This window comes from Caretta caretta, chromosome 10, assembly GCF_965140235.1.
Source record: "Caretta caretta isolate rCarCar2 chromosome 10, rCarCar1.hap1, whole genome shotgun sequence".
Taxonomy (NCBI): domain Eukaryota; kingdom Metazoa; phylum Chordata; order Testudines; family Cheloniidae; genus Caretta; species Caretta caretta.
The window spans coordinates 58,835,534-58,898,332 of NC_134215.1; the positions used below are offsets into that span (position 1 = coordinate 58,835,534).

Consider the following 62,799-nt stretch of genomic DNA (forward strand, 5'->3'; position numbering starts at 1 on the left):
AAATAAAACAAAAATTCCAAAATAAAACCACTCCACTGCACACACTTCTCCCTCTGGGGAGAGGATCAGAAAACAAACACAACACAGATGTTCAGTTACCTTGCTTAACACACTAGTGGAAGGTGCTCAGATACTATAGTGATGAGGATGGTGTAAGAAACTGTACAGAACAGTTTGCAAGATGTCTTTTTACAACAACAAAACCAAGGTAACTGCTGCTGCTGTTGTGAGAATGTGTAGCACACTCCAAAGCAGAACCACAAACGTGCAAAGTTGAAGAGGAGCTTTTTGCAATATTGTGGACTGGGCTGTATCTGAATTATGCCTCTACTATACACAAAATACAGCATATCTGTTTGTCTGGTAAATGATGTAGCTATTTCACGGTGTGGTTTGACATACAGACATTTTATCACTTTGTTCTTTTTCCACGTCATTCCACAGCTTCTGCTGGAATTAAGAACAATAAGACAGAACCACCAGTAGATAACACTCATATTTCCAGAGATCTATTCCACAACAAATGAGTCTATTGACATTTAGGAAAGCAGACAATATTGGTAAAAACTCTTTCAAAAAAATTCAAAAAACTCTTGCGGGGGCGGGGGAAGACATGGGGGAAAAAAACCCTTCAATTTTTCTGAGCTGGGCAGAACAAATGTTTGACTGAAAAGCTTCAAGTCCAGCTGGGAGAAGGCCAAGACTAATTTAACCTTTGGTCAAATGGTTGGGAGTTAGCTAGTTTCCTTTTTCCTCTGACATCACTCCCAGAGATTTAGACAAAAATAATATGGCCCTGATTACATGACATTACAGGCTCTCAAAATGCACCAGGGAGGATAGTGCTGAAACCCCTTGGAGACAAATTAATCCCAGCAAAGCAACAGCTGTAAGATTGATATAAACAGGGAAAACAACTACAATATCTACAGCAGGTACTTATAGGATTTTAGTACAAATTATAAAAGGTGCTAAGCAAAAAGGGCTTTTTTGTAACAGTTCCAACAGTCTTGAAACATAATTTAAAAAAAATCTGTTATCACAGAGCCAATGTTATGTGTAATTGCAGTTAAGCACTATAATAACTCAGTACAGGCTTTTAAAAAGTTAAAGTACACTCAAGTGTAAATTGATTGATCTCAATTTAAGAAAACCTCGGTAATCAGCGAATACATAATCTGCAGTTTTTTAAGTGCCGTGGAACTGATCACCATGTCTGTCATTGTCTGCCTTGTACACCCAGTATGACAGATCAGGTGTCATGCACCTGTTTATGCTGTGTAATATAACTGACTTTGAATATCCTATTGGAGAGAACCAGTGTTACCGTGTTTCAAGAAACTGCAGTCAGGAGCCCTCAAGGGGCCTATTGTAGAACTTTTATGCATCATTTACAGTTGAAAACAATCAAAATGTTTCCTATTCAGGGAAAATAGAATTCTCCCTTCCCTTGTTTTTCATTCACTTTATAAACATGAATCTCTGTCCTAACGCTCTCGTTATACTAATATGGGTTCGAACTCATGCAGTTCTCTTTCACTATAACATTATATTTGTTACACCCAAACGTCTTATTTCAGGAAGATATGAATTGATATGAGTCACTCCACTTACACACTACACTCTATAACTATTCATTTACCCCATAATGCCTCATCTTTGTGTTTCTTGGGTTCTCATTTCAGTGATATGCCATAGTGTGGGCTCTCAGGATCACCTTCCTAAAAGGTGGCCAAAAAACTAATGGCAAAATTGAGCCAGTTACTCTGACTGACGGAGATGGCTGAATCATCCCTGAGCGATAACATACTTGTTGCCTTTTCCACTTCTAATATAGTTAAATGTTTCCCATTTCAAGGCACAGCCACACCACTTTGGTGTCAGCTCACTCTTAGGGTGGGAAGTCACTGACACTGGAAATAAAGAATCATTGCACTGAGGTTGCAGTTATTTCCACTGAAGGGGTGAATCCCACAACATTCCTCCATGACTTTTTTTTCATGCCCCTCATTTTAGGTCTTCGTCATACACCGTGTCCCACATTTGGGCATTGGTAGGTGAGAGGTATGTTGGTAGATGTGTATGGTTGCTGTAACCAGGGAGTTAAGACAAAGGTGAAAATCCTGTCTCTATTCAAGTCAGTGACAAAACTCACATTGACTTGAGTAGGATTTGGATTTCACCCAAGATCCCTGCCCGAAAGAGCTAACAATCTAAATTGTACACAGCATGAAGGGACCCTGGGAACCCAAAAACAGAGGTACAGAGGAAAGGAAGGAGGACTACCCAGAATGAGCTGACGGGATTATTTAGGTGGCACAGTAATGCAGCATATTAATTCTTTTGAAAATGCAGGTTCTACTTTATTTTGCTTTAGAAAGAGCAGTAGAGAACAGCTGTAGAAAAAGATCGGTTTTTGTGGTAGGATTTGAAGGAAATATACATAAAGATGTAAAACAGATATCCAACAGCTATACAGACCAATACAACAGAAAGACGAAAAGGCCTGGATCAGTCCATGAGCAGCAATGTGATACAGTTCTAGCACATTTTCCCAGTGCAGGCAGGGTTTTTAATCTAAAAACTGTTTTCAGCCGTGTTATAAAACTACCCTAACCTCTACAGACACGCTGTACCACAGTTTGGCCAGCATGGTTCTCAGGGAAAAAAAAACAACTATCCAAATTGATTATGGAAACCAGGCTATTAACACATTAGCAACAACGACAAGTTGTGAGCTTCATTACATTTAATTACTTCTGGATTTAACTCAAGGGCTGCTTTAAAGCAAGGATGGCTCTTACTAAATAAAATTACTTTTCCCCTGAAGCTTGTGTGGAAAAGTACAGTGCCCAGTGAGGATGGCTACTAAACCAGGATGGATGGCATTCATTAAAAGCTCTATGGTAAAGGTGCTGCTGCTAACTAGCGGTGATTACTAACTGAGAGCAGGTTGTAAATTAAGCTATATGGTATCTGGCATTCATATGTTCTGATGGAAAGATCCTCATGAACTGCTCAAGTCCCTTCGCCTTTCTTTCATTTCAATATTTTCTGGTTGGGTGGAATGTTATGAAAGGGCCCTCCCCTTTGCAGAAGTTGCACTCAGACAGACATTTATTTTTTCCTGTGGGTTTTCCCCCATGGCAGGCTGGCGTAGGGAAGTGAACGTGTGGTATTCAGCAAAAAGAGCCTTTTTCAGAACAGAGTGTGCCCTGAGACATAGGCAGGGTTTGCGTGACTATATTTGAACATAAATGATGGAAGAAACCCTCTCCTGCAAAGGTCATAGTATATATATCCTGAATATACCCAGACTACAGACATGATTGCTCTGATTAAGCAGAAAAACCACCACAGAAATTACCCTCCATAAAACACAGCATTGTATCAAAACTAGTAAATCATCTGATTTTGGGCAAACCAACTTCCCAGTAGAAGAGCTGAGGTATCAGAATCGGAGATGGGTGACTTAGAGCAGATAACATAAGAACTGACCAAAAATTTGCCCAAACCTTCCTATAGGTTTTTCTAATCTTTGTTGTGTTTCTGGCTCTCAGTCATATTCAGCATCTGCTCTCTATGTTTGACCACTATCCAAATATTTGTTCTGTGCACTTAATTTCATTTACTTTTATTTCACATTTTTCATTTTTTCATTCTTTGATGCCTCCTCACTAGGTTTTTATCTCTCTATTTTTTTTTTTTGTCTCCTGCTTATTTCTCTCTCTCTCCTTATTGTCTCGCCCTATATTTCCCTTCCCCATTTCCCACTTGCCTTCCTGTCATCATTTGTTCGCTATCACCCTGCTTTTCTGCTGGCTGACACTGGAAATATTTCAGGAATTTTTAATTGAGAATACCATGAGAACTGTTATCTTAGCATTTTCACTAGTGAGAGTGCGCTCCTTGGTTTGATGACGATGACAGACCGAGCTTGGAACTTGCAGGGTTAGAACTCTTCCCTGAGCCCACTGGCCAACTGTGAATCCAGAGCGGTAAGCTGCAGTGTGGAATGTGAGAAAGGAAGTGGGGCCCATGGGGAACATGGGGCGGGGGGGGGATGTGTACTGAGAAACCTAAAATTCCGCTAAATAAAAATGAGTAAAGGAGAAACTGAAATTTGAGAGAAAGCCAGGATGAAGACCCAGCTGGAAGATGAGAGAGGGGGTGAGGAAAAGGAAAATAAACCCATACACCCAGCAAACCATCCCACCGACTCCATGAATGCTCATTTTTCTCTGTAAAAAGCCCTGCGCAGGTGCAGAATAACAAAAAATATCAGCCCCTCTTATTATTCACTTGTTCTGAGTAGTAATAAAAAAAACCCCTTAGTCACCTTATATAGACATTAGAAGCTCATTTGTCCTCTGTGTTGTTGCCCCCAAACTAACCGTTATTTTATTTGTTGGGGTAATGGGTCATCTTTAAATCAACCCCCGCTAACCTATGGTTACCATGTGATGGGGAAAAGACTGAGAAAGGCAGTTACAGAAGGGAACAAAGTGATGTCACTATATACCAAAGGCACAAGAGAGACAGATCAAAATAAATAAATGACCACATGCCTTTTTTCAGGGGCTCGAGATGGCTCTGTCAAAGAGCATCTAAGCCAGGGATCAAACTCAAATCACCACGAGGGCCACGTGAGGACTAGTACATTAGCCCAAGGGCCGTATCACTGAAACCATTTCATACAAAGATACAAAAGTATAGTCAAAAATGAAAAATATGAAGAGTAACATAGTATGCTATTAAAAGTCAATGTATTAACTTTTTAAAAACTGTAATGCAAAGAGGGGTTTTAATAAAATATAAACACTCAGTAATGCACCTCACTCAAATGACAAAACATGCATTTACTTTTAGAATTACTTCAGTTAAAGACCCCCATACTCCCACCCCCACTCCACCCCTCCATGAGGCCCCACCCCTGCCCCGCCTCTTCCCACCCCTTCCCCATCCCCATTCCAACCCCTTCCCCAAAGTCCCTGCCCCAACTCTGCCCCCTCCCTGCCCCTATTCCAACCCCTTCCCCAAATCCCGCTCCAGCCCCACATCATCTCCGTCTCCTCCCCTGAGCACGCCATGTCCCTGCTGCTCTCCCCTCCCTCCTGGAAAGTCCTAAGCACCGCCAAACAGCTGTTTGGTGGCGGGAAGAGGTGGGAGGTAGGCAGAGGAGCGGGGAAGTGGTGCACTCGGCGGGTGGAGGAGGTGAGCTTGGCTGCCGGTGAAGTCGGCGCCTATGGTGGGCTGCAGGAAATAACTCCGCGGGCCACATGTTTGAGACTCCTAATCTAAGCCAATTGGGGCCGTTACAGGCACTGTACAAACACACAGTAAGAGACAACCCCTGGCAAGAAGAGCTTGCAATCTAACTAGATAAGATGGACAAAGGGTTGGAGGAGAAACAGGTAAAGAGAAGTGGAGTGACTTGCCCTGAGTCACACAGCAGGTCAGTGGCAGAGCTGAGACTAGAAGCCAGAACTCTGATTCTCTACTTTACAGCTGCAGTGATCTGAATGAAAGGGAAGGATCTGGCACAATGGCAGCCCTTACCCCAATGGTGGGAGCCTTCGCTAGGACAGTGAGGTGTCCCACAGTGATTGGTCTCTTCTGTGCTCCTGCAGATGGCCTTCACCCATATACTGTGCTGTCTCATTACAGTTCATAAATGACATGCCCCATTCTCTACGTGCCTCATGATATATAGATAATGAGCAAGATCAGGCTCTTTTCCTGGACTCTGCTCAGCTGATCTAGAATACAGAATATTTCTGATTGCCCTAGTTCTTTTTTCCCCTTTTACTTGCAATTTCTCCACTGGCTTTAATTAAGTTTGTGTGGTCTGAAGAGCCAGAATTGTCAGGCTGTTATAGCAGAAGGTGACCTTGATTACCAAGTAAGCTCCCAGAGCTCTCTCAGCCCTGAGCATATCACAACAATTTCTGCGTCACATTCCCCACAAATTACTGCAACCTGTTTGCTAAAATACCCCATTCAAGTACATACAACCTTGTTATCTCATTATTAAGCTACTAGCCATAATTGTTCGGGGGGAAATGATTTATGCCTAGAGATGCAACTTTATTAACCACTTCCCAGTGCAGAAGTATAAACAGTGACTGTGCACCTGGAACTCATACGGAAAGCAGGGTAACTGTGCTTGACACTGCTATGAGCTTGCATAACACAACAGCACACACAGTGCTGAACAGCAATAGAATAAAATCATTCTAAAAATGAATAATGGTTAAAATCGTATTTAAACCCTATTACCTGCTGACTTAAGATATGACGGTGGTATCTCTGAGTGCAGGATATCATCAGAGCGCAAATACACATCAGGATGAGGCTCAAGGAGGAAGCCTTGAATATAGCCACCACCTACATTGCTAAAGGACGTTAAAAATCAGTATTATGAACTTAAAGTCATTCAGGCAGTTTATAGGTAACCATTCCAAAGAATGCAGAGTGGGTGTAAAATGATCACAGCTCACAACCGCAAAGGCTAGTGGTGATGTTGCAAGGATTTCACAAGATAAGTAAAGGTGCAGTCTGTTCAACTGGGAAACACACACTGATACAATGTCTGACAGATGGTCTTGCATAGAAAGAGCAAGGTCAAAAGCAGTGACAAACTTCTCAGAATGACTCACTACAACCAAACCCCCACATTAAAGAAGACATGAAGGAAGCATTAGGATCTTCATCATGAAAAACTTTACTTGATAGAAAGGCTACTGTTTCCCAGGATTGAGGATGAAGTAGTGCTGAGATGTTCAGCGAGCAACATCAAGCTTTCCTCCAGTAGCATGCAGGTTCTACTGGGTAAGAGTTACACAAGTGTGTATTATCAGAGTACTCATAAGACTTCAAGGTAAAGAAGTGATTTCAGCTGGTGGCCTCATAGATTAATTGAACAACATTGGATCTTTGAGGGGCATTGAAGTTCAGATCCTTTCGTGATACATATAATATTCCTTCACCACTGATTGACTCCTGTCTTCAAGGTATGAAGTTCAATAGCATCAAAATCTACAAAGAGGTCCACCATGACGCAGATGGCTAACAGGCTCTTATCTAACACTAAAATGATATGTTTTTAAACACTGTGAAGAATGGTCACAATTTCTGGGAACCATGTCAAACACAACCAAGGGGAGGCACTCCATCACGAGCCTGCATCTCTTTCAGTCACACATTTTAGAGAGTCTATGCCAAAGCTATTCATCCTTACGCACAAAGAATGCAACAAAACTCGTGGCAGCAATCTACTGAAGATACAACTAGAATCCAACAGCCTAAGTTAACTGGACTGTGTCAAGAGTTCAGATGGCTGATTCTTTACAGTGTCTACAACCCCTGGGTTTCAATCAGACCTCTTCAAACATGCCAAAATAAAGTCCTCATATGGAAGATGATCAAATTCAAGGCAGCTTAAATATCCTTCTCCTCTCCATTCCTCCTCTCAATTGCTTTAACTTCCACTGATGACCATTAAATCTTGGTGACCTCAGGGCACAAGAAACAGATGGGAATGGTGAAAGATACTAAAGAATCTCTTTGAACAGCTGATAATACCCACACTGGGAAAGGAGTTAGATGTGACTCAAAATCAATAGTGAGACCACAAAACCATTTCATTATTAGCGTGTGAGTCTTTGAAGTAATGGATGAGCTCTGGTGTAGACATAAAAGTTGAACAGCTCCTGCAGATACCTTAGAAAATACTTGGCAAACACAATTTAGAATAAGGCGAATGTGGACAGGTCAGCCAAATGGAAACAGATTTGCTAAGAATAGTTTCCATTGTAACTGTTCAACCACAGTCATTACTGGCAATAAACCTTTTAGGACACATCTCACACAGAGAAACAAACTTTCTCTATTTCAATGCATTATTTGAAAATATTTTTCAAATTAAATTGGCTAAAGGACAGAGTATGCCCCTGTCCATACTGAGAGCAGAACAGTACTAAAGTTATGTGTCTCCTCTCCCCAACCCCTGCCTCCTCTCCATAGAGAATATGGGTCTGTCACAGGTCTCAGCTCAAGTCTGGCTCTATAGCTCAAGCTGCAGAGACTCATCTTTCTAACTCAGTAGGGTCCCTAGCTCAGTCAGTGTCAGCCAGCATGGTGGCCATCACATTAGTGGGGGCTCAGCCTGATTCATACTGCTGTTGGCCTCAGATGCTTAGAAAGAGCTTCCTCTGTTTAAAGGAAGCATGTAACCAATTGCATAAAGGAGGCAAGTCTGTTACAGCTTCAAGCTGCGGAGCCTGGCCTTTCAGCTCAAGCTGAAGAAACATGCTTTGCACTCCGGAGGTTCCTGGTGTGCTAACCAAGATGGCAGCTGTCTCACTAGCTACAAGTAACCCAGTGGTTCCTGGCAGCACTCTCTAGCACAGTTTCTCAGAAATAGGCTCACCAAACCATCCTAAAACCTCACCAACCCATGGTTCCATAGTGTGGTTCTCAGACAGACAATATCTGCATACACTGAACAGGGAAGCCTTGCTAGAACCCTGCTAAGCAACAATCATATTTAAACATACATGTTGCCAGCAGTTTTGCTTCCGCCATGGGCACAATCTCTCTTCTACTAATCTGGAGTCAAAAGAGTACAGAGGAAATTTACCAGGGCTTGAGGAATAATTCTGAGTTTGAAAAACAGAAAACCAATTCCATAGCCACGACCAGACTATACTTAGAAATGTCCTCTACTCATTAATCTTATTCAGAGAGCTCAAGCAGAAGTCCCTGGACAATTGATACAGATTTGAAGCAACAAGGCTAGCTCAGCGCTGTCTCAGGTAAGCCATCTTTTCATTTTGCCTAGTGCCTTTGTCTCTTAACTCTATCTGTATGTGGGACTGGGAAGGGTTAGGCTCTTCCCTCTAGGATTATGTGCAGAGACAAGTAAAGGAGGTTGACAGGATTTTTCAGCTAAACATTCTCGATTATCTCCTAGTGTTAGGTTCCAAACATTATCTTTCTTGTACAACACGTCGATATGTTTGACATCTGTAACAAAAATATGGTCAGACCTATGTAGATTACATTTCAAAAAGTCATTTTTTAAAACATCTGTTTAGAAGTGTTAAAGCCCTGCTGAAAAACCTCACACAGAAATGGGCAGCATGCCATATTCCAAACAATGGAATCTACAAACATCCTCTCAGGACATCCTTAAGTAAAATTCCCAAAGAGGAATGAATCAACTGCACTTACCTAAACGCATGTTGGTAGCAGCAGGTATGATAAGAAATTCAGTGTTTGGCCACATGTTTGTGGTGAGCAGCGGCAAGTTCATCTTGTGGCAAGAGTCATCTTCCAATAAATTGCAGTTATTAGCAATTCCACCCTTGCCCTCTGATACGTAATTCTATTCACACCATGTTGTAAGATGTTCTATGAAATGCCTCACTACCAGTCCCATCGTGTCAGGTGAAGGGGGGGAAAGAAGAAATCATGGGTGACAGAGCAGTATATTTTTTTCTTCTATTCCCTTTCTCTGCTGAATGCTTTCCAGATTCCCTCACTCTATCCATGTTTTTCTCTAGTTCTCCTTTTTACCCCCGCTTCTTTTCAGCATCTCTGCTCATTATTTATTCCTATTAACTACCTGGAATTGTAAATACCAATGACATGTTCCTCACATCTCTAGCAAACATGTGGTCCTCAGTGGCCATCTTTAATAACTTATGGAAGTGAAATGTTGTTTCTCTCTCATGGTGCTGCCTTCCACATGACCTGAAGGGTTTTTCCCACTTTAATGGCATAATAATTTGCCACTAGTTGGTATTATATAATTGACAGTAACTAAATTCAAATTAAAAAAAGAGAGAGAGAGACCACATTTAAAAGATCACACACAAAACCCCCAACCAAGTGTAATGTGGCTCTGTTCTTATATGCTATCAAATTATAAGCCCCCTATTTAGGATTTCTGGGTTCTTGCTATGGAATGGGTCTATCGTGACCCTCAGTACGCACACTGACATCCCCCTGCTAATTCGTAGGGATGAATTTAAAAAGACATGTCTTAGGAAATGACTAGCATACACGTCTTGGATGGGATTTTCAAAAGCACTTATCATTGTCATAATTCTGCTCCTATTGAAATCAACTGGCGTTATACCTCTGATTTCAATGGGAGCACAGTTAAGCCATCACAGAGCACTTTTTAAAAGGCTCCTCAGGTTAACATGAGCTGTGAAGTTGGCTTTTCTGTCTAGTAAGGAGGACAGCAGGATTTCCTAAGCATATTTTAAGAATTCCCAATAAAATTGTTAGGTAAAGGCTGTTCCAGCTTTCAGACCTGTATTTGAGGTAAATGTGATTCCCATGGGATGGAAGACAGATGTTGCTCTCCCATACATCCCAAAACATACAAGTTTATTTTGTGTTGCCTCTTTCCACAGCTCTGTTTTAAAGAATTAAACATTACAGTGAAATAAACATTACCGTGAAAAAGCTGAAATAAGAACTGAAAGCTAAGCGAGAGTGAGAAATTATGAAACAAAGGAGAGACAATGGGGCAAATTCTTAGCTGTTGTAAATGAGCGTAGCTATATTGACATCAATGTTGAGAATCTTAGCCCACCATTTGAAAATAGATGGAAAATCTATGAGGCAGAGAAATACAGGAGGATCTTTGAGATGGCAGGAGTTGTGGAGAACAAGTGTCCAAGATTGGGAGAGTAGAGAGGGGAACCAAGGGAGGCAAGGAGATGAGGAGCAGTCTATGCAGCAGGCCGGAACAAGGGATGCCATTTTGAACTGGTTCATGAGTTGAATGGGGAGCCATTTAAGGACATGGGAGACATGCTGGTACTTGTATGTTTAGGTGAGACTCTGGCCGACACCATTCTGCACATGCTGGAGTCTGGACAACTGCAAACTGGGGAAACCAAGTAGAAAGGACTTGCATTAGCAAAGGTGGGAAGACATGAAAGCAACCACAGATGAGGCTTTTGGCAGAAGTGAGTCAAGACACTGGCATACATAAACAATGTGGTGGGGGGAGTGACAGACATAAGAGATGCAGGAGGTGGACTACATTTCAAGTTCAAAGAGGAGGCCAAATTTATAGGGAGTGGCAGCAACTGGGAAATTTGAGCAGAGAAGGGAGATCGAGGAGACAGGGTTATAGTGAGGGTGTTCCTCTGGCCTGAGAAATATTTAGATGGTGTTAACTGAAAGATATTTATTAAAAATTTGGAATGAGATTTACAGTTGAACTGATCAGTGTACAAGTGGCCCTTAAGAATAAGGATGGGGATTAGATGACGAAGAGGAAGAAGGTAGTTAAACAAGGCAGAGATGAATCTGGTGGGATTGCATAAAGGAATGCATCTTAGCACAGAGGATTGCCATCAGATACAGAGACAGAGCCATTTGACAGAGATGTATGAAACCTTAACAAGGGGTAACCAGAGATGAAAGTGGTCCAGGAGGAGGGACTGACCCACGTCAAAGAATTCCATTTGAAAAGCATGGTAAGTGCTCCCATTATGTTTCACAGGTCAAGACTCTTCACTAAAAAATGGCCAAACTGGTATAAAAATGTATAAGTACCTGAGATACAAAGGTTTTGGAGGCCCATGATTTGATGTGAGGGGTTATAACCAACTGTCCTGGCAGATCAAGATCTTTGAACCTTTGGACAATTTCATTCTGAAAAGAGTCATTTCTGAAAGTAATGCCCCCGCTTCACAGCAATCACAGGTGGGTTATTGCTGATTGGAAATGCTGTGATGTCACTCCTGAAAATGATACTTTCTAGGCATGGCACTTCAAGGAGCAATAGAAAATCAAGCTTCTCCCAGCATATAATTTGCTCTTCCTACTAATCCTTCAATCAGCAAGGACACCCATGCATAATCAGGGTACTATATTGAACAAGCTGCCTGTGTCTTAGGCATACTGTTATTACAAAATAAATAAATGCAGGGAAAACAGTTGAGCTACAAGTGGGAAACAAGGAAATCATAATGTCAGGAGGAAACTAGCACACCTGCTTAGCCATGCCTGACTGATAAAATGGTGTGAACACATTTGTAAATGAGCTAAAACGCCTCCAGGATTTCACATTTTGGTTACATATCTGCTTCCTTGTTCACTTTGGCAAAGTAACAGTCTCTCACATTTCAAAAATACCATCATAAAGAGACAGGAAGCACATGCAGTGAGTGAGGCTTCATTCCTCTTTCCATTCAGAATTTAGTAAATCGTTTTTGCCGTTCCCTTTTCTATTTCCAGTCCCCTTCCATATGTTTATATTGTAAATGCTGGAAGGACTCTATGGGCTTGTCTCAAGCCGGCTTCTGTTTCTGTATGCCCATTTGTTTGTGCATAACGAAGCGTGAGCAAAAAAGTGGGCATGCACCTGCTTGTATGGGCAAACACTCATTACCATGTGCAAACTAGAAGGTGTGGACTTCTTACTTCCAATTTTCATTTGGAAAGAAAAAATGAAAGACAGAATTATTTTGAAGGATTGCAAACAGGACTCAATTCTCCTTTGTCTGGTGGAAGTCAATCGAGGTTTTACAACAGACGTCAGTGGGAACAGCATTGGGCTATATTACTGCTCTATTCCACACGCAAAAGAACCAGTCACTTTGCTTAATGTGCCAGACAAGCCTCTTGTGTCTCCCTTCTCAGTCGCCAAACAAAATTCCATAGGCTATTTGCTACTTGAAAAAAGACCAAGAAATCCACATCTTTACTTCTCTGTCCCAGATGACAAGAGTTGCACTGACAAGCTTTACTCTTCAGCAAGGTTTATTAATGCTGCCTCAATTATAGTTGATGATGATGATGATGTAATTAACAAAGATCTATTATGTTTTATTGATGTTAAGCATATGTCGATTATAAATGGGACAGGATGTATTTACTTGAGCTTCACTCTTCTAGGAGGGTTGTGAAATCGGAGTCCAATCCTGGAGTGAGGATAAACACTGCACCTTTTATAATTGTAATAGTATCCAGATGTTTCTCTGTAACATGAATGCAGGTGATGAAAGCAGTTAACTGGTACTGAGCGCACATGCTCTTAGCACAGGTGGGACTCACTCCCAGTTCCCAGTGCTACAGCCAATTGTGCATTAGCGGATTTAACAAAAGAAGGGTCCAGATGATGTAAAAGCTAAAAATGTGTAGATTTGGGCGATATTTCCTGACGGTCACATTTTCAAGTAAGTCAAGCAAACAGAACAAATGCAGAATATTATTTAAAAAATTAAAACAAGTATAGATCCACAGGGTCAGATCCTACCTATGCACATCTGAGCATGTTCAACTCCAGCAGCAGCAGAGGGTGCTTAATACCTTACCAGGAATGCATATCAGTTGTAGAGAGTGATAATTTTGTCCTGTACTACCACATAAATAATCCCTAACATCTTCTTGTTTTGACCACATATCTAATTACTGAAACGAATGCCCAAGATTTATGCTTTCCTTACAATCCCTGTTGTGGTAGATTAGGAAAGAATGATTTGACAGGGTCAGTAAGTTGTGCCAAGCAACCCGATTTCTATTAACTTTTCAAAAGTATCTAAATAAATCCAGTTGATCTGAGTTGTCATATCATACAGCCTGTCTCTGAAATAATGCATGAAGTGTGGATGGTAGATTATGACATTCTGCACTTGCTCCCAATGGCCCCTCAACAGGTAAAATTCAATTTGCATTCCTCTCGTAAATCTAGACTTTTCAAGTTTAGTTAATTATTGTTATTTGCATTACAGTTGGTGCCTATAAACACCAGTCAAGGGTTAGGTGGTGGATAGTCATATAATAAAGAAGATGGTCCCTGCCCAGAGAATTCACAGGCTATAGGATAAATATTTTTGCTATTTCGAATCATATCAAGCGGAACTTTGCTATTCACATTTGGAGTCCTGCTGAGAAAAGAGGTTGTTTTTGAGGACTACCCAAAGACTACAGCCCCTCAGCTAGTTATGCAATCAAATTATAAACTACATTAGTGTGGTCAGTAACTAAGCATTCTCTAGCTCATCTAAATAGATCATGACAGTAACATTTACTGTTTCTTTTGTCCACTCTACTCCGTTTATATCAGTAGGCAAATATTTGTCCTCTTTTTAATCATATGTGGATTTGAGGTTATTCTAATAATCAAACTGTGAAGGACATGGAGCTTCTATGTAATAATCTAAGAATATTGATATGTAATAATTTTATGAATGCTGAATGTGACCTGGTCAGTGAGGTAAAGTTACTGTATAGTTACACTGGTGATCACCCAGACTTTACCAGAACTCTAGATCTGCAAAACCGGGTTGTAAATTACACTACCATAAGTTATGGTACATCCAGCTCCTGATGGTGCTGCAAAAGTCATAGGAGGCAGCCTTTCTGGTGCTATTTTGACACTTCTAAATCCAGTGCCAGCCAGAACCAGAAAGTGCAGATGCATATGTAATTAAATAATACCAGTGGGTAAAAGCTCTTCACAGTTTACTGAAGACACAAAAGTGTTTCTGCTCAGGTTTGGTTTGCCTTTGAGCAACAGTCTGATTTACCATCCAAAGCATAAAATACTTTTTCAAGAAAATTACTGGGTCAGATCCTCAGCTGGTGTAAACTGGCATGGATCCACTGAAGTCAAAGAGTTGGGCCACAGTCTGTAATTACAAGAACCTTAGCTGAAAAGCAGTTTTATGATGCAGGCCCATTGGGTTGTTCTGATAAAAGTTGTTTATTTGGGGAGGTGGGAGTTAAAATGAATATGAATGTAAATATTGCTGTTCTGAGATTAAACCCACGATCCAGTTAAGATCACTAGACATGTTACTGATCATAGCAAGCATTATTGCTGGCATCAGGATTATATATTGAGGCTGCCCCTGTTGCAAGACAGATTTTTAAATTTTTAAACATTGTAGACACATTACAAACAGCTACCAAATAAAATTTTTAAAGTGAACCTTTGTGTTTATTAAAAGGAGCCCCGAACCAATACATTTCTATTCCCCCCCACACACACACACACTTGTTTAAAGGCATCAGGATAATAGAAATAAGAACCATTCTCCTCTTATGCCAATAACTTTCAAAGGTCAAGGGTAAATTTGTACATTTGAGATATTACTGATATTGATAGAAACAAACACAAATGCAGTTTCAACCGTCTTGATGCAAAAGGAAAGTTATAGGCATTTCATATCCCTTGTTATGACACCACACTTAACTATTTGTTCTCTGAAATAAGTCCAGCAAGATGAACAGTGTATCATGGGTCTGATCCTTCCATGTGCATCAGGGAAAATTCATCTGAAACAAATGAATGTTGCAGTAATTTTAGCAGCTCTGCTGTTGCCTCATTTCAGAGCTGCGTTCCAGAATGAGCTGGGTTATGTTTATACTTCATAGCCAAAGTCTGAGGCAGTGTCTGTTGTCCTCTCTGGAAGATGAAGTTTTTGTGCTGTTGCACCTGTTGAAAGGGACGGGGGGCTTTTCACACTTAGTTGGCTCCAAGCCAACACTACTCAATGAAGTCTTAGAGAACTGGAAGAAGGATGCTTAGACAAAGACTAGGGTGAAAGCTGAGAATACATAGTGGGATGCTGCTAGGATAGAGGCATTTCCTCCAATTGTTCCAACTCCGGCTCTTTAGTGTTGCCACCTATCCCTCTTCTCGTCATTTCTCTCTCATAAGGGCTTTTTCCAGTTACAGCTGGTGTTCCTTCCTATCAAAGGTGCATCAATAAAGCTGAAATGCCAAACCCCTGTGCTCTCCTGACTGACATTCATTTAGCAGAACTTAAACAGCTGGAGTTTCAAACTTTAGGGCCCGGATTATATGGGGATGGGGCGGAACCAACCATATGACCTCAGTTTACTCTTTAACTGCTTACATAATGGAATCTAGGGAGATGACTAAAATGGTCTTAATCTTGGTCTGTAACACATGATGCACATTGTGCTATATCCAGCGATTACTGAGAAAAGATCATACTCACAGATTCAAGTAATCATACAACATCAAATCATCGGTATTATCAAAATGGCCTATATAAGGGGCAAACTTCATTCCTGGTGTAAATCAGTGCAACGTTATTTAAACAGTTTACACCAGGGATACATTCAGTCAAAAGTGTATTACCATCTATGGTCATCACTTACAAGGAAACCAAGGGATCTTTAGAACATCTTTTGAAATAAGGATCCTCAGTATTTTATCCCATCCTGAAATGGGATCAAGATATGAGTTTCTATCACTAGAGCACAAATTCCAAAATATTCAAACTGTTAGGCCTTAGATTTTTCTTTACTACAATATGTATTGGCCTTCTTCTTTCTTTCTGATGCTAGTTAAAGGAAGAAGGGAGACTTTCAGACATGGTTTCTGTACTGACAATCTGCTGTCTTGGGGAAATTTTTTATGGATAGGTGTCTCAGGCACCAGAACAGAATGGCACAAATTACAGACTGAAACGCACGTGTTTCTGTGTTTATTTGTGTTTCCATTGTCTGCAGTTTCAAACAATATAACTGAGCTTGTGCAGGAGAGGGGCGGGGGTGGAGACATAATAATTCTGCACAGAGAGAAACCCTCTCGCCAGCCCCCGATGTAATAAAATGGGTTCTTTTATTTCGGGTTTTCACACTGTTTTTGTTGTTGTTTTAATATGTAAATATTATATTATTTATTATATAAATAAATATTTATAAATATTATTTATATTATATAAATATTAATAAATATTATTTATATTATATAATATGTAAATACATATTAATATGTAAATGTTTTAATATGTAAATGTACAGTATTCAAAGGGGCTGGGTTTTTGGTGCTCAAAAGGTTTTGTGTGTGTTTCTGTTTAAAGCCCTGATGAGTTTATGACTTTTCTATGGCTGGGGTGAGCTTAGGATGTATAATTGTAAGAATTGTATTTTACTAAATGTTAACATGCTGAGAGGCCAGATCATTCACTCCTGTGACCAAACCCATGGATAGGGTGTACGGTTCCCTCTAAGCTGTGCGTGCATGCGCGCACACACAGATCTTAAACCCCGTGCACACGGCGAAACACCACACGCACAAAAATTTGCATAGAAGCACAATTTGCACAGAAGAAATTTTTTGCACACACGACCTGTCAAAAATTAGAGGGAACATTGATAGGGTGGGATGGGAAGAAAAGATCTGGGAGGTTTCCCTTGTGGAGTTTTTTGCAGGCAGATATCTGTTCAGGGGCCTTGTCTTCTTCCCTGTAGGATAAGCAAAGAGGTTCAACCCATGGAATCCTGGGATCTCAAGGATCTGCCAGAGGCCAAGGCCTTCACTCACAAATCTCTCTGCCTCCATGATCGCTCCTGGACCCTTCACTTCCTGTCCAAAAAAAATTAAAGGGCTGTGTATTTATCCATGGATCCCTGGGCAGTCACTCTTTGTTACAGTGTCCTGCATAAGGATGCCACCATGTTGCTGTCCAATCCCAAGTGTGCTGTAATCCCTTTAATTTACAAATCCACAGCAATGCTTTTCAAAGTTCGTTCCAATTCCTTCTCTCAGACTTCTGTGCTTTCCTGTCTCTTAGCTTCAATATTTCATTTAAACCATTCCTTTTCAATAACAAAATTTTTATTCAGGCCCAACCAATTCCTCTGCCCTTGGATTCCTCCCTTAAACCATCTTCTGACATCTCATAGATTCATCAATTCTAAGGCCAGAAGGGACCATTGTGATCATCTAGTCTGACCTCCTGAAGAGCACAGGCCATAGAATTTCCCCAAAATAATTCCTAAAGCATATAAAAAGATGTTTCCTGCTTCTTCACTTTGTCCCTCTTCTTCTCCCCAGGTGATTTGTGACCATCACCTTCCTTTATCTTCTCTAAACCCAGAGCCTCAAACTAGCACTCTCACCCTCCGCACTTGTTTCACAGTCCATTCACCTAGGCTGGGACCTCCAGCTCCACCTCTCTCTGACTCTCAAAGCCAAAAGCAGCTTTGCCCAGCAGATATGTAAGGGGCAGGTCCCTGATTGTTATCTTGCCTTCAGCAAAGCAGGATGGTGGTGGGGCAGCAATCTCCTCTATTTTCTTGAAGCCTCTTGGGTCTTTGTTGGGGCATTGGCTGGTCACTAATCCTATCATCCATGTCAGGGGACGATGGGTGGTTTTATCCAGGAGAGTTGATCCAACAGGTCTTCTGGCAACACCAAGCAGCAGCACACACAGGAGAGGAGGGGGGGGAAGGATAGTAGGAGAGAAAAATCATGCTATTTGTGTATGAATGGCACGCCCTAAATTTCTTTAATTTCTTTTAAAAGCATGACCTTGCAACATCATTAAATATGAAAAATATCTGGGGAGTCAGAACAGGAAGAATTGGATTTTTTTTTAATGACCATAAATTACATTGTTCTTTTTCTTAAATTGTAAACCATCAATATCTATGGAAAGTCAATCAGCCGTTACTGTTGCTTATTATTTCCTTGCTCCAAAAGCATACTTAATGTTTCTTATAATAATCTGTCACTTGCAAATCAGTCAGAAAAAATATTTTCATTAAATATACCTGAGCAGAAATAGTTGTAGAAGTTCAGCAATTACAGAATGTCATAAGGCTATAATGACAGGTTTCAGAGTAACAGCCATGTTAGTCTGTATTCGCAAAAAGAAAAGGAGTACTTGTGGCACCTTAGAGACTAACCAATTTATTTGAGCATAAGTGAGCTGTAGCTCACGAAAGCTTATGCTCAAATAAATTGGTTAGTCTCTAAGGTGCCACAAGTACTCCTTTTCTTTTTGCATAAGGCTATAAGAAAGTGTATTTCCTTTTAGGATCAAAGATTTGAATTAGATAAAAAAAAACCTGTCCTCTTTCTCTGGAAATTTTCAAGACATTGTGTCACGAAAAATATTAGGATTGTATCTCATAGGTGAACTAGGTATTATAGGAAGAAAACAGTAGCAAAGCCCAAGCCAAGAACACCATAACTTTCAAAGTTAGCTGCTGACCAAGCCTATCTCAAACCTAGTGGATTAGAAAAATACATATGCCAGAGCACTCCTTCTGCGCAAGTCTCATGGGTTTTTTTCCCTTCCTAGAATATTTGTGAAACATAGGGGTGAATTTTTTGTTTTTCAGTGGGATGGGATGGTACTGTGGATCTGTTTTTTTCTTTTCCGGCAACCCCTCTGTAAATTGGCTTTTTGCCTCTAACATTTGAATATTTAAACATATCATCCACACATAACATTTCTTATAAGAGCAAATGGATACGGGTATATTTTTTTAAAACAAGTATACTCACAGCTTTTTAAAGCAGATAAACATAGTTTATTCACCTTTGGCCTGAGACAGAACATTGAAAATTGCAACTCAGGCATAGGCCCCAATTCAGGAAAGCACTTAAGCAGATGCTTACGTCCTATTGATTTTTAGTGAGGCTTAAGCACATGCTTAAGAGCTTTTCCTGGTAGGGGGGTCACAATTTGTTATGTTCTACCGATAAAGGGAAATTGAAACTGAACTTCAACTAGAGGGCATGCCACTCACCTCCACTATAATATTGTGTTAATTGTTCAGAGGCCTAATAAATTATTTATTATTATTATTATATATAAAATTAATTCGCAACACTTTTTATTAAAAGACTCAAAGCATTTTCATAATTTCTGTAGCCTCAGAAATGCGACTTTTTGGGAAAATGCATCGTAGATGTTTCTGTGAAGGTTTGCAGCAGCATAAGTGATAAAGACATTACCAGCAGCCAAGTTTCCTTCCAACCTTTCATTTCTGAGTAATTTCTGCAATGAAGAGTGAAGTGTAATAGACATGAAGGAATGTGGCAATCCATTTGTTTTATTTCTATTAAATTATTGCTGATTGCAGGTTTGGGGGATGTGTAGGTGAAGTTGGCTGATTTATTTCAGTTTGGTCAGGAATGCTTTTTGAAAACACCTTTAACCTTTTTCTTCCAAACAGTTAATTTGGGTCACTACTTTTGCACTGAAGTTTTGATTGTTAGAGGAAATACTTCTGCATACTTTTGCTCTGTTGTAACAAAGGCAATATGTTGTGGGCCACATGCCAACAGATTTTAACCACAGACTAAGAGAAGAGAGACAGATTAGTCTGTGGTGGTCCTATAATCATAGTTTCTCAGTATTATTTTTCTAATTGCTCAGCGCAAGTATTCACCATTAAAGCGGTTTACAGCATATACAGGGTGTACCCATACTAGTAATGGAATACACCAAACCCTTTCAGCTGCATTCCTATGTTCTCTGGCAAGTGATCTGTAACAAATGTTATCATAAACTAAAAACCACTGTAAAATGTCCAGCCAAATAATGTAGTTTTAGTTCTTCAGCAAGTTCTGTACTTTACTATTCAGCTGCTTTCAAATAAATCTGGTCAAGATAGAAATGAATTGAACAGCGAGAGATGGACGTAGCTGGGGATGGGAAAAACAAACTCACTCCAAAGCACATTAAGGACGTAGCTTCTATTGCTTGTCCACCAGCTTTTGGATGAGAGAAAGAAGGTCTTCTTCCTGCTAGAGTAGGATTGTTCCCATCCATTTTCTAGTGGTTTGTGCAGTCTGGTTTTAAAAAGCCTCAGACAAAGGAGCCCCCTCCAATTCCCTAGGGAAACTATTCCATATCCTAATAAATCTCACTGCTAGGAAGGTTTTCCTGATATTCTGGATAATTTTTTCCTTTCTTAATGGCATTCCATGCAACAGAGAAAGGGACACAGACACTGAGCGTATTTGTGCTGTAGGGGTATTTGCCTAGTAGCTGTCCCTTACTCCTCAATAGCTGCCATTACAGGAAAAGGATCAGCCAACACGGGAGCGTCACTCGCCCCTCCTGCTCTGCCCGCCTTAGCAGCCTGAGTGGCATGAGAAATTAAAGTCCCTCCCCACTGGGTGCTCTCGTCATTCATTGTTGTTGCCAGTCTCTTGCTCCTGTCAAAGCTCCACCACGAATGACAAACTTTGAACATTTCCATTCGCCGACTGGAGCTAGCTGTGTTGGGTGTGGAACTCACGCCTCCCCACAATCCATTTCATTTTATCCTGCACTTTTCAAAGCGCCTGAAAGGTTTGTTTCCCCCCTACACACTTTCAGCATGCCCTCTATTTGTTACGTTCCTTTCCAGTCCCTTCCTCTCCCCTTTATAAACAGTTATGTTTGTACTTTGGTGATATTTCATTGTTCTGCATTTTATTTGGTTCTGCAGCGTAGCATTCTCTACACTGTTCTTATTCCAGTCACCTGTTGCCTGCTCAGAGTCCCTACAGGTGGAGGAAGGTGGAATTTGATAGTGAGGAGTTGGATGCAAAGAGATTCACACCTTCCTCCTTTTGGGGCACCAAAGAACAATAACTTTAGGTGTCAAAAGAGTTAGCATTTACAGGAGCCAAATTACTTCTGCCTCTGCTTCACGTGCCAGGGCCAAATTCAAAGGGGACTGGCTGGGACTGGTGAAATGTGTTCAACCAGGGTGCATTTTGTTTCTCTGGGGAATGGAGGGTTTGGTATCCCTAATAACTTAAGCAGCTTAACACCTGAAAGACAACCTCTGCTCATGATTCCAGTTCCCGTGTGAAAACTGGCCTAGTAAGACTGGGACATGAAACAAGAGGACTGGCGAGGTTTGGGCTGTAGATTAAGCCATTTGCTACCGACTTCATAAATTCAAAGGCTATGAGAGGAGCAGAGACTATAGGTGACAGGAAAAGAAATTTCCCTCGCCAAAGCATCCTGTGTCAGCATTTCAGGGTATGACATTTTGGGCAATACCTTCATTTTCCTACCTTTTAAAGATTCTCCCATCCCGGATTCCACTGTGATCTTGATCCACAACACATACCCATACTGCTGATTTGATTTTCATGCAGAATTTACTTGGAAAGGTGCACACACACCCCTCAGAGAAGTGAAAGTGTTTCGTATAACCTACCAAACATGCAAACCTAATCAGGCTCCCGCTCCTACTGACTCAGACAGTGGTAACACCATGGCTATTGTCGTCATCTGCGGGGGTGGAGTTAGCTGATACAGACACTGTTTGTTTAGAGTTTATAAACTACAGATGGGTTCCAGGGCGACTTATTTGAGAAGCCTCCAACCACAATAGACAGAGACATAATTGCTTGATTCCACCTGCTGCTCAAACTAGCACTCTCTCGCCAAATTTGATAAGGTCCTGATTCAGCACAGAATTGAAGCATGTGTATAATCCCAGGTTTAAGTGCTGCCCTGCAACAGGATGCTGATCTGATAGGGCCTGAATATGCTGTGTACAACTACTGCCTGAATTTCCTCCACGACATTCACAAGAAACTGGCCAACCAGCCACAGTTAAGTTGAGGAGCAGTGGCTATGTCTTTTTTAATTAAAAGAGACACCAATATGTACAAACAGATGAATACAAATGACTTTGATTGCAAGCCTCTCTTTCTTCTGCTTCCTAATGTTGTTTGTCTAAGTACTTTAGTCCATGGACAGTGACTTCCTATGTGTATAGGCAGCGCCTTGCACAATGTAGAGGCTAAGAAAATACAAACAAATAATAAAATAAACATGCTTGATACAGAAAGCATCAGCTATGCATTATGGGTGGAACAAGTAGCAATGTCTCCAGTTAAGGTGACCCAACACTTTCCATTATAAGTGCTGATTTCAGTTCCTTTATAACTGGGTTTGGCAGAAATCTGTTTTTATTTTTTATATTTTGATGGATAATATCTATGTTTAGTCTTAATTTTATTTTTTAATTTTTTTAATTTTAATTTTAATCTATTTAAATGTTCATATTTGCAGAAAATTCGGGGGTGGGGGTCGTACAATTATTAAATGAGTGTAGATGTTGAAATTCAAAAAGTTAAAGCTTTATAAACCATTAAAACACAAATTTTCAACATCATGTCAAAATATACAAAGTAAATATCCTTAAATCAGACCTCAGGTTTTTGCTATTCATTCACTATTCCATTTGTAACAAGTCTAATTCATAACTGGTTGGAAAACCATTCCCAGAGAGTGATCAATGATTTAGATAATGGCATAGAGAGTACACTTATAAAGTTTGCGGACAATACCAAGCAGGTAGGGATTGCAAGTGCTTTAGCATTATAATTCAAAATGATCTGGACAAACTGGAAAAATGGTATGAAATTCAATAAAGATGAATGCAAAGTATTCCACTTAGGAAGGAACAATCAGTTGCACAAAAACAAAATGGGAAATGACGGCCTAGGAAGGAGTACTGCAGAAAGGGATCTGGGGGTCATAGTGGAGTACACGCTAAATATGAGTCAACAGTGTAACACTGTTGCAAAAAAAAGCAAACATAATTCTGGGATGTATTAGCAGAAGTGTTGTAAGTAAGACACGAGAAGTAATTCTTCTGCTCTACTCCACACTGATTAGGCCTCAACTGGAGTATGGTGTCCAGTTCTGGGCGCCACATTTCAGGAAATATGTGGACAAATTGGAGAAAGTCCAGAGAAGAGCAACAAAAATGATTAAAGGTCTAGAAAACATGACCTATGAGGGAAGATTGACAAAAATTGGGTTTGTTTAGCCTGGAGAAGAGAAGACTGAGAGGGGACATGATAACAGTTTTCAAGTATATAAAAGGTTGTTACAAGGAGGAAGGAGAAAAATTGTTCTTCTTAACCTCTGAGGATAGGACAAGAAGCAATGGGCTTAAATTGAAGCAAGGGTGGTTTAGGTTGGACATTAGGAAAAATTTCCTAACTGCCAGGGTGGTTAAGCACTGGAATAAATTGCCTAGGGAGGTTGTGGAATCTCCATCATTGGAGACTTTTAAGAGCAGGTTAGACAAACACCTGTCAGGGATGGTCTAGATAATATTTAGTCCTGCCATGAGTGCAGGGGATTGGACCAGATGATCTATCAAGGTCTCTTCCAGTCTTATGATTCTATGAAAATACTAGATCACTGGATTTTTATTCTAATGAGGTCTCAAGCAGCATTTTTTCTTACTTCATTTATCTGTAAAATTTGATTATTATCATTGGAAATATTTTTGTTGGTTTGTGAGTGCGCGCAATGGAATAGACATTTACCAACATTTATTGATAGAAAACCTAATCCTTCCAAGCCTATTTATAACTTCGCAAAACTTTAACCATGTGTCTGAAATTGAACATTCCAGGTGTCTGAAGTCAGGGGAAAATACATTGTTTTGCCTTGGTTAAACCATTTCTTTGAGAAGCTCTTGCACCCCCATGTTTTGTAGCAGGGCTTGTCTTTGTGTCAGGGATGTGCTTTTTGCTATTCCTGTGGAAAAAATGCTCAACTTTGGCAAATTTAAAAGCCCTTGACAAATCTCAGTTTGCACATGCTCAGTAGACATTTGTTAGAGTTCGACAGCTAAATTCCCTGAAGATTATCAATGAACTGAGTATATTCCAGCCCTGGGATGAAGGAACCAAGCAGGACTTTTTCTGCATTTGTTCTTCCAAGCCACTGTGGCACCCAGCACAGGAACAGAGAGCAGGGAAACTGTCTCTCCTGTGCGCTCAGTTCTCCCCCTGCTGGTGTGCAGGCAGCATGGAAGAGGAAGCTGCCTGATTTACGTACAGAAGGGAGAAGAGCTGGGACTTTATCCAGTTCTCCTACATAAAAAAACTCAGTTTGAATCCAGACTTGTCACTGAGGTGTCTTTCTTAGAGCTACATCTGAGGTGATCAGGCTCAAGTGTAGGGGGAGTGGGTTAGGGTGCACCATAACTACAAAGTACACAATTATAAATCAGACCATATACATATTCTAAGACAAACTAACACATGCACATTACCTTCTACATTGTATCATATACTTTCTGATTGGCTTACTAATTTTGTGAACCAATCCCTGTATAGATCATGAGCTAGCCATGCACTACAAGCGTGCTAGTAAGCAAAGATGCCACTGCACGTTGAAGGGTATGCTTGTGTTCATTTTAAACAAAATGTGATTTAGAAGGTACGTATGCATAAAGAAGCATGCTGTGGCTCACCACCTTAGGAACATTCTAGAAAAGGCCAAGGGGAGGGGAGTGAGCTCAACATGTGGCGTGGAGAAGTATAAGCATGTGATGAACAAATCTATATATGGAAAGGTTAAATATGATTGGCTAGAGGTTTGTGTTATGTAACTGCCATGTGCTATAAAATAGCAATGGAAGGGGCTCCTTGCTGGAGGGACTCTGGCTGATTTTTGTACCAGGGGCTTTCCCTTTGTGCACATTGAATTAAGTCTTATTGAATTGAGTAAAGTTTCAAAGACCCTTGGTTCTGCCCGGCATCTGACTCATTTAGTTATTACTGGGAACCACAAAATCCCAGCAGTTTCTTGGCACAGCGAGCAGGGTGAGAAATATCCTTCAGGATCACAACCTACAATCCAATTAGAGGGTGAGTTTGTTCGTTTTTTATTTGGTTGTGTGTCTCTGACCTGACTGGTGACTCTCATACCTTTTGTAGTAAGCAAGTCTTGGCGCTGGGGAATTCAAGGGCTTTATGCAGTTCTGAAACATTTAGGTCACAGTCTTAAGACGTTGTACTTAGTGTGGGGGCTGGTTAAGCTGTAAGTTCCTCTGACTAAGTGTTGTTGAAGTGGGAAATCAAAGAGGCCATAAGGACGAACAGTTAGAGTAGGGGCAGGTATAGCCATAAGTACCTCTGGTTACTATGTTGGCTGGCCCAGACCTCCTAACTGAAAATTGTAATTGTGCAGATCAAATAAATTGGAAAACAGATCAATCTGCTGATTGGGCATTTCAGTCTGGGGTGTTTGATTTGAATAAATTGTTATTAGTCTGTAAACAGAATTGTATTTAAAAATATGGAGATTGGAGGATATTTAGGTTAAAAAAAGGGAAAAAAAGGGAAAGATGAAGGGTTATAGTGATCCACAATATGAAGAGTGTATAATTAATGCTTTTATAACTATTGTAGCAGTAAGTTTATTAGTTTTCTTGTTCATAGAATCATAGAATCATAGAATATCAGGGTTGGAAGGGACCTCAGGAGGTCATCTAGTCCAACCCCCTGCTCAAAGCAGGACCAATCCCCAACTAAACCATCCCAGCCAGGGCTTTGGCAAGCCTGACCTTAAAAACTTCTAAGGAAGGAGATTCTACCACCTCCCTAGGTAGCGCATTCCAGTGTTTCACCACCCTCTTAGTGAAAAAGTTTTTCCTAATATCCAACCTAAACCTCCCCCACTGCAACTTGAGACCATTACTCCTTGTCCTGTCCTCTTCTACCACTGAGAATAGTCTAGAACCATCCTCTCTGGAACCACCTCTCAGGTAGTTGAAAGCAGCTATCAAATCCCCCCTCATTCTTCTCTTCTGCAGACTAAACAATCCCAGTTCCCTCAGCCTCTCCTCATAAGTCATGTGTTCCAGACCCCTAATCATTTTTGTTGCCCTTCACTGGACTCTCTCCAATTTATCCACATCCTTCTTGTAGAGTGGGGCCCAAAACTGGACACAGTACTCCAGATGAGGCCTCACCAATGTCGAATAGAGGGGGACGATCACGTCCCTCGATCTGCTCGCTATGCCCCTACTTATACATCCCAAAATGCCATTGGCCGCCTTGGCAACAAGGACACACTGCTGACTCATATCCAGCTTCTCGTCCACTGTCACCCCGAGGTCCTTTTCCGCAGAACTGCTGCCTAGCCATTCGGTCCCTAGCCTGTAGCTGTGCATCGGGTTCTTCCATCCTAAGTGCAGGACCCTGCACTTATCCTTATTGAACCTCATCAGATTTCTTTTGGCCCAATCCTCCAATTTGTCTAGGTCCCTCTGTATCCTATCCCTGCCCTCCAGCGTATCTACCACTCCTCCCAGTTTAGTATCATCCGCAAACTTGCTGAGAGTGCAATCCACACCATCTTCCAGATCATTTATGAAGATATTGAACAAAACCAGCCCCAGGACCGACCCCTGGGGCACTCCACTTGACACCGGCTGCCAACTAGACATGGAGCCATTGATCACTACCCGTTGAGCTCGACAATCTAGCCAACTTTCTACCCACCTTATAGTGCATTCATCCAGCCCATACTTCTTTAACTTGCTGACAAGAATACTGTGGGAGACCATGTCAAAAGCTTTGCTAAAGTCAAGAACCAACACATCCACTGCTTTCCCTTCATCCACAGAACCCGTAATCTCATCATAGAAAGCGATTAGATTAGTCAGGCATGACCTTTCGCTGGGTGAATCCATGCTGACTGTTCCTGATCACTTTCCTCTCATGTAAGTGCTTCAGGATTGATTCTTTGAGGACCTGCTCCATGATTTTTCCGGGGACTGAGGTGAGTCTGACTGGCCTGTAGTTCCCAGGATCCTCCTTCTTCCCTTTTTTAAAGATTGGCACTACATTAGCCTTTTTTCCAGTCATCCGGGACTTCCCCCGTTCGCCACGAGTTTTCAAAGATAATGGCCAATGGCTCTGCAATCACAGCCGCCAATTCCTTTAACACTCTCGGATGCAACTCGTCCGGCCCCATGGACTTGTGCACGTCCAGCTTTTCTAAATAGTCCCTAACCACCTCTTTCTCCACAGAGGGCTGGCCATCTATTCCCCATGTTGTGATGCCCAGCGCAGCAGTCTGGGAGCTGACCTTGTTCGTGAAGACAGAGGCAAAAAAAGCATTGAGTACATTAGCTTTTTCCACATCCTCTGTCACTAGGTTGCCTCCCTCATTCATTAAGGGATCCACACTTTCCTTTCTTCTTGTTGCCAACATACCTGAAAAAACCCTTCTTGTTACTCTTGACATCTCTCGCTAGCTGCAGCTCCAGGTGCTATTTGGCCCTCCTGATTTCATTCCTACATGCCCGAGCAATATTTTAATACTCTTCCCTGGTCATATGTCCAACCTTCCACTTCTTGTAAGCTTCTTTTTTATGTTTAAGATCCGCTAGGATTTCACCGTTTAGCCAACCATATTTGGTCGCCTGCCATATTTACTATTCTTTCGACACATCGGAATGGTTTGTCCCTGTAACCTCAATAAGGATTTTTTAAAATACAGCCAGCTCTCCTGGACTCCTTTCCCCCTCATGTTATTCTCCCAGGGGATCCTACCCATCAGTTCCCTGAGGGAGTGGAAGTCTGCTTTCCTGAAGTGCAGGGTCTGTATTCTGCTGCTCTCCTTTCTTCCCTGTGTCTGGATCCTGAACTCAACCAACTCATGGTCACTGCCTCCCAGATTCCCATCCACTTTTGCTTCCCCCACTAATTCTTCCCGGTTTGTGAGCAGCAGGTCAAGAAAAGCTCCCCCCCTAGTTGGCTCCTCTAGCACTTGCACCAGGAAATTGTCCCCTACGCTTTCCAAAAACTTCCTGGATTGTCTATGCACCGCTGTATTGCTCTCCCAGCAGATATCAGGAAAATTAAAGTCATCCATGAGAACCAGGGCGTGCGATCTAGTAGCTTCTGCGAGCTGCCGGAAGAAAGCCTCATCCACCTCATCCCCCTGGTCCGGTGGTCTATAGCAGACTCCCACCACTACATCACTCTTGTTGAGATATTTTGGCTGTATGACTGAAATAAAGAAGGATGACCACCTCCAATTACAGGTGGGTAACACTGATTTTGTGCATAAACCACAATATTTATCAGAGGAAGATGATGTCCTCAGTGTAGATGTAAGGTTGCTGGCTGTAAAATCTGCCCTGTCTCAATATGATAAGGCATTGAAACAAGGATATCCAACACATGATGATTACCCGACTAAACAATTATATTATGTTACCTGTTGGTATATGGGGTTAAAAAACAGCAAAGAGAAGGACAAAATGGCTGGTATGTGTTTAATTGTTGATTATGAACAGCTGGTTAGAAAGTGTGATTGCTAAAAGGAAGGGTGGGAGAGTTAGAAGCAGAGGTAGAAGAACTGCAAGCAGAAGCAAAAAAGTATAAAGAAGCAAACTCGCAGGGAAAGAGATCTTGTCCCTCAGCACCTTTGGACCCTACATGTGGAATATGGGGATATCAGTCTAGTTTCATGGCTCTGGTGAAAGTGCACACTGTCCCTAATCCTAATCAAGGGGAAGGAGACCCTGCTACTGTTAGTTGCCTAGAGCATACTCCTATGAGTCCATCTGACTTGCGGAGCATGTTAAAAGAATTGCCATCTTTGCAGCTTAATAACCCAAACCTACCCTTCTGGGAAAAGGCACAGGAGTGGATGGTAGTAGGAGGCCTTACATGCTTTTGATGTTTTCACCATGGCAAAATGTCCTGCCACAGCCTGGAGTAGGATTGCTGGTGGTTTTAATAACTCTGCATGGGCAACTGCTATTTTTGCCTCCTCAGCTGATATGGAAACCGCAGTGCGGAATTTCCGACAGGCTGTAATGGTGGCTTTGGGGCCGGGTACTAATTTGTACTCATTATATGCTAACCGAAAACAGCATCCAAATGAGCCCTTTGAAAAATATGTGGAAGACAAGTTTGAGTTATATCAACGGTATGGGGGGGCAACAGAATGCTACTCGTGAACATGCTGTGTTCATAGAGGGGGTACTTGACAGGGTATGTGGCCTGTAGAAGGCAGCCCTGAAAACTGACTTTCAGCCTCCAGGTTATGGTGAATTATTAACATGGGCTTCAAACATTAGCAAACACAATCAGAAACAGGGTACAGGAGAAAAGGTGCACAGAATGCAAACCCAAGGACAGAAAGGAAAAGGAAAACTGAACATGAGTTTGGAAGATAGCTTTGTTGCTGCAGTTAAAGCAGCAAATGTAGGAGGGGGTAACTGTGGAATGTTGGGCCATAACAAAAAGGAATGTTATAAGAAAGGGGGTGGAAGAGCTGATCAGTGTATGAAATGTGACCAGACAGGGCATTGGTCCAAGAATTGCCCTAGTAACAAGGGTAAAGACCCTCTTGAGACTACGTCTTGGGACCAATTAATACAAATCCATAACTCCATGAACACATCCTCTGATTAGGGGCTTTCGGCCCCCATTGCAGCGAGCCAGTATGGCTCATCTGCATGTCCGTACCTAAATGCTAGGGTTGGGGGCACGTCGTGTAAAATTCTTATAGCTACGGGAGCTTCAGTATCCATCACTGATATTCCAGGATTACCTTTGACTTCTAAATTTACTACTTTAACAGGGTTGTGGGGAGCAAGTATGAAAGCATATCTGACAAAGCCCCTTTTAATCGAGACAGAAGAATGTTTTTGGGGGTGATTTTATTATGCGCCAAAACAAGCCAAAGGTACAAGTAATGGGAATTGGCATGTTATGAAAATTGGGGTGTCATTTAAATTTGGGTGAGTCACCTTCGTTGCAAATACCATCTCAAAAGTCTAGTGCTAATGTGCCGCTGATCTATTCTTCCCCAGGGGCGTGTGTGTGCGTTGTGCAGTTGCTCCCTGAGCTGCCAGGACCAGTGGGAGTGTGGGCAGCTGATAAACTCGACTGTGGTTTGATGAATGTCCCACCAGTGGTGATTACAGGAAATCCTCCCCCTCCCGCACGTCCCTATCCAATTAAGCCAGAGGCCCTGAGAGAGGCAGAAAGTACAGTCAAAGAGTTGATAAAGAGGGGAGTTGTAAAAGAAATACAGTCAAAATGTAATTCACCTGTCTGGCCTGTTAAGAAGCCAGATGGATCGTGGCGGCTTACCACTGATTATCGAAATAGCACATGCATGCAGACAGGCTCACCCCCCTAGTTGCTGACCCTAGTACAATTCTTTTTACTGTACCTAATGATCACGTAGTGTTTTCAGCCTTGGACATTAGCAATGGCTTTTGGTCTGTTCCTGTGCACCCTGACAGTCAATTCTGGTTTGCATTTACTGATAAAGGGAAGCAATATACCTTTACTCGCCTAAGCCAGGATTTTCATAACTCACCTACTTTGTTTCATAGAGTGTTAGCTGATGTGCTGGCAAAGTTGCCAGACATGGCTTCTTATGTTGTACAGTATGTTGATGATCTTCTTATCTCCTCACCAGATCGCCAAAAGCACATGAAAGACTTAGAAGTGACTCTGCAGTGTTTGGCAGACAGTGGGGAAAAATGTAATGCTAGAAAGGCTCAGATCGCAAAGGAGGAAGTATCATATCTGGGGTGTCTAATATTCAAAGGGTACAAGCGTTTAACTGTTGACCGCATTGAGGCTATTAATGCATGCCCACGACTAATTACAATTATAATAGCTAAACGTACAGAAGTTACACAGAATATGGTGAGCCTTTGGTAGGTTGTTTGTTTCCATTCAACAGCCAAGAATACATGAGCATTGTGTTAAGAATGCTCATTCTAAGTATATTCCAGAGCTACTTTATTTAAAACAGTACTGATCCTCCTTCCTCAAGCCCTAAAGCAATGACTATACAGAACCAGAGCAAAAACCGTGTCTGAAGCCATTGCAAATGAGAGGCACCTCAAAGAATATGCAAGTACAATAGGTCCCCCAGCATAAAACTTTTTGTACCCCTGTAATCTCTTTTTGCTCCCTACTTCAGTTCTCTAGAACTGCATACAACCTCAGTTCGTCTCCCTGGAGAATGCCTGTATGTTCCTCTATCCATTCTAGTTTTACAATCCTGTGTGGATCATTTGATGAGCATGTGCCACCTTATTGGTATATTGGATACATCAGCTCTTTGCCTATGGATTTATTTCCATTTGGACAAGGGATAATGGTGGGAGGTACCAGAATGTAATTTTACTGTCTGAAAGTGCTGCAAGACTCAGACTGAAATCCCACGCCCTCATGCTGGCAAAAGGTTACACCTTTCACTGCTCCACCACTTTGTGTTTTTAGGCACAAAGCCATAAATAGTGGGAAACTTGAAGAAGCCTGCACAGTTTTCCATAATATCACTTTCCCCTCCATATGAGAGCTATTGCATAACTACGCAGGGCTGGTAAACCACACAGAACAAGGGCTGATTATGAAAAATAATTCAGTGGCATAAAAGAAGAGTGGATTCATTTTATCCTGTTCCAAGGCAAAGCAAGTTGAGCCTCTTTTTCAGTACAAATGTTGAGAGCATTGCTAATGGACCTTCACACATGATCTTCCCTGCTGTATTATGGTAGTGTCACTTGGGATTGTCAATGTGAATAGGTTTTTCTTCAGGCTCTTCCTCTTCGATTCCCCTCCCGTAAAGAGCTATGTACATTTCATTCGTTACCTATCTCCACCACATCCTAGGTGAATTTTTTCCCTGGACAAAGTTTGGAATATTATTGTGGACAAATGGTGTCTTTCTAGTCCTCTGCTGGAGCACAACCTCCCCACAAGCTCGCCTGAGCGCATTCTGCTAACAGTGTTAAGAGCATAATCATTAACTTGTTTTCAGATAAAAGCTGTGAAGCAGAAGATGCTTATCTCTGCTTTGCCTCTTATCAGCAGGCGGCTCAGCAGTTACTCCTCACCTCCAGACTACATGCTGAATGGAGGTGTGGGGCCAAGTTGTCCACAAATGCAAACAGCTGTGCCTGGATGTACCAGGCATACCAAAGACCTTGTCTTCTCCAAGCCCGGCCCTCTGGGTGTGCTATTTGCTCTCCCCAACTGTGTCTTCAAGGGAAACTTTCATAGGGGGAGAAACTAAACCATTTCACACCAGAGAGAAGAAGCTTATGGGAAAAGCTGTACACAATAGAATAGAAAATGATAACTTCTCTCTAGGTTATTATTTCCCCCAACCATACTGTAGATTAGAATTTAATATAGAATTATAGCCCTTATACAAAACTCTAGAAGATAGTTTAAAAAAAGCAAGCAGGACTTATAATTCTCTATTAAAAGTACAGGTTTTAGAGTCATTTTTATAGAAGCCTGTAAGTTTCAGCCCATTACAGTCTATGGGACTTTTCTGTAAGGTGTGGGAGGTCTAGTGGCTGGTGTGTGATACAGGGCTAACTAAGGACTCCTCGTTTCACTTCTCTTTCTGCTTCTGACTTGCCTTGTAGCACTGGGCAATTCACATACCAGATTTACCTATCTGTAAAAGGGAGACAACAACACTTACCCATGTCTCGGGGCACTGGGATGTTTAGTATTTGTAAAGCACATGAGGATCCTATTTATGAATAGTCACACTCAACAGTTGTGCACTGCTTTACATTTGCAAAGCACTGTTCTAATATCAGAGGCTTGACACACACACATCAGGGAGATCCAGTGCTTTCATCAGCACAAGAGCAAAGCTGGATTGGTCCGGGAGCTATCAGAAGCCTGCGATGTGTGTGCACGCACAGTCAAAGCCACAGTGGTGTGATGGGATGGATTATATACAACTTTTCCTAAAACATGTTTGAATGTAAATCCTGTGAAAATCTCTCTCTGGATGTTTGGGGTTTTTTGTAGTTACACGTATTATCAACACACGGCTAGAGGAAAAAATGGTTGTAGCCATTCACACAATCACAGTTTGGTTTCTATGGAACGCTGCCTGGGATGGTGTGTTTGTGGGTGTGGGTGCAATCTGAGACAGATGGCTGTAGATATTTGGCAAGATGTGTTTGAGGGTTTTTCTAAACCTTGAGGGTGCATGGAGTTTCCTGCCATTCTTTAAAAATAAGCCAGACAAACAGTGGCCAAGGTATGAAAGAAAGAAATGATAATTTCTTCACTGCTCACTGAATGAGAGATTTCTGCCATCAAAGTCACTCCACTGGAGTAAGACTCCTGAGCTGGGGATCTGGGCAAAACCTTAAACAGGTATTTAACTTTAAGCACATAAGCAGACCTACTACATTCAAAGCAACTGTCCTCTGTGCATTAGTTTTCCTCCCCAAAGTCACACTCCTAAGCTGTTTTCCTTTCCACTGGAATGGCTAGAAACCAGTGGAGGCTCCACCACTGGGACACCTAGTGCTCTGCCCCGCTCAGAAGAATGTGACAATAAACCCACAGTAAGGTAAATTCACCTCCCTGCGTCCCAGTTCCGTATGTCATTCCCACCCAGTGCTTCAAAACGTGGGCCTAGATTTTGTGTACTTTCCCATAGGGGGCGCCAAAGCAGAAACAGGGCTTCACGAAAGAGCCTGTCAGCTACAACACCCCTTCCCCCCACACACATACACCCCGCCTTGCCTTTTGAACAGGCCATTCATTAACTAGCACACGTAGAGCCCAGCCTCCGGCAAGTTACACCAGCCAGTTAAAATCCTGAACACATGATCACACTGAAAAGAAATAGGATGGGGAGCGAGTCCTGGAGCTGGCATAAAACGAGGAAATTCTAGCCTTCATGCACAGTTCTGACTTCTCCTCTGTGGGTTCATAGATAGCAAACTGAGGAGCTACCCCAGTAGTACTAAGTTCAGTCTACGTGCATGTTAATTTGGAAGCGAGATCTTTGTTCTCTGCCATTTGCTTGCTTTATGTTCAGAATAACAATCTAAAAAGGCCTTTAGCAATCTAGAGTGGTAAAGATATACACAAGCACCTTACTGTCAGGGCCTGAAGTAATATATTTATAGAAATATTCACCAAGTCCCAATAAAGAACTGCTGCTCCGTGACTTCTCCTCTTGCATTTTTTCGCTAGGAAAATGCTTTTTCTATGGTCACTGAAAATACTCAAGTTGAAAATATTCTTACAATAAGTTTGTGATCTGCAGTGGAGCCCTGAGCAGCACCGTCTGTAGTTAGTTGAGAGACTCACATCAATCAGAGGCATATTAATTGCTGAATAGAAAACTCTCTCTCCTTCTGTGATAAATAAGAATGTATTGCACAAAGAGCTTAATCAAAGTGGGTGTAATGAGCTACATTTGACTGATGCAGAAATAGGGAAACAAAGCAGGTAAATGACTTCCTCATGGTCACACAGCAAGTCAGTGGGAGATTCCTAAGCCAGGTTTCCCAAACCCTACTCCTCTGTGTAAATACTGGGCAAGCTCCTTCTCTAACCCTTCTCTGTAATATTATGTAAAGCTTTTAAAGCATTATTCCAATGGCACAACACTCCATGCATGGATTTATAGAGGAAACCATCTGCTCCCCTTGGTTTCATTAGCATGGAAAGCATGCCTGCTTTGGGAAGCATAATTGCTGTTCAAGGGAAAGAGTATTTTATAAAATAAATTTGTGATTTTTAATGTTTGTTTTATTGAAGTATTAAATATCCGTGCCCTAATTTGTGGTTTTAAGCTTTGTAAATGGCAAGATCCTCAAGAACTGCCATACATAATGCTTCTTGCCTTTGAGATGTGGAAGTATTTATTGGTGGACATTTTTGCCCCTGATCCTGGCATACTGAAATTAGAATTTGTGCAAAAAATAGGAAAATTATTGACTGTTCCTACAAATAGCTTGCAATTTAAAGTGAGAAAAAGAGCTGACAATAAGTAAGCCAATGTGCCCAGTACATCCTCTCTCTCTCTCTCTCTCTCTCTCTCTCTCTTTCAGTGGGGAAATTACTGTTGTGAAAGTATCCATGTTCTCGCTCACTTCTTACTCATTTCCAACAGCAATGCACACCACATTTTAAAAGGTGCAATTAACCAAACCAAGTGGCCCTCTCCCCAGCTAACGGAAAAAAGGCAGAATGTTGTCCAAGATTAGATTCACATTGAAGTCAGAGGGTTTGCAGGCATGTACCTGAAAGTGGAATTTGGCCCAAAGTATCTAAACTTTCTTACAAATCAAAGAAATCACTAAAGATTCCTTCGGCACTCCTCCAATATAAACAAATAACGAATGAATGAAGTTGCAGGAGCCTGAACTGATTGTCACTGACACATAAATGTTTTATTAATCAATGTACTTTATTGTTCATATAAATAATCTTCTGATGTAATTCTTATTAGACATTAAGTTAATGACACATCTGCATTTCATGAATTACTTGTGATTAATGCAAGTCTTATGGAGCGTAGTTGAATTAAATAATGAGGAGGGGAATGACTGATGTCAGGATCATTTAGAATAACAGTTTGGCATGGGGAGTTAATAGAGTAGCTTTTCCAACAGGAGGAACTGGGCTAAGAGAGGGTCTGATGTATGATCATTCCTCCAAAAATACACACAAGCCCTTTCAAGCGAGTATTTCGTAGCTTCTTGAAAGATTAAGTTTTGAATGATTCATACTGGAGTCCCCAATGTCAATGTCTGGATCCGTTCAGACCTGACAGAATAGACACTGAAACTCTAGCTTCTGCTATTGGTTCTAGCAAACGGTATCTCGGTGGTGAAGATTATGGCAATGGTGACGAGTGGCGACACAAAAGAGAATGTATTACAGTAGATCCTGCACGTTCTTACTCTTGACTTCTCCTGACCTAGATGCCCTAGCATTGATTCTCCTGCCCATGGCGAAGAGCACAGTTCAGCCTGCTCCAGGCATGAAAACATACAGGATGGAAGCTTTGAGTTGTTGTCATGAGTGTTCTTTTCGGTTTTAGAAGAAAGTAATGAAATGAAGCAGACAGCATCTATTTCGGAATGCTGGTCTTCAGTTCTTTCTTGACATGTTTGCATGTACCCAAATTAAGAACATGTGCTGTAAATAAATCAGGGAACAAAAAGAAAACATGAGTTGATTTCTATCAACATAGTTCAAAAAGTATCAATTCAGGAACAAAACTCTATATTTGTTAACATCAAAATCAGATACCACGGGAACAAGGCCCAACCTGTGAATGATGCATATGCAGATGGTCAAGCACTTTAATTTCTCCCCGTGGAAGACGTGTGATTTTTTGCTTCATTAGAATAGTAAAGAACAGTTGTAATGTCAGATGTGACAATTTCTTTAGCTCAGTGGCACTTGTAAGTTAACTCTCGGAAGAAATTTAGGCATAGTCAGTATTCTTAGAAAGACCATGAGAGAAATATCACCCGAGAGCCAGAAGTGTTCTAACTAAACATGTGCTTCAGAAGCTGACCATTTGTTTGAAGGCATATGTAACATTTGTTTAAATTCCCATGCTATTGAGATGATTAACAAATAGTTGATTTGTCTGGTTTTCTCATTTTCTTCTAGTAGACAAAACCGGATACAATAAATCCTCCAAGTGTATATTGAACTACAGTTCACGGAGGTCTGTTGGATCCTGAAATTCATCATGAAGGTGATTTTGGTAAGATCAGATAAGCAGGAATTGTATCACACAATGGGGAGATCCAGGTTTAAGACGATGGCTTATTGTTCACCCATTTTGAAAACTACTCCACATAGTATTCTTAAACTTTCAAAATCCAAATGTCGAGGTTCTGAAAAGTCAGCAGTCTAATCCCTCTTCCAAAATGTAAGAATATATTCCTATGACAGATAAAGAAACATGTAACTTGTCATGCAAACCCTGAGACACCGCACAAACATATAAAGAAAAAAAATATAAACACTTTTTTCCCCTTTGCTTAAAGTTCATCTCATGAGAGGTATATTATTTGGAAACACAGCACGCGTAAAATCTTTTTCCTTGTGCTGTTTCATTTTCTTACAAAATTAAGTAATTTGATTGAAAAAATTAAAAATACTGAAATCCATGGTGTTTTCCCATTCCTCTGTTGGGTTACTGGCTTAGTAATATAATAAAAGTTGCCTATTATTATTATTTCATTTAAAAAAAATCCATCTAAATTCCAGCTGGTCTGTGTGATCCATTCTGCTACAGGCAAAACAGCAGTGTTTACTCATTCCTGTATTTGAATTTGCTTGTAAACCTGCACCTGCTTGAATTCTATCCACCAAAATACCAAGTGCTTTCCATGAAATGTTTGTTTTTCTTTTGAATTCTCTGCATGAGCTGTCCATAAAAAAAAAAAAATCTAGTGCTATTAATCAGAAGCTGGATTCGGATTTCTGTACTATGAGCTGATTTTCTGGGCATCAATATTTGCAGAAAACATGCCAGCTTTGGATGGGGTGGTGCTCTTTAAGCCACAGAAACCTTTCATCAAAAAACATCACAAGAAAACAGACTTGCAAATGACATAGACAGTTTACTTTTCATTTAATAAGGCTCATAGCTGGAATGTATGTATTATCTTCAGGCATTTAGAATGTACTGAAAATATTCTAAAACAGTTATGTCAGTCTGAAATTCCTCCAGTTTTTTGAGATGTTCTGGTCAGATTTTTACAGTTATAGGCCAAAATTTTCAGGAGTAATTAGTGAAAAGGAGTCCAGTTCTTAGAAAGTGTTGTGCACACATTCTCTGAAAATCAGATCCCTTTAAGGTTTCTCAAGTTGGACACTCAAAAATTGAGGTATCCAAAACCATTAGTCACTTATGAAAAGCTGAGCCACATAGTTTATCGTAATTGTTATAGTATGACGCGGGGAAATAAAAAGTACCTAGCCACCCACTCTAGTTACCCGAAATCTGGGTGGGAGTTCAAAAAGCATAAACAAACTTTAGAACAAAATCTACTCAAAATTATAAAGAGTTTTCACAACAAATTTTGAAAATTCCGAAGTAATTTATCCCACAGATGTTGAAAGGGAACAAGTTTTTGTTTATTTGAAGATTTTATCAAATTTTTGGTTTCAGAAATAGTTGGACTTTTAGTTTTAGCCCCTCTCTCTCCTTTTTACTCTTCTTTTTTCCATTTTGCCACTGAAAAAGGGAGAAGAAGAAGAGGGAAAAAAGAATATGAAAAAGATTTGGTTTAGGGTTTTGCAACTAAATATTTTTTAAAAATACAAAAAAAAAACTATACTGTACTATGAAGTTTACTATATTAAAGGGCATTTTAGGATGAAAAAAAATTCATTCAAAAAATTTCAGCCACTTCCATTACCTAAACCTTATAGATTTAGATAAGTATACAGAAGAGTAAGTTTCATAGACACTTGGGAAAGGAGAAAATAGCCCCAACTTCCCAGAATCCTCTGCTCCTTCATTAGTAAAAAACCTTGCACATCACGGATACCTCATGTCATTCTCCTTTCTCCTTAAAGTGAAGGTGGAATATTCTCATTATAAAATTGAATTTAGTATGCTCTTTTGCCTTTCTCACCTGCACTCTGCCCACTAATCCCTCCCCACTAGAATTTTATTCCAAATTTTAATAACATCTTAGCATTATCAATGAACTTCTCTTTGTTTTTAAAACTTTTGAAAAATGTTTTGTTCTTCCCCCCCAAATTATACTGGTGCAATGCTTCGGAACATAAGAATTGTCAGATTAAATCAGACCTGAGATCCATCTAACCCAGTATCCTGTTTCTGACAGCAGCCAGTATTAGATGCTTCAGAGGAAGATGCGCTAGGGAGATGTGGGATAATCTGCCCTCCACATTCGGTCTCATCCTGATCTCTAATACTCAGGGGTTGGTTTAAACCTTGAAGCATGAGATTTACTATCCCTTTTCACATTTTTATCATTAATTATGCTAACTCTGGTTATCCATATAAATGTCCAACCCCAGTAGAGCAATATTCAATGCCTGAAAGGTGACAGGTATGATGTCTAATAACTGTCTGGGTTAGAAATAGGATAAGCATTGCTACCAGCCCTGGAACTTCATGAGATATGGGACTTTGACATCATGATGACAGGTTTCAGAGTTGTAGCCATGTTAGTCTGTATCAGCAAAAACAATGAGGAGTCCTTGTGGCACCTTAGAGACTAACAAATTTATTTGGGCATGCACGAAAGCTTATGCCCAAATAAATTTGTTAGTCTCTCAAGTGCCACAAGGACTCCTTGTTGTTTTTACATCATGATGTTACTGACAATAGCAGTGATATTTTGGGTAATATTTAGATGTTTCAGAAAGTTTCACGGAGCATCCAAACGAGCATTGCCCCCAAAGGATAGCTGTGTATATCTGCCACAATTTTACACTTTAGGGATAACTGTACCAACCAGCAGGGCTACAAGAAAAGAAGATTTTCTTTTTTTATTAACTCATTTGCTCATTCCTAATCTAGAACCTGATTCAGAAAGCCCTTCCTCATGCATGCAGACAACAGGCCAGATTCTGCCCATAGTTACACTGGTGACTTCAACAGGGCTGCTCCTGTGAGGAAGACTTTTCAAGACTCATAATTCTAATAATAAGCATCTTCACACTGAGAAATTAATTTCAGAGCAGGATTGATGACATTCACTTCCAAACCGAGTAGAGAGTTTAGCAATATTTTGTAACGAATATTTGAAGTTAGCTCTGCGTTCAGACCAAAAGTTAATTCTTACGAGAAATGACGGACAGTGGGCCCCCTTTCCCACTGCTGAAATGGAGCACACCTTGTTAGATTATCAGACGGCAGGTCTGGTTGCTGGGAAGAAGTTGAAGAACTCAGCTCCTGCATTACAGTCAAAGCCATTTGTTTTGTTAACTATCTGTGAATGTTACAAAGTGATAATCTAGCTGAGGATACATAGATTCACAGGCCTCTTGAATAAACACTGTACTTCCCTATCTTGAACTTCTAAAGGCACAGTTCAAAAGAAATAGCCAAGTTCATTTTCATATGCTGAAGCAGTCAGTAATTAACAACCCTTATTAAAACAGACAGGGCTTTGTTTCTAACCTAGCTGCTTACTTGGCAGAATATATTCAGGCACCTAGCTGGTTGGGCTGATATGTTTGAGCACAATACTAAAACTGAAGCTCTACAACACACTACAGCCTCAAAATCAGGCCATGTGTAACGTGAAAGCAATACATTCACTTTGTGCTGGCCATCTGTTCAGGTGCAAATTTTACCCCAGATGAATATTTTCCAAGGGATCATACAGAGAAAAAAGGATCTCTTGGCCATCCAAGCACCTAGATACTGCTGAATTGCCGCAACATAGTATGCTACTGTTACACTCAGTGTTCAGTTTGGAGCTATTGGACCCTTCTAAACATTGGGTCATTTTATACAATACCATCGTTCATTACCAAGGCCATGTCTACACTTGCGAGCTTCCAGAGGCACAGCTGTACCGATGCAGCTGCGCCACTGTAAGATCACCCATGTAGCCACTCAATGCCGACAGGAGAGAGTTCTCCCGTCGACAACATAAAACCACCTCAATACGCGGTGTAGTTATGTGGGCGGGCAAAGCTCTCCCGCCAACATAGCGCTAGGCGCACTACCATTTATACCGGCAAAACTTATGTCAGTGAGAGGGTGGGGAGTGTTTCTCACACCTCTGAGTAACGTAAGTTTTGCCAACGTAAGTGGTAGTGTAGAGATGGCCTAAGTCAGAGCCTTAAGGGATTTTTTCCCTATTATTAATTTTTTAAAAACAAATAGCATTATGCTACCAAACTCTCAGCAAACAATGCTGGCATAGAGCCTTTCACAGGCAAAGTTCAACCTCTTGACTGTCCTTCCCTAATCTTGTAACTGGTGGTCTCCTGGTGTTGGAACGTTTGCCAAATTAAAATCTTTTTTCTACAGGCAAGTTTTCTCTGCTGTGTTTGGCGTGGTGTGCATGCACTATACACTCCCAAAACATTCCTTTAAGAGTCTGTCGCAATGCCCGTTGAAGTCCCTGGGAAAACTGATCAGGGCTAAGTCCCTGTCTCCAAAGGTGCACATGTAGGCACATCTCTTCCAGTCAATGCAGATGTCGTGTAATGCAGGCCCAGTACAAATGGGCACGCTTCCTAGTTACAGAGAGGGTGACCTCAGCAAGTTTCATTTGGTGTTTCTCCAAACTAATATCTGAATAATCATTACTAAGGCAAAAAGAAAAGGAGTACTTGTGGCACCTTCGAGACTAACCAATTTATTTGAGCATGAGCTTTCGTGAGCTACAGCTCACTTCATCGGATGCATGTCTTCTACACTTTCCACAGTATGCATCCAATGAAGTGAGCTGTAGCTCACGAAAGCTCATGCTCAAATAAATTGGTTAGTCTCTAAGGTGCCACAAGTCCTCCTTTTCTTTTTGCGAATACAGACTCACACGGCTGTTACTCTGAAACCTGTCATTACTAAGGCAGAACTCTGAAGTAAGGAAATTCCCATTTCCCAGCAGAGATTGTACATTATTTATTATTCTTATCTACCAGAAGCGCTGAACTTCTGAAATGTGACTGTATCTGTTTTACACTTGAAGAATCCCTGTTTGTTTCATTTATGGCATTTTTATGGATGCTTTTGACCAAGAGTAGTCTATGAATAAAATTAGAGAGGACCATTTTTTTTCATCTTTTGCGGTTGAGATGGTTAAACTTTGTTCACATTTATGTAGGCACATCTATGCATCCGATGAAGTGAGCTGTAGCTCACGAAAGCTTATGCTCAAATAAATTGGTTAGTCTCTAAGGTGCCACAAGTACTCCTTTTCTTTTTGCACATTTATCCAGACATTAAAGTCCACCTCCCTCCTAACTTTTACCTCCATTCCAGTTTCATGCATTTCCTTAGTGTACACTGGAATCAAATTGATATTTTGGTTTTCTGCATAGTGAGACTTGTTAAACACCCTTCCAAGGAGTTGCGCTCTAGGCACTAAGGTTCATTTCTGCTCTCCAAAAAGAATGCAGTCGCAGGAATGTTTTAAACTAAGGATCAGAAAGGTTGTACTTTACTAAGGGGACCAGACATCCTGATAATACTGGTATTGACCCGATATTAGGGGCTTTGTTTTATGTACGCAACTATAGCCCTCCCAACACCCCCCCAAAAAGTGTCCTGATTTTTCACACTTGCTATCTGGTCACCCTATACTTTACTCCAATTGCCTCCAAAGGCATTTAGACTTCTCAACACGTTCACTGCTGTGCTGATGACAAGTTAGTCCTGCCTATCTATAGGAATGTGGCCTAAGAAGCCAAAGCATAGCTAAGCATGCACAGCATTAGCAAGAGTATCACACTCAAACAAGCCTCTTTGGACACACCCACTCTCTGCCTCCCTTTTTCCCTGAACACTTGCAAATAAGGAAGTGAGCCTTTGAGGGGCTGGAGACTTACTACAACTCAGTGCTGATGACCATCCCTAATGCTTAATCTTGTGTGTGTCCACATGTAGCCTCTGTTTGCATTTATGATGGAGTGCAGCAATCTGATAAGGACTAACTGCATTAAGGCCTGTATCATGCTTTTCTTAGATATAATGGAAAGTCTAATTTGTAACTTTATCAACTGTGGTGTCATCTCCTGGAACAAGATGTGTCACTGAGGGCTTATCAAGAGCCGCACCAGTTTAAATCAATGTACTCTGAATTCTAAACATCAAAAATGTTCTTCACAGCATCACATCCTGAGGAGCATTTTCTTTCCTGAACAATTATCATGACTAGGAACCCAATCTTGCATTTTTGTGCACTTCAGTTTGAACCTTGGATGCCCTAAAAACGGCAAGATTAAGCCTTGCTCTAGACCTCATAGAATTCAGTTTTACACAAAGAGGCATTGAAAGATACTTGTATATAAGTGCCCCTTCTGCAATTCTTTTCACACATATAGTCTTACTGAATTTACCAGTTTGACTATTTAGTCAATGGGAATATTTATGTAAAGGTAGCAGGACTGGAGTACCTGTTTTTGTGGCAATAATCTTCAGCCTTTATTACACCTCCATATCCTGGGTCAGATGCAGAGCCAATCATCATTTCCTGTGTCCATGGTGACACTGATATTTGCAACTCCACATGAAAAAGTTGCTTTCAAACTGACAGTATTTTATTAATCTGGTGGAAATGGAACTGGGTAGAGATTAAAATAGAAGACTCATCAGGGAAAGCAAAGACAAATCAAGTGAGTGTATGCAATGAATTCATCAGAGGAAGTAGATATGCTGACCCAAACAAGGGGAGGTTATGTCACATAACAGGCTATTGAAGGATATCAGAGGAATTGTAATAGGAATCATCCAGAAAGAATCCTTAAGTTGGTGTGGAACTTAAAAGAGATCAAAATTCCTTGACAGAAGAGGTGGGTTCTGATCTGAAGTATTGGCATTTCTTGAAAAACAGAGGAAAAGTTACCTTAAGGAGAGCATTCACCGGAAAGGAGCTTACAGGTGATTACTGATGGATCAGGTGCTAGTGTCTGAATGACAGAAGGAGCTGGAAGGAGGGAAAGCACTTGTGATAGACTAAGTGAGATGTCTTATGGCCCCTGCTCAAAGAAGTGTAGGAGCATGGAAATGGAAAAGTCTGACCCAGTACTGCTGATAGCAGGCAAAGGAAGCTGAGGAAGAGTCTGGGGAGCAAAGGAGTAGCACTAATAATTCCTCATCAAAGGAATAGTTCATTCTGACATTCTGCAAGCAATGGAAGAGCTATGACATGGACACTGTGCAGGAGACACCAGCCAGCAGGCAAGGAAGATGTCTCTGATACAGTACGTGGAGGCAGGAAAAAGTGGGGCTAACCGGGCTTTTAAAAACATTATTTAAAAAATAAATCAAAACAAGCCTATCTTGTAATAAATGTGAATACACTTTTTAAAATCTCTTCTCAAATCCCTCCAGAAAGAAGTAGAGCAGGGGAATGGCTCATTTTTACTGGTCGGCTAGGGGTGCAGTGCTTGCATGCTTCTCAAATATTTGGTGAAGGTGATATGAGTTGAAGCTCAGATTGTGCCTTGATTAGGTCCTTTTGCACAGCCAACATGGTATGGTGCACAGAAACATTAAACCAGCCCCAGTGGGGCTGAAGAGCATCCCACCATCATGAGGTGAATTCTTGGCTTCCCCACCACCAACACAAGGGGCATGCGAGAGCCAGCTGGTAGGGGAAGGGCCATGGAAGGGATGATGCTGTTTGGCCTGCAGAACAGTCCCTAGAGGATCATTCTAGCCAGCACAAATTTGAGCAGCCCTGTGGCTGCTCTAACTGGTTCTAGAGGATGGTTTGCCCCCACTCTCAGCCCTCAGCTGATCAGGGGAGGCATAAAAGGTAGCTTAGAGCCATCTCAGCTACCCCTCACCACTCGTCTGCCTTGAAAAACAACAATTACTTTATTAAGAACTAAATTCAACAACATAATCAAGTTAGAGACAGCATCTGGCTTATTCCACAACTCCACCCACACAAAGTTCAGCAGGCTATGGAGTTACACAATACACTCAGCCAATGAAAAATAACTTAGAATCATCAGAACAGACCCTAAGGGCACATCACTGTTACCTAACAACTTCAGAGAGGGTGTCAGTAACATCACACTCTGCTTATTTGTAGTTATGGAGCTCGACAGGCACAGCAGAGGGAAAGGATGGCATGCAAACCCTCCCGCCCCCTGTGCACGCACACACCCACACCCACACCCAGGCCAAATTACGGTATTTAATTTGTCATGCACCCAGCCAGGGGCACTTAAAAATCCCTCAGTAAATAAACAAGATAAACAAAAAGTCTCGCAAAATAATTGAGTGTCTTGGGTTTGTTATGAGATTGATTAAAATTGACTCATGTTACATCCTTTGTTTAGGACAAAAGATGGAATTTAAAAGGAATAAGAGGGCAATGAGTATAAATATGACATTTCTATCTAAGGCAGGCTGTATGTTGGGGGCATTCAACTTTGACAATGTCACTTTAAGATTCAAGGAATAAGCTGTGAAAGAAGCTGGACTTTTTTTTCCCTAAATTCGCTTACTTATTCTGCTCTTGTGTCTTTGCATTATAACCACATTCTTTCTGCGTATCTTTAGGCACATCTCATCATTATGCATGTGTTACCAGCTCTGAGGCATTTAAAGTGATCTTTTTCAGTCTGAAACAGGATAGAGCATGCATACTTTCCCATACAATCTGGCCCTTCCATAGGCCTGCTGGCAATTGATTTTCATTGTTCATAAATCCAAGTCTTGTTTACACTGGAATACAGGAAAAGCTAAAGGAGACTGCAAGTGTGTAAGCCATGGTGGGTTCTTTTTTTTTTTTTTTTGGCTTTTGCTGTGAAGTGATAAATGATTCTAGGTCCCCTGTGGGTTAGAGGGCACCAAACTTCAAATAACTACAACATCCGATAACAAAGTTTTTCTCCATCATTTGCAATCAAAACACCAAGAACACAGCCCTCTGGACCCCTCATCCTTCATGTTCAATTGTAAATCCTGATTAAATAGCTTGCAGGTGTCAGGATTAGAGTATATTCATTGGGAGCCTAAACACAGCACCAGCTGGGTTCCTCATTTGCCAGTTGTAGTTGCTTCTTTGTTTTGAAACTGTTGACAGTACAACTAAAAATATTCCTTTGGGTAGAGACGGAGTTAAATAACAAGCAGGATGAGTAAGAGAACAGCTGTAGATATTTTTCTGTGTTTAACATACCTGCCTTGTTGATTTATTGTAAGTCCCCTATATAATGTACATTCTGTGTAATCCAAAACATTTAACCTTTGGAGCTGGGGCTGTGATAAAGCTATCAGACACGGGAAAGGGTCTTGACAGGCCTTGTATTACCAACATTTTTCTCAAAGGAAAATTGAAATATAATTTTACCCCACTTTCAGTATACACACTCAACACGCAATATTATGTTATATCTGATGCTACTAGCCTGACAATATGCCAGGCAGCTACATAGCAGCATGGAGAAGTAATTTTGCCAATCCTCAAAATTTTACTCCTGTGAGGAGTCCTATTGACTTTAGGGTGACTGGTGGCATGAATAAGGATTTTGGCAAAGAATACAGTGACTATCTTTGCTTTGTGCTCTTTACGCAAACAAGCACATTATCAAGCTGTCAAAACTAACCCTATTAATCATCAGTTTAACTTTAAAATTCCATCTTACCGATGAGTCATCACTGAAACAATGTCCCACCGTGGTACTGGGGCACTGTTCGGTTGGTACTGCTATCCTGAGATACAATACCAAGGTCCTGACCACTTGCAGTCAAAAATCATGTCACTTTCTTCTATTTGGTTAAAGCCAGGGTATTATCAAGGTTGCAATTTGGAATTACAGTATCGCTACCTCAAATTTCCTGTAGTTTTCAAACAGTTTTTTATCTTCCCTTCCCATCCTAAACCCTTATGTAGAATAGTTACTGTGTTGTAACCAAGACATTCCTTAATTTCAGTGGTTGCCAAAGCGACTCATACTGAATACACGTAAGAAGGAAGGCATTATGTATACAAAATACATTACTATTCTTGCTGTAAAAATGGGGGGTGAGGGGGAGAAGTGGAAAAAAGAAAACTGTTGTGGTTTATTTAATTACATTGCACTCAAGCAGAACAGTATTTTGTGGGTTTCAGATAAGCAGTTCACAATAAACTTAAACAAGATATTGGACATTTTACACATTTGTATTTATGCATGGAAAGGATCCTGTAAAGTAGACATGGGCTAAATAGTACTAAAGCAATTTTCACAGTAATGAGGCACTCACTTGCTCATGACTAATTGGACTTGCTTTTCCCAACATCAATTCTCCTGCAGAAGTCAAAGCAAACTTCAGGGATTTATTTTTAATTGGAAGTTTTTTAACAGGCTAAACTTGCATTGTGCTCTGATATATTCTTCCAGATAAATAACGCAATAAAATAAAGTCAGAACATAAGAGGGTAGAATGGTAGAGAGAGTTAATGCCAGGGTTTAAAATAACATGGATTTTACCCTGTTCACATGTCTGACTGGCAGAGCAAGGAATCAATTTACAGCGAGGGCCAAAGATCACAGATTTTAGGGGAGCATGGGGAATGATTCCCCCAATTGGTGCAGTAGAGTGTGCAGATGAAAGAGCAAACGGTTGTTGTTTTTCTTTAATGGTAACACTGTATTCTGAAATTACACACAGCAGCAGAAAGAACCAGCATAGATTTCAGAGATATTGCAGGTTTGTGTGTTGAAACACATTTTGTAAGGCCCTGGATAACATGCTAGCCTTTCACCTCCAGAGGCCTGGGTTGAAATTTAAATAAGGTAACAAGTGAAAGTGCATTTGGTAGTTCCCTCCTAACCCTTACTGGTCATTAGTCCGCATCACAGAATTACATTCCAGTGTGTCAAACTCCAGGCCAAATTCTGCTCTCATTTACACGACTTTAAACCTTGAGTAACTCAGCCAAAGTCAGGGGAGATGCTCTGGATTTATACAGATTTTAACAAGAGCAGATTTTGGCCTTCCATCTCCACTTATAACAACCACTTTTGCTCTTTAAGTTACACTGGTATAGAACTAAAGTACAGCATGTAAGCGCGGAATCAGGTTTCCCCATCTATACTCAATGTCCAGGACTGGAATCGCAGGGGTGACGCAGGCAGGATTGTGAAATACTTACTCAGATCCTGCTTCAAAGATGCCTAGTTCTGTGCTCTCTGATTCACAGACAAACAATTCTAAGACAACCAGACTATAATTCTGCCACGTCAGCTGAGGTTGCACCTTCCCCAGGTTGTACATGAGATTGGCTTTCATTAATAGAAATTATTTGTAACATAATTTTTGACTGAATTAGGTTTCAAAGTGTGCTGGGCACTTTCCAAACATATTGAAAGACAGTCCTGAAAATCTAAGTGTGATTTAATATATAATAATAAAAAAATAATATACATAATATATTCAAAGGCACAGTGGGATCCTGGTCCATGACTGGGTTCGTGGCGCTAGAGTAATACCAATAATAAATAATAATACAATGGAAAAAAGATAATGGTTTTAAAAAGATTTCACTATTTGCCTCTCTGCTGCCCTGATGGATTGGTAACCCAACCTGCCCCACTGAGGAATAGGAATTCTTAGAACCACAGAGGAAAGAACTGAGAGGCCTATTAGATCATCAAAATCCATCTCTTAGGGGTCAGTCTAGCATTGTTCCATACAGGGCATTTTCTAGTATTTTGTCTAATCTCATTTTAAAAATCTCAAGCAAAGGAGCTTCCATTACTTTCTGAGGAGCCTATTCCACAGCCCAATACATCTCATTTGCAAGAAAATGTTTATATATCTTCACTCAAAATTTGCCTTTTCTTAATTTCCATTCCATTGCTCTTTGTTATGCTCTTCTGTAGCACAAACAATATTCCAGTATAGCCTTGGTATTATGACCCATTAACAAATCGGAGACAAATCTGATTAACAAATCAGTTACTTTCCCCTAACCCTTTGCCTTTGGTTATCTTTTTGCCAAACGTGACTGCACATATCAGACCGGAGCTTTCAGAAGTGATCTCGGAGTTTGCACTTGCAAGTAGTCACAGGCACAATCTTGCAGGTGCAAACTGCTGTCAGTGCATTTTATGGTATTCAGATATTCCTGAGATGTGTCTTGCGACATGCCATAAGGAGTATAAAGTTAAGGCTAAGCCTTATCTGCAGTAAAATTTGTTCCACAGTCACACAACCACTCACAACACTTATTAGACCACTCCGTCTCTGTCATCCTCTAATAATACCCTGAGCTCTGTCGGCTGAAGTGTCTCAAACGAACACAGCTTCCAGACTGACTGCGTTCTAGTGCAGAGTTTAAACTCCACAAGGGACAGGTGAGGATTTTATGAACACACAGGTCTTCTTGCATCCAAATACATTCCCTTATATAGGCACCCTGAAGTCTTTATCTTAATCTCCCTGGCAAACAAGTGTCCCCTATTCTCCTCCAGTAGAGGTATCACAATGATGTCTCACAGGCTGACATGGTCAAAGGCTATTTTAATGTATTTCCTCAGGCTAGACATAGTTTCCTGTTGGATGGAACTTTCTGGACAGGAGGAGTAGGGCTGTAGGTTTTTGTCTTAATGAGCTCATTTTAGGCAGAAATGTTTTTCCTCCCCCACCCCCAAATCTTATTTCCCCTGATTTACAGAGTCAGTAAGACTGTCTCGATCAGTTTTTCATCTGTGCAATTACAGCAAATGCACTTTATTCTCAGTGCCTTAAAGATCTGGCTAAATTTCCTTCTAAAACAAATTTCTAACAAATTCTATGTCAGTTAAAAATATTTTTACAATAAATTGAGAAATGTTAATTATTGTGCGTTAGAGACAACAAGTTTTGCCAGCTAAGAATGATTCTTTCAAGGCTATAATTTTAGAAATATCTAGCTAGTGTCACTTTAACCCATTTGAGAAGAAGTTCCAATTTTAAGAGATCTAATTGCTTTTTATTGACTCTACTTCATGACTCTACTTCATGTTTATAAATATTTCCTGAATACTAAGTTGGAAAAAGCTATGCGTCATCAATCTCCAATAATATAGCCAAGATATTTCTTCCAGCTGGGCAACAGAAGTATTTGTGGGAGGCCACAAAATGGGCTTCATCACTGACAGAGTGACCCCTCAAAAAAGGATCCCCATCTCTCTGCAAACAAATCTCACCTCAGACCTGACAAAAGGTATGCACTGCACACTCCTTTCAGCAGCGAGTGGAATACATACACTACATGCTACCCCCAGCATGAATATAAATAGCAGTGTAGACTATGAGGCATTCCTTAGGCAAGTTGAGCAAAGACACTCCTGAATCCTGTGGGTATGTATATAGGTATGTACCCTACCGGGCTTGCTACTCACCCAAGAAGTGCCTTGACCGTCTACACTGCTATTTTAGTATGCCACTGCCTCCTTGCTGTTGGATCCTTTCCTTGCTACACACTGCAGAACGGACACAGCCCATTTGTCACTGCTGCATGCTGCTATGCATACCATACATGCTGCCACAAGAGATGTGCAGTGTAGACATAGCCAAACTCATTACACCAGACACATCTTACCACATGTGTTACTCTTTATGGAGTAATATCTTGTATCTGCAGAGAGCTCGTAATTTATCAAGATTCATAACCATTGCGAGATGTATGCACAGGTAATATCTAAGGGACAATGTATATTGAAAGTTTGCTTATGGATTCGAGTAGAAATTAGTCACCAGGAGATAATACGTCTTGTTGATGGTCCATTTGGGCAAGGGGGAGTTATCACCCTGCTCTGGCTGGCTGGTGCTCCAATGCAAGGCTTAATTGTTTAGCTTTTCGCTATACTAAGACTTTTAATGGGAAACCATCAGTGACAAAGACAAATAATCAAAACTACTTAAAGGTAAAAAGAAACTTTTCAGCATGACAGGGGTTTGTTCTGTCTGTGAATAGAAACAAAATGCAGTTTTCAGGGTAACACAGAGGAAGGAGAAGCACTCTGCAGACATTCACTGAGGAAACCCTTGGTGGAGCAGGGGATACTTTCATGAATATTTGGATTCTGCTTCTTGAGATACCAGCGAGCTCTGCAGTGGAGTGAACTTTGTGACAGAAATCTATTTTATTACATAGGAAAGGTAACTAATGATAAGCATGGACTCAGGTTTGTGGTTTATGATATGTTTTGTGTTGTAATTATTTGTTTCCACTACTCTTTCTCGTTTCTAGTTACATCTTAAGTATTTTTTACATAAACCTACTTTTGTTTTATTACAAGTGCTCACAAGTGTTCTATGGTTTACAGGAATGGTGGTTTAAGGGAAAACTGGGGAAAACTACACCTCTGGGTGCAGGGAATCTGGGATTTCTATGAGTAGCCAGCATCAGGGGCTGAATATCACAGGGGGACAATTCAAAGGGAATCGGCAACTGAGGTGCACCTATTGTTAACCTGCAAGGCGAAGTTAAGGCTGGCATAGCCCAGAGGAGAGTGTTTGAGTGGCTCAAAGGCTGGTGGTGACAGGGAGCTACCCTAAGAAAGATCCCCCCCTTTTTTTTCCAGAGGCAGGACATAACAAGGTGACTCAGTCTTGGATGCTCAAAGAACCATCACAATCACCCTTTTGACTTATTCAGCAGAAATATTCCTGCCCCATTAAATAGTTTTGAGCAAGTCCAATGGGAGTAAACCTCAGAACCCTTAACAGGTTCAGTGTTTCTTACAAGAACACTGTCTGCATGCCTCGAGCCCATTAGTGAAATACTAATACTAGATCCCTAGAGCCAAACATGTATCTTACATATTGGTCATAGATTTTCTTCCTCTCCTTCCAACGTTCTGAGCCAAAGTAGCAATGGTAAATCCTAGAACCAGGAGTGCAAAGAATCCTAGCACAAGCTATACATTCTTGGCTGAGAATTGTAGCCTGAATAAACATCTGAAGCTCAGTGGTTGCTTGCTAATCTTGCAAGTCTTAAAGGGCATTTTGCCTACACTTAAGATGGTAAACTGGTTTCAGAGATGGATTTAGAATGGGAACCTGAACTCTGCTGGAGACGGCCACCACTTCTGTAATGAAAAGGTCACATTTGTCTCATATGCCTCTTTGCCAGGGTTCACTCCGGGAGAAAATAATGTGTCAAAATATTCCAATTACACAGTAAAAGGGAGCCATAAGGGCCCCCATTACTTGTGACAACTGAAAGGACAGAAAAGGACCACAGCATGCAAACGTTCCATACTACAATTAGGCACTCAGTTTGCGGACGAGCCCCTACTAAATAACGGAAGAAAGGGATGAATGCAATGGAGTGACAAAACATAAAATGCCAGTAATGTGTTTGCACTGAGTGTGCCAGTAACCAAGGTGTAGGTTACTATTGTTTTCTTCTTCTGATAGGATTTTGGGGAGGAGGGCATGCTCCCTCATAAAAGAGAGAGAGAGTGGAGATTTACAAACCTTGGCACCTTTGTTGAGGTGTTTTAACATTATCTGAAAGGCACCAGTGAGAGTATGAGCAACGATGATGAGGCCACATCATCAGACAATGGATAAAAGTAGATCAGTAGAGATTCTTATAATCACCATAATTTAAAGTCTGCAGCAAATGATGTAAACAATCATCATTTACAGAAACACTGTGTATTTCTACTTGAGAGGTTTCCTATATGCATGGACAGCATGCAGCTCTCTTAATGCACTTACAACTACCTTGTAAACTACCCCCTTCCATATGATCAATGAGACAACTGATTCATCAACACAGGCCAGAAGAATATGTATTTCAGAGATTTACTCCATAAATCTGCACAACCCAAGCTTTTGTTCAACACAGTCCTAAAGGTGATAGAGCAAAAATATCATATACAAGTATATAAACTATATTTGCCAAAAAGGACATCTGTGTTCTAGTCTAGCTCCCAGATTATGATTCAAAATGTGAGAAATAAGCATTAATTTTATGTAAAGCTGAAATCAGTGTTTAAACAAGGGGTGGGCAAACTTTTTGGCCCAAGGGCCACATCTGGGTATGAAAATTGTATGGCGGGCCATGAATGCTCACAAAATTGGGAGCTGGGGTGCGGGAGGGGGTGCAGGTTCTGTGGTACGGCCAGAAATGAGGAGTTCAGGGTGTGAGAGGGGGCTCTGGACTGGGGCAGGAGGTTTGGGGGGGTGAGGGCTCTGACTGGTGGTGCAGGCTCTGGGGTGGGGCTGGAGATGAAGGGTTTGGGGTGCAGCAGGGTGCTCCAGGCTGGGACCAAGGGATTCGGAGGGTGGGAGGGGGATTAGGGCTGGGGCAAGAGATTGGGGCACAAGTTCCCAGCCAATGGGAGCTGCGGGGCTGGCGCTTGGGGCGGGGGTGGTGTGCGGAGCCCCCCAGCTGCCCCTACGCATAGGAGCTGGAGTGGAGACATGCCGCTGCTTCCAGGAGCCACACGAAGCCACAGCATGTGCGGAGTGGGGCAAAGGGAGACAGAGTAACCTGGTAGGATGAGAACTATTCCCACTTTGTCAAACTGCACAACTACTTCACCTTTCCACCTGTCCTTCTCAGGTGTACATGAGGCTTTGTGCGGTTTGTGTTTCCTGACTCTTTAGGATCACTAAAGAAACCAAATAATATAGTTGTTTCCTTACAGTGCATACCATTAAGAATAAGTCATTCACCATCAGCCGTAGTTAAATGTACCATGGTATTTTGCATTTTCAGTATAGGGAATACCAAGGATACGTAGTACAAGTAAATATCACATTGTGGCACAGAGAATACTTGCTATGGTTCATATTGTACCTCGTATCCTCCCCTAAATAGCCACCCTGGGCAAAATTATTTTCTCATCTCTGTACTGTGGATTTCAGTTTCAACGTTCTGTATGTATGGAACTCCCTCAGAATTCCCACTAGGACTTCCATGCATCTAAAAAGAGCAGAATATCAAATTCTAGATCAGTTATAAGGATCTGAGTACAGAATTTTGCCCTTAGTCTGTAACAATATCTGGTGACTACTTTATATATTGTAGTTCCCTCAGTGCTACTCTCATAAATCAGACAATACACTTTACAGGTATACTGTACATGCCATATAAAGGAAACCTTCAATTAACATGATGTTACCCACCCTTAGCAGACTGAATATGCAGGTAGCATGGTAAGAGGTGGAACACTTTTGGAGCATTCTGCTTCCTGAACCCTCTACTTACATTAAATTGCTATCGTAGTTACCTTCTCTCTGACAAGATGATGACCACAAAGACTATTCTGAGGCAACCATCAGTGTTACTCTGTCTCTGAGGTTCCAGATACAGAACCTTAAGTCACGTGTTAAATAAACAGTTGGCAAAACGAGGTATTTGCTGACTAAAGTGTGTCAAGTATTTTAGGTCCCGTCACTACAGAAAGGTCCTCATCTTGAAAGCTCTTTTAGACTGCATAGCTGTGCTGGTTGATGCTGGACCTGGTGCACAGAGTTTTCTGGATTTTAGGATCAAGAATGGTCGAGTCCTGACTTGTCCACACAGGCCAGAAAAATGGTGTTGCCAGATCAGTTCTTGAAATTCTTTCAGTTCACAAGCAATGTTTGTATATTAAAGAAGGCTTGCCTGACCTCAAATGTTTCTAACACATACACAGATTACCCTGCTGCAAGACCCTAATCTAGCAAAGCACATGTGATTAACTTTCAGCATGTGAGCAGGTCTATTGAGATCGCTGATTGCCCTGTTTTTCCTGTTGTTCTCTCTCCTGTCACTTTGATTAACTATCTGTTTTTGTAATAGTTGACACTAGACACCTTTTATGATAACATTTTTAGCTCCATCACATGCACGTGTTAAATTTGCAAGGAACACCTAGCCCTGTGTATCCCACATTCAATTCCTCATGTTTGGCACCTTAGGTTGTCACTTTCATTCTTACATCTGAATGGCAGTGGAGTTGTTATTAGAATCTGAATATTCCGGCAGTAAGCAAACATCAATCAAAGGACGTTCTGTCAAAATCAAAGGCAATCCATAAATGATGTTGGCTGTAACTCCATTATATGGTCACTGATTTTTTGTGCCAGCTGATGCAAGACAATAGGGAATCAGTGGCTGATGAGCAAATAGCACTCACCAATGATCAAAATGACCATGCAATGAAAAACTAAAGAGTTATAAATGGTATCAGTCAATATCAATTTGCATATCATAAGAAAATGTTTAGCATGACCCCAATTTGTATAAGTTTAATGCCAGCAGAAAATATTACACATCTGAAGAAAAAGGTGACTTTTAGCACTGACGACATGAATCTCACCAACTTTCACAGACAGAGTAAAATTAATTTAAGACTCAGGTCCAAGTTACCTAGACTGAGTCCAATGGATTTCTCTGCACTTTGTTAACTTGTATTAATTTCAGCAGACTCTGCCTTACACTGGCAAATTGCTGCTGACCAACATAGGTCATTATTTTGTGAGTAAACACAAATTTATTAGAAGTTCATATTCTGTCTTCCTGAATGTATCACAAGATATGGCGAGACTACTGTAAATTACTTATACAGTCACAAACACAAACTATACAATCTCCTAATATTTAAATCAATGAGACTTAAAATATGCTGTTTCACAGCATTTATGGCTGATTTATCTTTGAGTATTTTCATCAAATATGATGGCCAATTTTATTTAATGCAATTGAAAGCTCTTTCATGTAGCATAATTTAAAATGACCACAATTTTCAGCAAATGAAATGAGAGGCAGTCAATGACATTTAAGCAACCTCAGGAGTACTGTTGAGGTTTGGCTAAATAGTGATCACATGAAAAAATTGTTGGTTAACTCTTACCAAAGATGTCCACACAGAGTGAAGTCTGCACTGAGACACTGGGTAATATTTGTCTTTTTTTTCCTTCAAATGAATGTTTTTCATTTGGAGATTATATCATGAACAGATGTACAGATAATGTTAGTAGTCCCTTCTGGAAACATTAATCACGAAGTTTTACTTATTATTTGTTGTAAGTATTTAAAAGTTAAAATCTTTCCAGAACTGTCACCATTGAAAAATTCCTTTTGCTAAAAGTTAAGCTGCAAAATTGTGATTATTTTACAGCACTACTGTCTTTTTTGTGGTTTTCATTTAAGGAGGAAAATGATATCAGCATAGTAACAAAGTGGACCAACAGTAACAATGTGTTTCTACTTTAAAAGAACAGGAGTACTTGTGGCAACTTAGAGACCAACAAATTTATTGGTGCATAAGCTTTCGTGAGCTACAGCTCACCGACGAAAGCTTGTGCTCAAATAAATTTGTTAGTCTCTAAGGTGCCACAAGTACTCCTTTTCTTTTTGCGAATACAGACTAACACGACTGCTACTCTGAAACCTTTCTACTTTAAGAAGAAGTCACAAAACCCAACTCTACCAAACTGTTTTAATGCTTCAATAAATAGCATCCACAGAAGAAAGATTGTCAATATGATACTAACATGATACTTTCCATTCCCAGCTGACTGAGCAAACATTAACCAGATTCAGAGTAAGCGAAGGGCAAGGCCCTATTACCACAGAGACTTCAGTCTCTAGTCCACGTGGATTCCCACATGCAGAAAGAACACTTTGCAGGTGAGCGGCTCTACTGCTACTTTGAAAAACTTGTGTATGTGTACTGAAATACTTAACAGCTGTGCAAAAATGCCCAAACCTAAGAAAATATCTAAGACAAGTCCATTCCCTTTAGTCTCAGACAATGGCCTATTGGTCATTTTGCTGGCCTGGTCAGGAATTCCAAGTTCTTTTCCCAGTTCTGCCATAGACTTGCTGTACCACCTTGGGCAAATCACACAGGCCCCAATTCAGAAAAGCACTTAACCACATTCTTGGGTCCATCCCTATTCAGGAATGCATGCAAGCATGTGATTAAGTGCCAAGCACCCACAGCTCTAAGTGAAATCAATGCAGGCTGCATGTGCTCATCATCTCTGATAATTAGGCCCTATTAGCCTCTCATTGTGTCAGTTTCCAAACAAGTTAAATGGAGATATCTACTTCACCTGAGGCTTAATTAATGTTTTTAAGCCATTTGATAAAACAAAGGTTATTAATTTGTTATAATAGTACCATAATGGTGAGCATCTAGTTAACAAGAGACTTCGCAGTAACATGCCTTAGTCATCTGTCTCTTCAAGAATAAATAGATTGAACACCAAATAAAGGAAGACCTGACCATAAGGGGATGTTTCCATTACTTGATTTTCAGGTGATCTATTTCTAGGATCGAGAGAGCTCTCTGAATGTAATGAATACCATATAGCATTTCAGTGAAATGGATATATTCTGTACTCCATGCAACAGAATGAATTAATTTGTTGGATAACTCAGGCTGTTTCTTGCCAAACTGATCCTCTACGTAGATCCAAAGCATAATTTAAACTTGAGTGTGAAAGTGCAAATGTGCACTAAGGCTTATTTTGACACATGGTATCCATCATTTGGATTTACTCCTTTTCCAAAATAAACTTTCGTCAGTTTCCCTGTGTGTGTGAATCTTCGGAACAAAGGCAGGGTGTAGTGTTATCAGATACATTTATATACAGACCTTTGAGTAAGCCAACATTATTAATGAAGCAGAGTTGGTGGGAAGCTCTCCATTTTTATTTTGGCCACTAGAATCACACTCCCGTTTTAAAAGGGAAATTGACTTTATGTGACTTACAGCTTGGCTCTGCTGCTACCTCACAGGAGTAATCCTACTGATATCACTGGGACCACTTGTGTGAGTAAGGACTACTTGTATGAATAAGGATTTGTAGAATTAGGCCCTCATTAAGAGATATTCTGCATAGTAGAACACGAATCACATACATATATTGCATCTGTGCAAATCACAGGACATGCAGTTTGCAAGGATTCATGTGAACTTTTTCTTCAGTCCTAATTCTAGTGAATTTACATACCCTAGGTTTTGAGCAAATATATCTCAATATGCCAAGTTCTGTCTATTTTCAAAACTCTTAATCCCTATTTAAAGCAAAACAACCTGTCATTTCCCATTCACGGGCTATTTATGCGCATTGGTTTTATTGCTAGTATGAATTCCTTCATAGCTGATCAATTTTTTTTAAACACAGCTACAGTATGGTGCAAATTGGATAAGAAATACATTTGATTTGAATTTAATTAAAAAACAAAACTCCACACCAGAGTGCACCCATCAGCTCTAGGGCAGTGGTTTTCAAACCTTTTAGGATATGTACCTCTTTCTAGATAATGTAGTCTACTGCATGTGTTGGGAGGGGGCCGCAGGGATCACATGCCCCCTCAGATTTCTGCTTTCCATTTAGCAACAGCTTGTAGAGGTTTTCAAACTGTGGAGTGCATGCTCCCTAGGGGGCGCAGAGGAACATTCGGTGGGGTGAGCAGTGACACCAGATGGAGCTGGCCCAAGCTAAGCTACCTGGTGTCACTAGCACACAGAGCAGTCCCTAGCTATTTTGGGGCCCTATGCAGCCCCCCCTTGGGGGGGGCAGGCCTCCGCAGGGGTGCATGTGGGGCCCCAGGCCTCTGTGGGGTGGCTCGGGAAGCAGGGGGAAACCATCTCCCAGCACTCACCAGCAGCGTGGCTGGGGTCGGGTCCCTGCACTTCCTACTGCTGGGGAATGCAAGCCCAGCCCTTCCGGAGTCCTCAGGGGCGGGAAGAGGCAGGGCTGGGGCGGAGCAGGGGCGGGGGCCATGGGGCAGAGGTAGGGCAGGGGCTGAAGCAGCAAGCCGCTACGCAGGGCACCCCAAGTTTCCTGGTGCCCTACGCAGCTGCGTACTCTGTGTATGGGTAAGGACAGCCCTGCTAGCACAAGTCACCTCATGTCATTGCTTCCCCCCAAAAAACGTTCCTCCACATCCTCCAAGGGGGGCATGCCCCACAGTTTGAAAAGCTCTGATTCTGAGTCACACAGCAGAGAGGAAACATACACCAATGCAGCTGCAGTTCTAACTGAAAGGAAATTATATGTTCATTAGATTGCTAAGTCTCCCTAAATAAAATGCATTGTCCACTATTAGAGGATTTTTATCACGTACCCCTCAGGGTATGCGCACCCCGGTTTGAAAACCAATGATCTAGGAGACAGATTCACAAGGAGGATGTAGGCATTGCAATGCCTAACTTTTCGATGTCCTACATAACCCTGAGTTAGGGACCCGAGCTCCCCATACAATGCATAAGGCGAGTTAGGTGCCTAAATAGGGATACACAGAAGGCAGTACACTGTGTGGAGAGCTGCCTAAACTGGCCAGTGGAAACACCAAGGAGAGAGGTGTGGCCTAAGCCCCACTGCTCAAAGGGAGTTAGGTGCCTGAGTCTGAGTTGGGGAAGGCATCTATCTCCATTTGGGATTCAGAGCTGTGAACCCTTTCCTGGAGCTAAGTACTTAAGCCAGGTGAGTCTTTGCTCAAGAAAAAACAAGGATGTAGCAGTGCCACCCCTATAGCCAATAGCCCAGTGGTTGTCGTATTCACCTGGAAGCCAGGGGATCAAATATCTCTTCTGCCTGATATGGAGCAGGGATTTGAACCCATGCCTCCCATATGCTAGGAAAGCACCCTAACTACTGGACTATGGCTCTTTATCACACTTTTGTTGGAGCTGCTCCACTTTGTAGAAATAGCTAAATATTCCCTGGAGCAGAGATTAGAACCTGAGCCTCCCACAGTCAAGACGAGTACACTAACCACTAGCTTACTGAGCATAAAGGGGGCACCTGTTTTATCATTTTGTTAAGGGCGCCTAATTCTCCTTGTGACTTTAGCCCCAAAATCCAAACGTAACATTTCAGTATGTCCAACACTTTTTTTTTTAACTTTCACCCAAAACAATGAGCTGAAATTGACACAAATTCACGAAATGTATCAGTCGACCCAAACCTGCATTTTTCTGGCAAATAAATGTTTCAGCCAAAAAATTTCATCAAGGCTCTACGACAGATCGTTGTTCAATCAAGCCTTCCATTAATCCAGCCCTGTTTCTAGTCACTTCCACAGAGAGTATAACATTTGCCATACATCTGCCAATTCTTTCCACGATATTTCCATAGAACACATCTATCTATCTAAATATACATTGAGCCCCTTTCCATTAATTAGATTAGCAAAGCAACATCCCGACTGGACTTTATGCAGTCCTCTACTCTTCCCCTTTCCCATGGGGATGGGGGCTTTGTTGTGTTAGCTGGGCTGTTCAGTCACGCCAAAATGTTATTTTGGTTGCCCAACTTGAGTCACCTTGTGCCTGATTTTTAAAGGTACCAAGGAGGCACATGAATGGAGGTGCATAGTTCGAGAGCATTTCTGAAAGTGTGGTTGCAAGAAAAATATAGCAATGGTGAGCAGCTTTTCTTCTGTGACTCCCTCATTGGGCTAAATGAAATCCCTCCTCTTTCCCCTGTAACCTCATCTTTATTTGCAATCTGCATCTTCTCTCAGCAGCTACAAAAATCCCATGGACCCAGCCTTGCTCGGACAGTGACCTGCTGAAGATCACAGCTAACATACTGATAAATTATTGCGGTGTCCAAATCTGATGATCCTTGAGGACTCACAGGAATTAAAAATAAAGTGTATGCCCTTGTTAATACAGATGTATAATGAGCAAAACATCACTGCTCTTTGCAGTGCTGCTAGCTACATTAACCAGTACTGGTTTCAAGGAAAAACACTTATTTAAACTGGGAATAATTAACCCATTTTAATGTATCTACATATAGAAATAAAGAAACTATCATTATGCAGTCTAATCAATCTTTGTGACAAAAGGCAATAAGCTCTGGAAGGACTGCATTTTAACTGCTGTAGGAAACCTTCAGTTTCATTGAATGAGGCAACAAATTGCTATTCAGGAAATTATTCTTCAGTCAAAATATGTGATCAACACAGAGCTTCACACCTGCACAGTCATAGAGTGTGCTTGTTATAATGACATTTGACTTTGTGCCTATTATATTACGTGACCCAGTAATGGGGTTTTAGTATTTTCAGTTTGTAATGTCTGGCAAGATTCCCAAAGTAATTTTCAATTAAAAGGTTAGACCCTGGTACTTGTCGAATGTGACGACATACAGTGCCACAACAATATGAAATAGCTTCCTTACAATTAAACTAATTTCATCAGGTCTTTAAGGTGGGCTTGCAAATATTATGCCTCTGGGCAACATTTCTCGACCAAATACGTACATGAAGTGTAATCTTTTCCTGTCATCACCACAGCTACACAGGAATATGTGTGTGGGGTTCAAGTCCATTTAGCTGAAGGGACTCAAAGGGCTGAACATTCCACCCACATTAGTAACAGTATGTGTTGTGTTGACAGTGCATTAATAGACTGACTTTTCCTGAAAAGGTAAAACAGACAAAGAATCATGCTTATGGATAATCCCATGGAGTCTGAGTGATTTTATTAAACAAGCAATATGTGATATTGAACCCGCTTTAAATGAGCTTTCCTCCAGTGGGATTTTTCTAAGAATTTGGGAGAGGGTAGAACTGTTGTGGGTCATTTATTTAATTTAATTATTTATTTTTACAGCTTTGTAGGAAGATACTTAGGAAACAGAACATGCTTGACAACAAGGACATGATATGCAAATCCTGGAAATCTAGAGCCTGATCATACATCCACTGAACTCACTAACAAAACCTTTGTAGACTTTAACACATATACATGACTGGGCCCTTAATCCTTATATCAAGAGTTTGAAGTAAGAAGAGGCACTTGTGATGCAAACAAATATTCATAGGGTACTCTGAAGCAGTATAGTCTAGTGGATAGAGCACTATTAAAAAATTAGCCCAGATTGCATTAACTGTATGAGACTCCAGTGAGGACCATGGAGAAGGAGGCACATGCTACATATTCTTTCAATCTCCTGCTCGCTGCACCACAGAAGCACAAAGCTGAAAAGGCTCCTCTCACCTTTGTAAAGCATTCCACTGAACAAACAAGCACTGCAAGTCTTCCAGGGTCTTTCTGCTGACTCCTAGGAGATTCCATTTTGAATCAGGGGAGCAAACTGGGCCATGTTCTTCAGGGATAGCCTCTCACAGCACTTACTAGTGGCAGAATTGCAGGACTGCAATTTTCCATTGAAATTAATAGGAAACTGCAAAAAGCACTGTACGTTTGTTCCAGTTTATTTTTTTCTGCTCATTTCTGCTGCGGACTCGTCACTTTTTCTCTTTGGAAGTTGAGGCAGCTGGTATCCCCTTGTTTCCTGCTGGCCAAACCATATTAGGGGGACATAGCGGGTTTGAGTGAGCATTCAATAAACAAAGCTCATGGGGGAGGAGGGAAGCATAGAAAAGCTAAGGGGACTAAATGGCTGAGACCAACAGGAGACAGAGGCCAACGAAGCTGGACTGTGGGGTCTTATGGGCCTACCTCAAGGGCTTGAGAGAGATCTTGAGCAAACGGCCAGTCTTATTAAAATGCTACTAGGAGACACCCTTGCTGCTACTAGCACAACGGATCACTCTTGCTTATTCCTCCCGCCCGTTTGAATGAGCGGGAGTGTACATCTAAAAACTGCTATTTTTTTAAAAGGTAAAATACCCTTTTATATATCTTATAAAATATCCTTTTTTAATCTCCCGACTGGCCTCTGTTCTTCCTCCTCACACTGGACCAGTGCAAGTGCCCAGCCCATGGCTCCCACACAGCTGTCGCGCAACAAAGAGGCAGAGCTGATGCTAATACTGTCCCTACTACATTCCAGTCTAGGTGTTACTTGCAGAGCGATGAGA

General features: G+C 41.1%; 1 long non-coding RNA gene across 1 annotated transcript; it reads left to right on the top strand.

Annotated features, from left to right (window-relative positions):
- Positions 1-25,336: 25,336 nt before the first annotated feature.
- On the top strand, positions 25,337-56,533 carry LOC142073493 (uncharacterized). Its single transcript, XR_012670379.1, has 3 exons — positions 25,337-25,432; positions 28,423-28,620; positions 56,519-56,533. It is a non-coding gene; the product is annotated as an uncharacterized LOC142073493 (long non-coding RNA).
- Positions 56,534-62,799: the final 6,266 nt, after the last annotated feature.